Raw genomic sequence first — 51299 nt, 5'->3', positions numbered from 1 at the left:
CGGCAGCAGCCATTCGGCACACGACGGCCTTGCTCCCTCCCTAGCGTTTTCCTCCATCCCTCCGTGGCATCTCCCTCGGCATGGCACACGGCGAGACGGAACCGGTGTGGGCTCACCGGCCTCCCTCCTTCCCTACCACCTTCCCGCCTCCCTTGATCCTCCCTCGTTGAATAAGGGCCCTGCTTGGCAAGGCGACCCCTATGTAGGCTCGCCAGCCCTAGGCACGAGACTATTGCTGCTCCCTGTCGGTTGCTCCGGGCGTGGCCTGCCACACCCCTCGGCTCATGGTGGCCCCACTACGTGGAGTGGCAGGCGGGGCTTGGTAAAGGAGGCCGTACGGCGTCGATCTATGGTTGGGCAAGTGGTGGATATGCGTGGCAGTGGGGCAGGCAATGACACGACGTCACGGGGTTGAGCGAGGGCACGGTTGGGCAGGGACGGACATGACTGGCACATTTAAAAAAAATAATTGGATTTTAACACCGGTTTGAAACCGAGGATAAGGTTTGTGTTACAGAACTCAATGCAATATTGTGATTCAAGTAGTGAGTACCATAGAAACCCTTATAGTTTCAAACTCAGTGAGTGCCACACTGCCACAAAAACATGATGTGAGTCGACATTTGAGAGGATAGCTAGCATTGGCATAAATGGATCGAATATATTCGGATATCTATGGATATGAACATAGTTGGCCAAGCAGCTCGAGCCCGTTGGCCCAGCCCAAGCACGGCCCGGCCCGGGGGCTAGCGGGCCCAGGCTGGAACGGCCCAGAGGAGCAGGCCGTGCCTAGGCCTTACCCTAGGCACGTGGGCCGGCACGGCATGACCCGCTACAGACCGAAGGCCTGCTGGCGGCCCGGCCTACTCGTCTGCCGCAGGCCGGCAGGCCACAGCCGCCTCCCCCGTGCAGCCCCACGCTCCTAGTTCCCACCCGACCACCCCTGATTCCCCTCCCCCTCCCCGCGCAGCCCCACGCGGCCCCGAACCCAAACTCCCTTCCCTCCCCCTCCACGCCACCCCACGCAGTCCCCTCCCCACGCGGTCGCGCCACACTCACTCCTCTACGGCGCCACCACGCTCCTGTGTTGCCCCTCGCCCCCTACTACCCATCCTCCAGCTCCATCGACCGGGGCCGCACCACGCGGCGCTGGCTCCCGATCCGCTCCAGCTCCATCGCCTCCTCCCGGCGCCTCCTGTCCTCCTCCACGCCCAGCACCGCTAGCCCTGCTCTGTCCCCTGTGCGGCTGCACTTAGCTCCTCCCTCTCGGATCTCGCGGTTGCGCTCTTGAAGTCACGAACCTCCGCAGATCCTCCATGGCGGCGTCAAGCAGCGGCGGCCGGCTTCGAGTTCAGCGGCGGCGAGCGCCTCCTCCACGCCCCAACCCCCGCGCGGCCTCATCCTGTTGCGGCCTGTCGGGTGCGAGCGCGCCATCGGCCACCGCCGCGCGGCTCACGCAGGCACAGCTGCCCCTGCCTGCCCTTCCACACCTCTCTCTCTCTCAGTGGGCCTTGGGCTGGCACGGCCCATTAGCCGTGGCGTGCTTTTTGGGCCAGCCCCGCACGAGAAACGGCTTGGCAGGCCGTGCCTGGGCCAAAGGCCAGGCCCATGGCCCTAAGAGGCACGGCCCGGGGGTCCCAGCATGCCATGCTGGCCCGACCCCTATCGGGCCGTGCTTTCATGGGCCCGTGCCGTGCCAGGCCGGGCCAGCCGGTTGGCCATCTATAGATATGAATATGGATAGCTACAACCACAACTACATAAAACGTTTTCAGAGATGGCCACAAAGAATTTACAATGACGAGTGGAACCACACCCTTTAATATAGGGTCACTATTAATCAATCTTTAGTGAGGCGGTCAAGACGCCCGCATGTGCAAATTAATGAAAAAATAAAGAAAGGTGCAAGCTCGTTGCGGAGCCCGCGCTGCCCATTGCCTATAGTGGGGGGCCACCACTACTCGCCGTGGAGCCCACTGATGCTCCGTTTGTGTCGTGGAAGTCCCCTCGCTAGTGCTACCTTGGGCTCGACACCATCTAGATCTGGCGCTACAAAATCTGAGGAAGAGAGAGGGAGAGAGTGAGTGAGAATCCACCATTGAGATTATGGAGATTGTATGGAGGAGGGCGAGAGATCCTCACCGGTGCCTGCCTTATGAAAAAGGGGTCGTGCCCCCAACCATGCCCTCAGCCACGCCTCAAAGACACGCGCACTTGGTCACACTCTACGTTCGGTCTGCCACCACCACACCTTCATGAGAGAGATAGAGAGGGTGAGGGGAGACTGACTTAGGGAAAAGAAATAGGATTGTGAGGTTGGAATCCTAAGTGCTTGGTCATAATGCGTACTATTGCTGCATTATTAGATGAAAAGGCTATTGATGAGAGTCAAACATAGGTGTATGTTAAGTCCCCAGGATAGAGGTTTCCGACTGACGGAGCCCCCGACCGATTTAACGAGATTGCTCGGGGCTCGGGGGCTATACCCATCAGGTACGCTTGCGCACACCGTCTGGACAGAGTTAGGTAGAGCCCAAGGATGCCTGTGGCCACTGGTCGGGGCTCGCTAGGGCCCTGGGCTACCGAGCGACGATGGCTAGAGACTGACTCCATCCCATCACTGACCCGAGCGAGTGCTCGCACTACATGGAATGTGGCTTTACATGACGGATTACTTTGATCACAGACACTCAAAAACGCGTCACGGTTTACCTACCTTGACGATCGAAAAAACCGTCATGTATCTGTGTCATACATTTGCTGGAACAAATTGGACCGTCATAGATTGATATTTGTGTTCGTCATGGATTAGTTGTCCATTCACTAGACCCAATCCATATCCAAGCCCAGATCCAAACTATAGTGACGAAAAAGAACATCACAGATTAGTGCGAAATCATCACTGCATTAGCATGCAACACATCTCATAATACACCAATCATACAAACAAACATTGATTCTTTCATTTATTGGCATGTCCACTATTGTCACATGTAGTTTGAGGACAATCAATTTACAGTCAAGCTAACAAGTACGTGTGAACTAAGATTTCAACTCTAGGGAGTCTAAAATAAACAAACATTATCCATAATTCCAGAAGTACTTCAATTGGCTTGTTGTCCATATGATGTGCTACCAAGCACCTCCAGAAGCTACCTGAAAATCAATTGAATATGAAATAAGTAGTTTTGAGCAAAGATTCTAAAAACAAATGCCATCTATTTATTAGGAAGCTTTGTAAGAAAGTTTTATTGGCCCAGGTGCAATCATACAAACAGTTTCCTATGAGAGAAGCACGTGGATCATGAAAGCAAGAACACATTAAAGTAGAAGACAAAAACAATCACAGCATATTGTTCTAGGATTGCACTAGTCAAACTCTGTACTGACTAATAAAATTGATTGTTGTAGCTACCAGTGTGTGGTAGAAAAACCAACAAGTGACCAACCTGAACAAGACATCTTTGATTACTCTATGGTGTTGACAATGCTGTGGCAAACCATTTTTTTCTGCATTCAACATAAAAACTAAGCATCTAGAACCGGCGTCTCGGGCAACAAGCAACCCTTTAAACGGGCGCGAGGCGCTGTCCACCACTCCCTCGACAGGGTCACGCAATCAGCGTTTCGCAATGGGACAAACAACTTCACCAACTCTATGGACAGCGGGCTCTAGGGCCCACTTGTCAGCCGCTCAGCCGAGGAAGCCTCGAGAAGGCTTACCCCGAGGAGGCCAGACCGCAGCAGACAACCCCTGATGGTCAAGTGTCAGGCAGCAGCGATGTCAGGCGGCACCAGCAGCTCCTACAACTCCCCTACACGACGAAGCTGAGGTCCATCCACGCCGCGGCAGTACTCTCTTGCACTCGGCGCACGTAGGCCATAGACTGAAGCTACAAACTGACTTGTACCTGACCTTCCTCGGAATATAAGGGGGAGGTCGGCTCCTATAGAGGAGAGCTGAGACATTAGAGGCCGATTAGACAGCAGAAGCATCGGCTAGACAGAGCAAGCGAGAGAAACGCAAGCGAGTTCCTCCCCCGGCAACTTGGCAAGAGAGAGGGCCGGTCCCTTTCTTGCTCGGAAGAACCTCACCGCCGCCGAACCATAGGATAGCATCGAGCGATCCCTTATCAAACTCTCATTCTCCTCCATTGTAACCCCCGATTTGGGTGCTCTTGATGAGCACGAATAATACTTCACTGCTGGACATAGGGCCTCGATAGTCCGAACTAGGATAAACCGCTGTGTCTCTTATGTTTTTGAGTACCTGAGCCACCGGAGACCCACACTTCTGACTTCTGACTAACAACCACGATGCTTGCCGCGGTTACGAACCCACGACAGCTATGAACAACATCAACTATCAATTAATTGCAATATAATAATATTGTTGCCTAAGTAGCACCATGACCATATATCCAGTACTATAAAATAAATGTAATAGATTTTCCGGGTAGCCTCGAGCTTCGTCGTCTATCCCTCACACACAACACAAGAATGAATACCTATCCCTCCACGCTACGTGCTGCTCCTAAATCATTCTTGTCCAACTCTCTCTCCAATCAGACCTTCCTCAATATCAGCTTGGGAAAGGAAAGTCGTAGGCATGTCAGCTGTGTGAAGGTCGAGAATGCTGGACGAAGCATCCTGCATGGAGCAATGTCCGGCAAGAACGGTGGGAGGGTGATATGGCCGTGGAAGGACACCTCCCTACTTGGCTGGTATGACCTACTTTTCAGCAGAACATCTTATAACATCACATGTCTTGTAACTGCGCTTCTACAGAATGGCACGTACCTAAGGAACGGGCCTGGTCTTTGGGACGTCGGTGAGCACTCGTCCCACCACATATTCGACGGGTACGCCACACTTGTGCGCATCTCCTTCCGGCGAGGATGCGCCACCGGCACTCATCGTCAGGTCGAGTCAGACGCGTACAAAGCTGCCATGGCGCACGGCCGGCCTCTCCACCGGAAGTTCTCCCAACTGTGTCCCTCCATGCAGCCTGGGAGCCTGCTCGATTGCGTGGGAGCCTGCTCGATCGCGTGCGTAACGTCGTCGGCCTCGGAAGTGGCACTTTGCTCACCGACAACGCCAACATTTCCGTTCTGCCTCTAGGGGATGGCCGGGTGCTGTGCCTCACCGAGGCCACCAAGGGCTCCGTGCTGATAGACCCGGAGACTCTCGACACAATCGGCAAGTTATAAGATGTAGGTAGATCCTATAATTGATTTTAATTGAACGAAAATTATTACTTTTCTAAGTTTAAATGGTCACAAAAATTCACAATTAAATCAAATTCACATATTTTAAAATGATCCAAATTTTTGGGTGTTACAACATTAAAACAATTTGGTTTTAAACATACATCCATAGTTATGTAAAACCACAAATCATGGAATTCAAATCACCAATTCATAACAATGGTAGGCCAAAACATCTATATTAATCAGCATGGATGGTTGTTATATTAATCCTAGTCCCATGGTATTGATATGTAGCCATCCAACTTACATGATTTGTATAATATATACTCAAAATTTTACATGGGACCATGCCTGTTGTATCCAAAAGTGCTTTTTATATTCTTGTTAGCATGTACTATGCAAGCATAGACAAATCTAGGAAAATTTCACCTAGTGAGCCAAATCGCAACTTATTATTGAAAACTGTCAGTATAGATGTTTTGCAATCTCAATAAAAGAAATTCAGTGCTAAATAGAAGAAAACATCAAGCACTAGGTACTGAAAATGTAGTTTTACTGTGAGCTTAACTTGATTACACAACTAGGATACATGGGTTGCATTTTCTCTATTGAGAGCATACTTTCCTGTAGACATAGGATCCATGCACATTTATATGAAATTTCGTTCCAACAACAGCATAAGGAGGTAGTTAATACAGTAATATAGTGCTAATTAACCTAAGGCATGTGATACATGGTTTAACTAAGGCCTAAAGTAATAGTATAACCCAATAGTCATGACAAATCGCAAACATAAATGGGAAAGGGATAGACACCTTTCTCAAAAAAGGGATGAATTACAAGTATTAAATTTAGAACTTGAGCAACAGAAAATCTGTAAAATTCTAGTATCTATTGCCTACTGCATCCAATACACAAGCCTTACGACAGATGTTGGAAAGGTCATAATTCATAAAGGTAGCAACCAACTTTTGAAACAATTTCAATGTGAGGCAAACCTACCGAGGCTTGTCAAGTGGGTAGAAAATGCATCCAACATGATGCCCCAGTTGGGTTTAGCAATCCGCTGAATATGTTGGAGCAGAATGACAGATATTTTTTTTTAAAAATATTTTATTTAAGGACAACAAGGGCGGGCTCAAATTGTCAACGATGGCGAAGGAGTTTGGGCATTCATTTTCCAAAAACAACATCAGATGATATTTTGGCAATAATAATGTAGATTCATTTTCTGTGCATTTTTCACGGGAAACAAAGTGAAGAACAATTTGCCAAGTGCGACAAAGGTGGGTGCTTCTTTGCTAAGGAATAATTAATTAATTGGGTGGCACAAGGGGACACAAAACAGAGCACTTAGGAAAGAAAATAGGAGAAGTGAAGAAATGTGTAGACTAGAAGCAGAACTTGAGCGATGGACGGAATGACTCGGAGTAAAAAAGAGGGCAACGGTGGTGGAGAAGTCGAAATGAACAACCAGCTGACGAATCATGCAAGCAGAAGTGGATCCTCAGCTCAGGCAAAGGAAATAGGGGACTGGGGATGGCGGTGGAAGGATGACTCCCAATCTTAACTGCAAAAGACAAAGTAGCTACGTCAGATGAAAGGAGCAAACAACTATAGGTGAGTATTAATTTCTCAATAATTCTATTACCTTTCCTCGGACTCCTCCTGACCATCTTTGTTCTCGTCCTTTATCATATATACTCCCAGTCTTCATCACTGCAAAAGGCAAAGCAGATACGTCAGATGAAAGGAACAAGCAACTATAGGTGAGCATTAATTTCCCAGTGATTCTATCTATTACCTTTACTCTAACAGCTCGTGACCATCTTTGTCCTCATCCTTTATCATTTCCCCTTCGAAACGTCTTGAAAGCTCGAGCGTTGGATGGTTTGGATGCATGTCGAGTGCATCCCTGACCTTGTACTCGACATCCTCCACCTCCTTCATCCGGGCACGTTGACAGTCAACCTCGACGGTGACGTGTGTAAGTGAAGCAAGGTTCTCCAAGCCAATATCAAAGCCAACACCTTCCCTCCTCCGTGCTTCAAAGACTAACTCAAGCCTTTGAAGCTTTGGCATCACTCCTCGAGCAAACTCCAGCCAACATCTTGTGTTGTGCGTAAACTTAAACTCTGTTAGAGAGCGGAAGGGGTGATCAGCACCAACCACCAACTGTTTGAGATCAAGAAAACCACCAGGGTTTCTAGTTATTTTGGTCATAAACCAAACTAACCTAACATGTTCAGCACATAAAACAGTTAAACAACAATGCACTCAATCATCCTAAGCCATACATTTTGCAAATGCAAACACACATATACCAAAACACTATACACCCATGATTCCACATGATTAGAGACAATGCAAGCACATCTACGCGGATAGATTGGAGGAGGGGAGGGACCATTACCTCGAGGAAGCTTCGGGAGACGAGATCGGGACACCTAGGGTCGCTTTTGGGAGTTAGGGTTTCGTGGGGGCGTGGGCGGAGCCGAAGAGCAGAGCCGGTGCCGGACTTCAGAATGGAGGGAGGAAGAAGAAGGGGGTCGCGGCGCGGCTTCAAGAGCCCAGACCTCGGCGTTGAGTCGGGCCGCGCCGAGTCTGGTGGCTCGGCGTTAAGTGACCCCATGCCGAGCTATTGGGCCACGAAGCGTTGTTGGGCCGCCTGGGCCACGCGCCGGATGGTGCCAATACCTCGGCGTGTAGTCCCACAGCGCCGAGGTTGGGCCTGTGGCGTTGGCTGACACAACGCCGACGTGTCGGACCCTATGCGCCACCGTGTCGCCGTCAACCGGGGTCGTCCGTGACGTGGCAAGACCTCGGCGTCGTGTCAGTCGACGCCGACCCTCATACCTTGGCGTCATTTTCTAAGACGCCTAAAAATGGTCTATTTTCAGCAAACGTTTTGGCATAGGTCTTTTTGTAAAAAATGTTTTCAAAAGAGACCAAAATATAAAAATTTCACTCGAGATCTGAGCGTTCATGTCAGTCATTACAAAAAAAATGTGAAAGTAAAATGGCGTGATTCTCCCAGCAGTCGGTGCGTTCTGTTTTATACCAAGTTCCTACACTGTTATATCTAATAAATAACGGAGATGAGATTCTCTTTGTTCCCTGGGACCTCTGTGAACAAAAAATAAAACATCGAGCACTGAATGAAAGGGCCTCTGCTTGCTTTTCAATGTCCATATCTGCATGCAGAAACTTGATCTGTCCTGCAGCTTGAATTTCACTGGGAGGGCAGCAGGTGATCTTTGCTGGTATGAGCTCACCGCTTGCATCTAGCTGGTCTCATTTGAACAAATGTATTCCTCAGGTAAGGATGGCAACGGATCGGGTTTGGTGCGGATATCCGCGGGTTTCGGGTTCTGCGGGTTCGGGTTTGGGGATGGTTTTTCACCCACGGTTTTCGGGTTCGGGGCCCCGAAACCAATCGGGTTCGGTTTCGGGTTTGGTTTCCCACCCGTGGATATCCAGTGGATATCCGAAATAAATCATTTGGAATTAAAACTCATGTTTTATAATATACTAATAATAATTTATTTACTTAGATTGTTAAATTTATTTAAAGTTGACTCATGAAAATATTTATTATTTGTTGCCTCTTGTTTATACATGTGAATATGTGTATATATATCCACGGGTTTCGGGTATCCATTCGGGTTTCGGGTATCCGTTCGGGTTTCGGGTATCCGCGGGTTTGGTTTTGGTGATGGATTTCCACCCGAATCGGTTTTCGGGGCGGATTCGGGTTTCGATTTCGGGTTTCGGTTTTGGGTGCACGGAGACTCCACCCGATCCGAACCCGACCCGTTGCCATCCCTAGCCTCAGGGCTTGTTTAGGCCACGTTTGGTTCCAAACCAAAATTTTCAAAAAGTGCTACAGTAGCCATCACATCGAATCTTGCGATACGTGCATAGCATATTAAATGTAGACAGAAAAAAACTAATTGCACAGTTTGGTTGGAAATCACGAGACAAACGTTTGGAGCCTAATTAGTCCATGATTGAACACTAATTGCCAAATAAAAACGAAAGTGCTACAATAGCTAAATTCCCGAATTTCACCCAACTAAACACAGCCTTAGTTCCCCAAAAAGTTTTCCAAAAAGTGCTACAGTAGCCATCACATCGAATCTTGCGATACGTGCATGGAGCATTAAATGTAGACGAAAAAAAAACTAATTGCACAGTTTGGTTGGAAATTACGAGACGAACGTTTTGAGCCTAATTAGTCCATGATTGAACACTAATTGCCAAATAAAAACGAAAGTGTCACGGTAGCCAAATTTTCAAAATTCGCGAACTAAACACAACCTGAATGAAAAAAAATAAAACATCGAGCACTGAATGAAAGGGCCTCTGCTTGCTTTCCAATGTCCATATCTGCATGCAGAAACTTGATATGTCCTGCAGCTTGAATTTCACTGGGAGTCTGGGGCTTTGGGCAGCAGGTGATCTTTGCTGGTATGGGCTCACAGCTTGCATCTAGCTGGTCTCATTTAAACAAATGTATTCCTCATTTTACAATTGCAGCAGGCATCTTCACGGAAAGCAGATGCTGCATTTGCACCAACCATTGTCAGTTTGTGTCTTTCTTCCACTAACAACTTGCTTTTTGTAGGCCACGTTTAGTTGGCCAAACTTTAGAATTTTAGCTACTGTAGTACTTTCGTTTTTATTTGACAATTAATGTTCAATCATGGACTAATTAGGCTCAAAACGTTCGTCTCGTAATTTTCAACCAAACTGTGCAATTAGCTTTTTTTTCGTCTACATTTAATGCTCCATGCACGTATCGCAAGATTCGATGTGATGGCTACTGTAGCATTTTTTAGAAAAACTTTTTGGAACACAACACTTTTGCGGTGAGGATGAGATGCCTGACTCGTCCCACGTACACTTCCTTATACGCTACTCAAATCTCGCCACGTGTGTAGTGGTCGCCTTTCGCAGCAAGCTGGGTGGAGTAGTTCCGCTGTTTGGTGTTGGCCGCCCGTAGCGACGCACCGTGCGTAAGCGCTTACGTGATTCGCAATAGTATACTCCCGTTGATGGCAGCGCAAAGGGCCAGATTCGGTCGGCAGCTTGCCCATTTTTTTTTCCTTTTGTCCTTGGTTTTGGTGCACCAGAACCACAACATGAAGAAAAAGAGCTGGGCTCGGGGCTCTGTGGTGGGTCAACGAGGGTCTGCAGGTGGGGACGTACAACTTGCTTTTTTTTAGGCGAAATAGCCATTTGGGCCCCTGAACTTTCGCGCAAGGCTCAAATTGGCTCCTGAACTATCAAAACGTCCACTTTAGTCCTTAATCTTCTGATTTACAACTCAATCTCGTCCATTCTGCGTGATTGCTGGACACGTGGACAGCTGCACATGGAAAATGTACAACTCAATCACGGCGTTTTCATGTCCGTCTCTTTTCCTTCCTCACGGCGATACGGAGAAAAGAGAGACAGGGCGAGGATTGGCAGCTTCGACGGGCATGAGATCGTCGAGGTCGTCGGCGACGGCGAGCCTGGCACGCCGTCGGGGACAATGAGGCTGATCGACTTCATCCCCATCGACATCTACATCCCATCAGTGGAACAGGGCGCGCTCAGCAAGAGCCGGCGCAAGCGGCGGTTCCTGGACTTCCTTCGCGCCCACCCATCCAAGGACTGGTTCCTCCGCTCCACCTTCGTCAGCCACCTCCACTGGAGGAGTAGCCACAACCAGGAGTCGGCAGACTCAGACGACGACGGCGACAGCGGCGGGCGGCGCTGCCCGCGGAGGCAGTTCCGCGTGCCGTTCGTGTGGAAGATCAAGTGGAGCAAGCTGTGGACCTACGCGGTGAGCTGGTGCAGGAAGCCCGAGAACTTCGCGATGATCATCTGGCTGGCGTTCGTGGCCGCGGGGCTGCTGCTGCTCTTCATGCTCATGACGGGCATGCTCGACGACGCCATCCCCGACGACGAGCGGCGCAAGAAGTGGACGGAGGTGATCAACCAGATCCTCAACGCGCTCTTCACCATCATGTGCCTGTACCACACCCCAAGATCTTCCACCACCTGGTGCTGCTCCTCCGGTGGCGCCCCGACGGAGACCGCGAGGAGATCAAGAAGGTGTACTGCAAGGACGGCGCCTCGCGCCCGCACGACCGAGCGCACATGCTCATCGTGGTGGTCTTGCTGCACGTCACCTGCTTCGCCCAGTACTACTGCTGTGCCCTCTTCTGGAGCTACACGCGCAAGGACCGCCCGGACTGGGCGCTCAACATCGGCTACGGCCTCGGCACGGGGTGCCCCATCGTCGCCGGCCTCTACACCGCATACAGCCCGCTTGGACGGAAGGAGCCCGACGCGGAGGAGTCCGCGGCGGCAGCGCCGGCCGAAGCTGCTGCTGCGGCGCAGGACCACAACAGCCGTACCGAGAACGACGACGTAGAGATCAAGATCTACAACCGTCGCGTGGTGGTGAGCAGCCCAGAGTGGAGCGGCGGGCTGTTCGACTGCTGCGACGACGGCACGGTGTGCGCGCTGTCGGCGACGTGCACCTTCTACGTGTTCGGCTCGAACATGGAGCGACTCGGGTTCGGCAACATGTACGTGCACGCCTTCACCATCCTGCTGTGCGTGGCGCCGTTCCTCATCTTCAGCGTGACGGCGCTGAACATCCACGACGACGAGATCCGCGACACGGTGGTGGCCGTGGGCGTGCTCCTGGGCTTCTGCGGCTTCCTGTACGGCGGGTTCTGGCGGTCCCAGATGCGGAAGCTCTACAAGCTCCCGGGGGGGCGCTCCGCCTGGTGGTGGTGCGGCAGCGCGGCCGTGGGTGACTGCGCCAAGTGGCTCTTCTGCTGGACCTGCGCGCTGGTGCAGGAGGTGCGGACCGCCAACTTCTACGACGTGGAGGACGACCGATTCGTGGCCGTCCTGGGCGCGCGCAACGGGGAGGGGCGCCCCGTGCTTGTGCCGCTCCCGCGCGAGGCGTCCACCACGACGTACACACGGAGCATGTCGTGCCCGCCCATGCTTGACGACGCGGCGCGCGGCGGCGGCGGGGTGACGAGCCCGCTGGGACCGGGGATGGTCGAAGCCGCTGCCATGGAGAGGTCGGCCACGTACCACCCCATGAGGCCACCGCTGCCTCCACTGATGCAAACGGAGCGAGAAGACTAGGACCGACTGTAGGCATACACTCCACCTTTGTACTCCAACGATATACCTCTGTTGCAGCTGTGTACTGAAAAGAGAGACAGGGCGAGGCCGAGAGGAAGGAAAAGAGACGGACATGAAAACGCCGTGATTGAGTTGTACATTTTCCATGTGCAGCTGTCCACGTGTCCAGCAATCATGCAGAATGGACGAGATTGAGTTGTAAATCAGAAGATTAAGGACTAAAGTGGATGTTTTGATAGTTCAGGGGCCAATTTGAGCCTTGCGTGAAAGTTCAGGGGCCCAAATGGCTATTTCGCCTTTTTTTTACTAATTCTATTGTTTTTACAATTTTTGGGAGGTGCCTTTGCACCCCTCTTCCTAGTGTAGCTTCGCCCCTGCGTCGCCGTGAGGCTACCGTGCAACTCGTTGGAGAGCACGGCGATGTCCACGACCTCTTGCAGACTCTTTTGAGAGTTGCTCTCCGCGCTTGCCACGAGGTACCTCTTGCAGACTCTTGACGGCTGCCGCGGTGGCCGTGCGAAAGAAGGCTGAGCGTGAGCAGCATGACGGGCAGCAACACAACCAGTGGTGCGCACGCCTGGCCGCCTCGCTTCTGGCCGTCACTCAGCTTCTCACGCTCGAGCTCGAAGCACGCTGGGGCTGGTGGCCAATGGCTATTGTAATGTTGGCACTGCTGCTGTTGGTTAATTGGATAACTCGATGGACCTGTTTTTGTTTTTGTTTTTGATGAGATGTCGATGGGCCTGATTTCTGATCGGGTTGGATTGGATGGAATACTTTTGCTGAACGTGGGACAAAACTCGACGTAGATATATTGTATGTGAACTTTTTCTTGGATTCAGTTTACGTGGATGTGCATGTTGATGTTCATCTATTACTATTCTACTAGGTCTATAGACAACTGAACAGACACCATATACAACGGAGATCGTCTATTTGACTATCTACGTACTATTTAATGTGTGCTTGCTTGAAGGACTAGGAAACCTGTCTGGCCCAAGCAATGATTCCAAGTAGATATAGCTTCCTACAGGCTTGGGAATCTTGCCTGGGCGAGAGCTCCCAAGCTAGGGCATCATCCAAAGAGCCCCTTAGGCTATGTTTGGATCAATGGAAACGTAAAGGAAAAGTACAGGAAATCTCAATCCAAAGAAATGACTATAATTTGTCCGCTTGAAATGAAGGAACATGTAGTTCCGTTTCTCTGGAATCCTATATGAATGGTGTGATTTCACATGAATCCAAAAATCTGCTTCTTTCCATTGTTTTCTCTTCGTACGGGAAGTCCAAGGTAGCTGCAAGCCTGCAACAAACTTTGGTACCTTGTAACTAGTAAGCTACTTGATCTAATCACACGCTCGAGCTTAATGCCGCCATCCTAATTTTGACAACCTGCTGCCATCGTGCTGTACAGCCCATCACTTTGATTACGAAGAAGATGAGCAGATAATGGATGACAGATATGAACAGAATAGAAAGATTCTAGCCTCACCTTCGGTCCTCACCTATGTTTTCTTGTTCCTCTGTTTTTATCACCCCATTCCTATGCCTTCCCTATGTTTTCTTCTTTTCCTCTCTTTTCTAATCCTACATTCCAAACAGGCCCTTAATGCATACATACAACTATGATCTAGCATGAATATGATTCATTTACAAGCTATTTTCTAGGCAACAAAGAAATTAATGGGCCAACAAACATGCTGGCGGCACAACGCTACTGTCCAAGTAGTCGAACATGATGATTGGTGCCATAGAACACCTTAATGGTGTAATATGAATACTCAATCGTGGAATATACCATTGATAATCATAAACATCCAAAATAAATCATATAACGTCGCGTATATACTATACAAACATCACGTATATCTCATGGAGTGCAAGAAATAAAATGATAAAAACCAAAAATTAAATTACTAAAATAGATAATTAGAGTAAAATTATGAAGAAGAAAAAGGGTAATAAAAATGAATAGCAAATGCTATGAAATATATAGTAAATAAAATAAATGAATCACTTAAATATAAAATAATATTAATCAAAGATGGAAGAAAACATAAGGGAAAAATTGACAAAATAAAAATGTTACGTAATATAATGGAAAGTAGAAAAGAATACCAAAGGATACTACTCAAACAACCTAAAATATACGTTCCCACTGACCATAGATCAGTTGGTTAGATTCTTTGTGGTGGAACCCGTCCACCCAGATTTAAGTCCTCGACTTGTCACGGGTGCTCGTATTTTCCTGGATTTATTCTAAGATTTAACGGCGCTATGCTTTCAGTGATAGGCGACGTCTCCGTCGACAGCGAGGCGTCCGTGGTGACTTCGTGAATCTCAAGATCTGCCGGCTCAGTCCTTCAGATGTGCTCATAGGGTAGGGTTTGCGTAAGTCTATTCATAGGGGTGAGTTTGCGTGCGTGTTGTGAGCGTCTACGTTGTACTATGTAATTCTAAAAAGCAACCTAAAATAAACCGCAGAACATCTCAAGGGTACTATGTAAATAATCAAAATATATCTTAGAACATCCCGTTTAAACTATGTGAGCAATGCAAAATAAACCATGAAACATCTCATTTATATTTTGTATGCATACACTGACTATCAAGGATCACAAAATGGCACCCGACATGTGTCATTAAATTGATTTTGGTGTTTGCTGAACAACATGACCATTTGGATATGCTTTGCCACTGACTATATGTATGCATACACTTAGGGGGAGCTTAGTCTATGTAATGCGAAAGTCAAGTTCCACTCCAAATATCAAGGATCACAAAATTTGACCCTCCCTTGTGCTACTAGTGTCTTCTTTTTTTATGTTTGATTCTAAAGGGGGAGAATTTTTGGGAGGAAAAGTAAGCTCAACCCATTATAAATACAAAAACCAAATTCAAATTTCTTGAATAGGGGAGAATTTGTCATAGAAAGGGAGGAAGTGGATTACGAAGTTAGGGGAGGCTTAAATCCATAATACCATATAAGGGGACATGTCTTCAATTGGTAAGAGCAAAGGTAAGATTTTTAATTTGATACCATGGGTCATGTTACATTCAATTGATATCGTGGTCTTGCATTGCATCCAAGCATGTAGATAGATTGTTTTGGTCATTTCTACAATTTGTATCTATTATTTGCTTGATTTGGTCGTGTTTTCATCAATCACAAAAGGGAGATATTGTAAGGAAAATGGCACCCGACATGTGTCATTAAATTGATTTTGGTGTTTGCTAAACAACATGACCATTTGGACTAGTATTTTTTCTAGTATACAAAGAAAGTTCAAACGGATGTAAGGTGGACTTGGACTTGGTCAATATGGAGATCAGAGTCATCAACACCTCAAGAGAAAGACATTAGAAGCCATGTTAAAGAGACTAAAAATTGCAAGAAGTCCAAGGCACAAGATGAAATTGACCAAGATGAAAAGATGTGAAGAAACTGAGTAAAATGAAGCTGCTATGCAGCACCGGAATTATCTGGTGCCTTCAGGCAGAGACCACTGGAGAATGTGGCCAGCAGAGCGGAAACCAGGGTTTTATGCCCCACTGGAAAACTTCGGTGCATTCTAGAAGCCAACATTGGACTACGTGCAAACAGTGTCCACCAAAGAGAATTTTCACCGACGGGAAAATTCCGGTGTGGACAGAAGACCAGTACCGGATGAAAGAGTCGCCACCAGAGAGGGAAATGATGCGCCGGAAAACTCTGGTGCAGGCCACAAAAAAAGCATCATCTCCGTTGAGCTCGATGCCAGGAACACGAACAGAGGAAGTGCTCGCTGAAAAAGTCCGATGGCACCAGAGAAGTTAGCTTGGAGAAACGACTGCCCAACAGTCAACAATGGTCAAATTCTAATGCCGAGTTTTTGCAGAGGCATCGAAAAATCTACGATGACCCCATTGGAGTATTCGGTGAGTACACAAAAAGTTGTGTACTATTCCAATGACTAGTTTCAAGTGTTTGGGCTATTATACCCCCCATCTAGCCATCTGGAAGGAGTTGGAGCGTAAAGAAGGTTTAGGTGAGCTCATCTCTAGTTGTTCTAACCATAAAATGCTTAAAGATTTCATTAGGTGATTAGCAATAGTACTTTGCAAAGTATTTAGTCTACTTATAAACCATATTGGCGCTTGCATAGGCTTAGGCATAGTGTTTAGTAAAGTTTGCACACCTCTTGCTCACATAGTGCTTGCGCGCACCATTGTTGTATATTAAAGGGCTTGTAGTCTTGCGGGCCACACCGACCGCATTTGTGTTGCGGCCGCCACGATGTACCAAAGGGAACCAGGCCGCGCGGTGATTTGGTCGGAAGCTCGATAGTGAAGACGGCGGGAAACGATCTAGGAAAGGCCATCTCAGAGATCCACATATGCGTGGAGAAGGATCGGGGGCTACCTCAGGAGTCACCTGATCATGAGCTTGGCCCTTGCGAGGGGCTCCGACAAGGATAAGTGGAAAGCATGAGATTATTGGTACATCGGTAAAAACACCGGAGTAATTGACGGGAGTTTGCATCTCTGCCTCAATTTAGCTTTCACATTTACATTATGTACCTAAGTTGTATACTCTTTTGCAGTAGAGATAGTTTTACACTCAGCAAACCGTAGTGCATATCAAGATAGCTCACTTTCACGTATAGGTTTTGCTAAGGTTGACTAGAAACCATAGTTATAGTAAAAGTTTTAAGTTATCTAATTTATCCATATCTTAGACATCACGGTCCCTTCACGCTTGATCTAAACGTTGATCAGCTTGTTGTCGACCGCCTCACATCACTGACGCGACTGCTAAGTGTATCGTGGACCGATGTATCATCAATCATTGCACTAGTCTGATGTAGCACTAACTAACCCGAATGTATTCCCCCATCGAAGCCCTTGTTTAGTTCTAAAAAGTTTTCCCAAAAAGTGCTACAGTGGCCATCACATCGAAACTTGCGATACGTGCATGGAGCATTAAATGTAGGCGAAAAAAACTAATTATACATTTTGGTTGGAAATCGCGAGACGAACGTTTTGAGCATAATTAGTCCATGATTGAACACTAATTGCCAAATAAAAACAAAAGTGTTACAGTAGCCAAATTCCTAAATTTCATCCAACTAGACACAGCCGAAACTGAGTTGGCATGTGCACTTGGCCGCCTAGCCCGAGATTAGACCTACACACTTGGCCACCCGCTAGTTAGGGTGAGCCAATGAACTTGGCCAACCAAACGTAATAATAAACAAATGCACTCGACCAAGACCCTGTTTGGATCTCTACAGATAGTAGTTATCAGCTAATAATTATCTTTTAGGATCCAAACAGATATAGATAATAGACTAACTAATTGTTAGCTGGATTCTTAAGTAACAACTATCCCACTAGCTAGACCAAATCAGATAATAATATATTAGCTAGCTAACTATTATCAGATAAAGAATCCAAACACGGCCTAAGCAACCCGAATAAGGTTATGCACTAAGGCAACCAATCTGAATCTGCCGAGCCAAGTGATATTTTTTTTACTGTCAACGATATATATTTGTTGTAATAATACTCCGTGGACCGAGGAGATTGGTTGTGATGGTACCATCACGGTCACTACCAATGCGTGTACCAGTTGAGAAGGCGGGTTGTAAAGGCATGTTTCGTAGTACAGTGGCAGGACATAAGGAAGCGGCCATGCAGCCGGTTGAGGGTAGCAATGACGTGCGAACAGCGACGAGAGGGGGGCTGAGGGTTGCTTGAGACTCTGGCAATGCTGCCTGGTCGAGGCGGCAAATCCAGGCCATCGATTTTGTCTGCGTGGGGTCCAGATGGCTACCTGGCTCAAGCCACCACATACGCCCTGAGTAACAGCAGCGCAGTGATAGATCCTCGTGGACTACGGGGGACCACACATCTGACGCCAAGGAGGACAAAACGCTGGCGGAGCTGCCCCTCAAACAAGGGCAGAATATGTGGTAGCCTGGTAGAGGAGCACGCAACTGCAACGTACAGGACCCCTTAACAAAACAAAAAAAGACTGCAACGTGCAGAATTGCGACCTCCTTAAAGTCTCCACAGCATAGGCCTTGTTTAGTTGGGCGAAATTTAGGAATTTGGCTACTGTAGCACTTTCGTTTTTATTTGACAATTAGTATTCAATCATGGACTAATTAGGCTCAAAACGTTCGTCTTGCGATTTCCAACCAAACTGTGCAATTAGTTTTTTTTCGTCTATATTTAATGCTCCATGCATGTATCGCAAGATTCGATGTGATGGCTACTGTAGCATTTTTTGGAAAACTTTTTGGAACTAAACGAGACCACAGTGACGAAATTAGTATAACAACAGCACTGAAACCAGCAAGCTCCAAGAGGCAAGTGGCCATGTGGACACAACTGGTGTACCACACAGTCCCGTTTATGCTTTTCAACGAGTCCGGCCTGAGATAGACAACCCTGTCTCTTTCGTCCTGTTCGTCTGGCTTATAAGTCGTATTTTTTCAGTTAATGAATAGTATTTTTCTTTCATAATAAAATAAATCAACAGTACTTTTAGCTACGGCTTTTCAGCCAAACGAACAGAGCATTTGTCGTCCAAGTCGATTAGGCCATCTGCGCTTGAAGCTCGAGGGGGTAGATGAAGGCTTATTGTAGAGGGACGCAATGCAAGTGCAACGGAGATAGGATGGACTGACTCTACGGCGGTTCAAACACTATCAGCGTCTTTGGTCAGCGTCATGATAAGGTACGGAATCATACGGACCTGTATCCGAGCCTGAATGTTGCGTTTGGTTTGCCGAGCCCAAGCGGACGGGAGTCGTCCGTCATCATGTCGCACCTGCCGCAAGGCGTAAAAGCACCACCACCTCACTCCTCGAAATTCGTCGGACGACACCGTCCGCCAAGCGCCTTCCGAGCCTAGCTGGAGTGATTCCATGCCGGACGTGGCCACTCCACAACCAAACACGCTGTATATTCTTTGCAAGGCAATGCCACAACAACATTTCTGCCTATAAATAGAAACAACGACCATGCCCATTCCAGTCACGAGCGCCCACCTGCAGCCTGCAGGAGGAGCCAGGAGGGTATCGGCCAACGCTCCGTTCATTTGGACTTATAAGCAGTACTTTGTGAACCAATAAATATTATTTTTCTCTCACAATAAATCAACCAACAGTACTTTCAGCCATATTTTATCAGCGAAGCGAACATGGCGTAATAACAACCGAAAAGAATGGGCTCATACAACACCACCGCTCTATGCGCTGCACCCAGACCATTCTTCTTATCCACCTCACACCCTGTACACACAACCGTTCCCAGCAGTATCAGCATGGCAACGGCAAGTCGGAGCAACTGTTGTTGTGTTAAGGCCATCCGAGATTGCAGCACAGTACTTTCTGCTTGGACAAACGTCCGGCAAGAAAGATGGAAGGCAACCTGGCCGTGGAAGGACACCTCCCAATTTGGCTGGTACATGCCATGCCACCTCCATTTCAAATGTCAGTTCACTTTGGTTTTAGTCCGTCCATCGACCCGTGCTCTCACAGAGGCTACAACTTTAAGAGATATAATTGAGTATTAGTTATTGTTTAATACATATAGCTAATAAAGAATTACTTATATTAAGTTATATGGTTTTTCTCTTTGTTTATTTTTAACATAATAGACATAATATCTATATTTACTTATCATAAACTTATTAATAGTCTTTTTTGCATGTGGCGGATCTATACATTTTCTTTATATTTATATATATTTCTTTTGCATGCCACCTTTGTATATTTTAAATATGCCATTAACTGTAACACCCTAAAATTTGCATGATTTTTAAAATAGGAGAAAATAATTTAATTATACATTTTATGAGCATTTAAATTTAGGAAAATAATAACTTGGTTAAAAATAAAATCAAATATAAATCTATATACATGTGTGTGCATCCATGCTGCTGCATATTTATTTTGTGATGCTTTAGTTTGATTGGAATTTGTAAAAGAATTTGAATTTGAGTTTAAATTAGATTTGAAATTGTGTTAAGAAAATAGAAAAGGAGTTTTATTTTTCTTCTCTCCCTCCCTTGCTTTCGGCCTGAACAGCCTAGCTCGGCCTCCTTGCGCATCTGTTTTCCCCGCTCGGCCCAGCTCCTGCCCTTTCCCGCATGGGCCTGCAGCGCCTCGGCCCAGCGGCGGAAGCCTGCAAGCGCGCCTCCTCGTCTCTGTCTGATAGCCGGACCCGCCTCCTTGTCTTGCTGACTGGTGTGACCCACCCGTCGGGGTCATCCTTTTCCTCTCGTCACCGAGCCGGACTGTCCCGCATGGAGTCCGCATCCGCCCCGCCGCCGCGCCCCGGTCTTGGCGTACGCTCCACGCACGGCCCTCCCATAAATAACGAGACTTGCACCCGCCGCCTCCTCGTCCAGCTTTGGAAGCAAGCCGCAGCCGCCCCGTGCCCTAAAACAGCACCGCCGCTAGCTCGAAGATCTGCCACCGCCGTCGGTTTGCCGCGTCGTCACTTCTCCGCCTCCGCGACTGCCTTGCCGAGCTTCTAAGCGAGGTAAGCAAGCCCCGGTACCCGCTTTTCCTTCTCCTACGCTTTCTGTCGCTTGTGCCGCGTTGCCGAAGTTCTGCCGGACCTCCGAGCCTCCGAATCATGTGTGAGCTCGCCGCCGTGCCGTCGGGCCCTCTCCGATCCCCTAATACGGCTCGCTGTGCGCCCCGCTACGTCCCTGAGTTTTTCCCGTGTCCAACGGTGGCCGGAGTCGCTGATTTGACGAACTCCGACGAGGTCCAGCCGAGTCCGGCAACGGCGTCGTCGTCGGCAACAGTGCCGGCGACATCTTCCTCTCCCTCTTTAAATCCCGACCGCCCAAATCAGATCCAATGAATCAGATCACTTCATACCCCTTCGCCTGTCGTTTTGCAAAAAGACCCTTACAATTATTTGGATCTTAACCCGCCATTCCTGCATTTATGCTAAAGAGTCCCTGCACTTTTCTGTATTATATCCCACAGTCCAATGTGCAAATCCAGAATACGCCTTCTTCTTTTAAAAGCGTAGTTTCTTTCGGTTTAGATCCAAAATACGTTTTCATTTATTTACAGTTTTGCCACTAATCTTGTTTTAGCCATAAAATCTTCGTTTTAACTCTGATTTGGTCCGTTCGAGTTGCGTTAGGTTTATAATTTCGTAATCTACATGTTTATATTACTGTTAAATATGTTTTCAACTTTTAAAATTTGAGGTTAGATTTAATCTATTATTTTACTAAAGGAAATCTTGTTTAATTCATAACTTCTTTGTTTTAGCTCCGATTTTTATGATCTTCGCGTCTGTGTGTTCGTAGTGAGACGTATATTCGTTTTACAAACTTTTCATCTTGATTTTATACTAATTGGTGTACTGTTCTAATCTATAGCTTTTGTTTGATATGCATGATTGCTTCTGGATGCTTGTATGTCGCTATGATTATCGAGTATAGACGGTGAGCAATTCGTGGGTGAACAAGAGTACTACTTTGACGAGTAGGATTAGCAGGAGCACTTTGTTCAAGGCAAGTATAGCATGGGATCATCTTTCTTTCCTATCAACTTTAATACATTTAATTCATGATTGCATGTGTCATCTTGATAGGGATTCCCTAGAATTGAACTTATACCTTGTCTCCTATGGGATATGCATTAGGTAGCTTTGCTAGTGCTCAATTAAACCATGATCTTGTAACTTGACTAATGGTATATGCAATAAATATTAAAATATGACTTTTTAGCAACTTGAAAACAGGGGGCTAGAGTATTTAGCTAGTTTCTAAATGTTTCAGATTCCTCTCCCTAAGGACTTATCTGTAAGCGAACATTCAGAACTTATAGTACAACTGTGAGGGCTATATGGCTCTGGCTTTAGCTTAGTATGAGGACATTTTCTAGCTTGTTAGAGGTTACCTTTATTGGCGTAAGAATGGCTTGCCGAATCGAGTACAAGACAACCTCTACTCTTATGTTATAGCCGTGATGGAATTATGTCATTAGACAGGGGGTTCCAATATCTGTTTGCCGAGTGAATCTAATGGCCCTAACTTGTTAGACGAATCTTTGAAAGGCTTCATAGTAAACCCTGCCTGCTCACCTTAGAAGTGTTTTGGGAGTAATTAACCCGGGCATATAGGTATCATGACTCACAGTGAAAGTGTACAACCTCTGCAGAGTATAAAACTGGTATATCAGCCGTACTCACGGTCACGAGCGACCTTGGACCCTTATGGAATAGTGGATCACTAAGAATTATCCGTTTATGCAATTTATTATTCATGTTTACATTGATCATGTGTTTTACTTTGGGATTGAAACAACTTGTTGCTACTCTTATGCTAAAATTGTGACAACTAAAAGCTGAATGCTGTTAAACCTGTGTCAAGCCTTTTGAGCCTCATGAACCTCATGTTACACTTGTTGAGGACGACACGTACTTACGCTTGTTTATTTTCATTATTTGGATAAAAATCCCGGATGGGTAACCGATGACTATGGTAATGATGACTTTCCTGAGGATTACTAGACTTGTGGTCAATCAGTTGACGTCCCTGTGATATGGATCTTCCGCGAGAGATTTTTCTTTATACTTCCGCTACATTTATGTGAAGACTATGTCTTATTATTCATGATGTAATAAACACTTATGATGATACTATTTATAATTTATCGGCTTATATGTGTGACTGATCTCTGGGCGCACATAAGATTATGCATCTCATTTTAGCCTTAAAATCGAGTGTGACATTAACCATGATGGCTCTTATTCTACCATATATCATATGAAGCCATAAATCTAAATTTTAATTTTTTTTATAAATTTTATTCTTATTGACTACTACATTAAAGCTTTTGTGCTTATTGTATATTTAATTAACTCAATTTTTTACACTTTTTAAAATAAGGATTTTAGCTTGTAGAGTATGTTCTTAAATACTATACAATACCACACGAAAATATTTGAATCCTGCACCATGTCAGCTTAACATAAGTGATAGAGCTTGAAGTGTGATCTTAGATGAGGGTAGGTGCTAACCTCAATACAACTTTAATACTCAAGCCTTATAATGATCCGATAGTTTACTCTAAAGTAATCTTAAATGGCCGGGAAAATATAGCCACCAATAGACTCCCACGTGCAACATTGGCCAACTTCACAACTACTATAGTCTACTTACGTGCTGAGATGTTGCGTTCTAATAATATGATGAAAATGAGGTTACACAAGCTATTTATCGTAATATGAGGACATGGGTAATTAGATGTAAAATTAGGTCTACTTTAGATCATATTTTTTAATGTCATAGGTGGGTAGTTTGAACATAGAGTTATTGGTTACTTTATGTTATTTTACATAATAGCAGAGATGAGTAATTATTTAGAAAATAGAGTATATCCAATAGCTATTATTAGCAATGGTGATTAGGTTATGTCAAATTGATGGTTAGATGTTTCAGATTTAAAAAAAAAGATTTTCTAGGATCTATCTATAGTTTTTTTATCGAGTCTTGTGAGGATTAACGTGGAAGCTCCATTAGACATCTAGTTAGAATTTATAGTATTTATGTTTTTCTTGCATTGTATGTATTTAAGTTGAAACCTAATCTAAAAATATATAAACTCTTGTTGCATCTATTTTTTGTGACTATATGAATTTATATGCAATGTTATACTTGCTTTTGCCAAACAGAAAAATCTTCATTGCCAATTCTCAAGGCCAATTATGATAATGTTCATGACATGATTTGAGACCGGAAGTATAAATGGATGAGGCAATGCACAATAAATTGCACAACTGCAAAGCGGCATAGCGGCCGTGTAAATGCGTGCGGGCCATATACTTTGTTAATTAGTCAGTAATATAATAGTATAAGATAACTATTTTTATAGTCATGATCAGCTGAATTATGACACTGTGATTCTACAGAACGGCACGTGCCTAAGTAACGGGCCAGGTCTGTGGGACGTCGGCGGCCACTCCTCCCACCACATATTCGACGGGTTCGCCACACTGGTACACATCTCTTTCCGGCGAGGACGCACCACCGGCGCACATCGTCAAGTCGAGTCGGACGCGTACAAAGCTGCCATGGCGCACGGCCGGCCTCGGAAGTGGCACTTTGCTGTCCGACAACGCCAATATCTCCGTGCTGCCGCTCGGTGACGGCCGGGTGATGTGCCTCACGGAGACCACCAAGAGCTCCGTTCTGATAGACCCGGAGACTCTCGACACCATCGGCAAGTTCCATTACACGGACAGGCTATGGAGCTGGTTACAGACCACGCACCCGGTTGTGACAGGGACCGAATTGTTGACGCTGCTCCCGGACAACTTCCGGCGTGGCCATCGTGTCGTCAGGATGGCAGCCGGGAGCAACGAGAGGAAAGTGATTGGGAGAGTGCACTGCCGGGGAGGGCACACACCGGGATGGGTGCATTCGTTCGCCATCACTGAGAAGTACATTGTCGTTCTCAAGTCTCAGCTGACACCTTGGTATATCTTCGACTGGCTACCGGAGTCTGGGAGCTACATGCACGTCATATGCAAGTTCTCCGGAAGGACCGTAAGAACTCTTAACTAACATCATTATTACACGTACTGTGTATTTACGTTGATCTTTCCGTGGATGTTTTCTTTGATGTTATTTACATGTACCTTCTTGTAGGTGGCGAGCGTGGAGGTTCCTCCTTTCATGGCATTACACTTCATTAACCCATACCAACAGACAGATGCGACCATCGCTGACTGCTGCGAGTACTATGCTGATCCATCTGTCATCAAGGCACTTGCACTACATAGACTAAGATCGTCTGGGATTAACAAGGATGCATTCCTTGATGCTAGGTACTTGCATTGATATACCGCTAGCTACAGGAATTATTTTGACAAGTACTGTACTAATCCACCGTATGCGTCTTGTGTGCAGGGTGGCCCAGTTTAGGATATACCACTGGATGGAACCACTTCAGGCCACCAAGATCGATCTACTGGAGAAAGGTGCCAAGAACTGGCACGAGGTGGGCTCTGTGCCATCAGAGCCCTTCTTTGTGGCGAGGCCAGGTGGAACGGCTGAAGATGACGGTAAGTTTAATTGCTGAAAAAGTGCGTTTAAGATGATGATTTGTGCTTCGTTGAACCATAGGAATGTATGTAGGGGTTGTGATATCTATTGTAAGCACCATGGATGGTGACGGGTATGCGCTGCTGCTGGATGCGACGACTTTCAAAGAAATTGCTCGAGTAAGGTTCCCATATGGCCTACCATTCGGCTTCCACGGCTGCTGGATTCCAGAGAAGATATGAGAATGTCGTATTGCCCCTCTGTTCAAATTGAAGCATGACCTATGGATTACTTTAGTACATAGATATGTTTCGCACACAAATGCTGAAACCTCACACAAGGATTGGTTCGATATATATCGATTACTTCAGTATATCGATATGTGTTCGCATACAAATGCTGAAATACTACACAAGGATTGGTTGATTCGGCATGCCAGCTCATAGAAATAAGAGCTATGCAGTTTCTTTTTTGCTTCCGATGGATATGTGTGCGGTGTTTTAGGTTTCATATATATTGGTCTTTCGTGTTGAACACAATTTTTCTTGCATAGCAGAGTCACGATTGTAATATATTATATGAACTAATGCCTGTTTCTTGAAGATGTTCGAAGCCAAAATCTTTTCATTATCTAAACAAACTGTTATGACCGGCGTGACTTACCAGCGCCAGGGCCACGACAGCAGTAGGGGGCGCAATGCCTAGGATTTTATCTCATTTATTTGTTTCCCCTTATTTCCATAAAAGCAAGAGCTAGATTGATTTGTTAGGAGAGGATATATACCTCTAAACTATGATTGAGTTAATTAAGCGAGGCAATTAACTTGCCTGGCCTCAAGGGCCATCTTCCACGCCTACCCCCTCTCTCTCATGCGCTTCTTGCTTGTCCTCCATGGCACCACACGCCGCCGGGGGTTTAGGCCCGGCCACCGATCTCCTACCCCAACAACCTACGTAGCCGCGGTAGGATCACCCATCCTATCAATCTGGTATCAGAGATGCCGAGTGAAGATGACAAAGATGTGCAGCCACCGGTTCCACCGCCGGCCACCGACGACATCGCCAAGCAGCTAGCCAATCTCTCCACCCGCATGTCGTCCTTGGAGAACCAGCAGGCGTCCTCTTGTGTGGGCGCCATGCCCTAGGGTTTACCCTACAGGATGCCAGGGTACGGGACAATGGTGTTCCTAGCCTTCTCCACCACCACCGCTGTGCCGCCTACCACCACCCAACCCACCACACCACCCACCACCCTCTGCTAACCGCAACAGCCACAGCTGCCCCATCCGCCCCCCTTCCCATCCACTAGATCAACTTTCCCTCCTTGCCATCCCCACTGCCAACGTTTCCACAGTGGCCACCCATCTCATCTGCGCCGATACCCTCCATTGTCGGTGCTACCGGCGAGCCTGCTAGTTTGGGCGTCCCCCGCTTCAGCAAGCTCAACTTCTCCACCTACGACGGCAAGAAGGACCCCCTGAATTGGCTCAACCATTGCGAGCAGTTCGTCCATGGGTAGCGTACGCTCGCCTCGGATCGGGTCTCGCTCGCATCGTACCACCTCGTGGGTGTGGCCCGGACATGGTACTATGCCCTGGAGCAAGATGAGGGCATGCCATCATTGGAGTGATTCAAAGACCTTTGCCATTTGTGGTTCGGCCTGGCCATCCGCAACAATCGCCTCGCCAAACTGGCATGGCTACCCTTCCACGCCATGGTCCAAGAGTACCAGGAGCGCTTCAACGTGCTGATGTGCCACACGTCGAATCTTCTGCCGGTCCAGAAGGCCGACCTCTTCATCGGGGGTGTTCCGGAACACATTCGGGTCGACTTCAAGCTCCGGGAACCCCAGGACCTATAGACGGCAGTGCACCTTGCGCATGGAGGCCGGGAAATAGGCTAACCTTCTTCTTGCTTGAGCACGTAGTCACAGTGCACCGTTGACCGGCTTTCGTTGCAGGTGTATATGCCGCATGCCCTTTGAATTTCTTCACGGAGGTCAAAGGACCCTTCTTGTTGGCGGTCGGCACCGGATCCTTCATGTTGTCGCCTTTCCCCCGACCAGCGGCAGTCAATGTTGCCTTACCTTTGCCACATCCCACGTCGGTCCATGCCCCTCACCTTTGCCCGCCCCATGGTGGTTCCGCTACTCTGCAATGCGAGGCACATGGCGGAGGGCTCACCTCTTCATCGGAGTCAAACAGGTAAAGGACATCGCCATGCACTGGGATCCAACCCCCTCTGCCGCCCGAGGGGCGAACTGACCTTCCTCATTGCATGGTTGGGTCTTGGCGTTGAAGCCACATGCACCTACCACTCGACATTGCCACATGTGCACGCTGCCAAGTTCCGAGGCGATAGGGTTTGGGAGAGGAGAGGCGATTGTGTTTGGGAGAGGAGGAGGCGATGCGGTTTGGGAGAGGAGAGAGTGAGCGAGGGGTAGAGTATACATTTATTTCTACTAGAGGTGGCTCCAAATGGTTCTTTAGAGGCGGCTTTACCAACCGTCTTGCAGAGCGCCCCTATGAGGGTACGGTTCCCTCAGCTTGGGCTCCACCTCTGGTCTTCCAATATTATAGGAAGGATTGCTAGTACTATAGGTAAGCCACTTTACATGGTGAAGCAGACTTATACCAAATCCCCTCTCGGGTTTGCCAGGGTCTATATTGAAGTTAATAGAGCAAAGAAGCAGCCTTCGAAACTCTGAAAATACAATCATTTTCATAGACGGCCGGTAAAGCTAGCCGCCTCTAAAGAACCAATTCTAGAGGCAGTTGGCTTTGGAGCAGTCTCTGAAGATGCATCTCCAGAGGTGGCTTGGTTCACAGAGCACTACAGAGGCGGCCCCTGATTGAGCCGCCTCTGTCCAAAAATATTGTCGTGGCTGAAAATAATTTATTAGCAGTGACAAGCGCTGCCTACGTTGCCGTGCACGGAGCCAGCCAGGCCCATTAGAAATGAACATTGATTCAATATCTGCAGAGAAATCTTGGTGGACGCTTTTTGCATCGTGGAGACTAGGTTCAAATGCTTTTCCAGGCAACCAATATATAGGGTGTCCATTTGGTTCACATACAGCGACGACAACGCAAATTAAAGGGAATGCATAAACGACGATATTGGAATTATGGAAATGGACCAGTTACTGCAATCCTTTACCACGCAAATCGAGAGGGAACGGATTTTGGCAGCAGAATACGTTGAATATTAAACAAACAGAAATTAATGTAATTGGTTGACGCTGTGATCGGTTCGCCCTGTAAAACGAGGAAACCTAACAATTGCATGAGGTTCGCATGGACGCACTGTATACACGCAACTAATGACGTCCTTTTATTTGCAAAAAAAAAACTAATCACGTCCTTAATGTGGGTCAACGTCGCGACGGTGGCCCCTCATGCGGACCATTGGATGGCCGAGAGCCTTCAACAAGCCACGAGTCTAGGCGCGCCAGGCTCGCACCTACCAGCGATCCCACTTGCTAGCGGCGGAGGAAGCAGAGCACAAAAAAGTTTTGAAACATGTTTTTTGCGCAAAAACAAAATCTTAAAGCCGTACACAACACCTTTTTTTAACGCTTATGTCAATATTAGTTTTACTTTAGAAATATTATTTTGGTGTAACTATATTATTTTTTGTTGTTCAACTAGATGCTAGATAACTTTTTTGAAAAATGTGAAATTAAAACCATTATTCTACTAGTATTATTTATATAAATTAAAATTAGATTTTTGGGTTGTGACACGTGAATGAATCATGAATGCATAAAAAACATGGAGTGAAATCTAGAAGAATGTAAAAAAAATTAGTCTCTTTGTGTTACTTATTCACACATCTCGTGTTAGTGATGGTCTCTTGGTGATGTTTCTTTTTTTTTATTTGTCACTACTAGAACCGCTGGGTAATCTTATGACACTGTCTAAAGAAAACATCATTAATCTATGACATATTTCTCTATTTTCATAAGAAATGCATCAGGGAAGGCTTGATTTGATGGAGTATGACTAGTGGACATGCACGTGCGACACTCATGTGGATATGAAAGGAAAACTAGCTCATACATAGCTGGCATTAAATTTCTGGCTTTTTTGAAGTGGAAAATTCTCAGTTATTGGTGCCAAATTGACAACATCAGGGAAGGCTCTATTTTCATAAGAAATACATCTGGGAAGGCTTGATTTGTTCTAGTATGATCAACAAACGCCTGTGATTTTTACTTTCTAATAACGTCTGTCACTATTTAACTATTTTCACGTGGTACCTACGGATATGGCAGCGTGGTTTGTGTGAGATACCGAATGAGTGGCCCAAGTACTCAACAATGTCCCTGTGCAGCACGTCGTAGTCTCTCAGTTACACCATGGTCGCTATTTTGATGGTGCCTTCTGCGGCCCCATCAATTAACCGTCATCTTCGGCCCCGCTGATGCTGCTTGCCGAGTTGCTATTTTGTGCTGTGGAAGCTAGCTGGTTTGCAGCTTGAATCAATAGGACACTGACCACTTTAAGAAGCTTTGAAAAAAGAGTAGGTATTTAGCACCGTTCTGGAATCAAAATACACTACGATAGCAAAAACAATCCTGATTTTCACCGATAATTATTGTTCCATACCGGCAGTACAAATGATTTTCACCATCCGTTCGAGAGAGAAGACGACAATGAAAATCGAATGAACCTAGCCTCCGCGCATGTGGTCACGTGACCCTCCACATGTTGCCCCACGTGTTTGTTCCCACCACTTGTGTTGTCTCGGGTGGCTGATGGTTAGGTTTATGCAGCCATGTGTCGACACATGAATGGGAGCACACTGGTCGTTAGGCCCATCCATCAATCGCCTGTTTCTATTCTCCCTCAACATCTCGGCTAGGAGGTGCCCGTGTGGCTCGGTGCACAGTAGTGCACACTAAGGTGGTGCCCTGCGTGGGCTCGGCAGCCCTGAGCACACGGTGCGTTATGGCTCCTCGACAGCAGCCATTCGGCACACGACGGCCTTGCTCCGTCCCTAGCGTTTTCCTCCATCCCTCCCTGGCATCTCCCTCGGCATGGCACACGGCGAGACGGAACCGGTGTGGGCTCACCGGCCTCCCTCCTTCCCTACCACCTTCCCACCTCCCTGGATCCTCCCTCATTGAATAAGGGCCCTGCTTGGCAAGGCGGCCCCTATGTAGGGTCGCCAGCCCCAGGCACGAGCCTATTGCAGCTCCCCGTCGGTGGCTCCGGGCGTGGCCTACCACACCCCTCGGCGCATGGTGGCCCCACTACCTGAAGTGGCAAGCGGGGCTTGGTAAAGGAGGCCGTAGGGCATCGATCTATGTTTGGGCAAGTGGTGGATATGCGTGGCAGTGGGGCAGGCAATGACACGGCGTCACGGGGTTGAGCGAGGGCATGGTTGGGCAGGGACGGACGTGACTGGCACATTTAAAAAAATAATTGGATTTTAACACCGGTTTGAAACCGAGGATAAGGTTTGTGTTACAGAACTCAATGCAATATTGTGATTCAAGTAGTGAGTACCATAGAAACCCTTATAGTTTCAAACTCAGTGAGTGCCACAAAAACATGATGTGAGTCGACATTTGAGAGGATAGCTAGCATTGGCATAAATGGATCGAATATATTCGGATATCTATGGATATGAACATAGTTGGCCATGCTGCCCGAGCCCGTCGGCCCTGCCCAAGGATCGTTTTTTGGCTCGGCCCAAGCACGGCCCGGCCCGGCGGCTAGCGGGCCCAGGCTGGCATGGCCCGGAGGAGCAGGCCGTGCCTGGGCCTTACCCCAGGCACGTGGGCCAGCACGGCATGGCCCACTACAGACCGAAGGCCCGCTGGCAGCCTGGCCTGCTTGCCTGTCGCAGGCCGGCAGGCCACAGCCGCCTCCCCCGCGTAGCCCCACGCTCCCAGTTCCCACCTGGCCACCCCCGATTCCCCTCCCCCTCCCCGCGCAGTCCGACGTGGCCCCGAACCCTAACTCCCTTCCCCTCCCCCTCCCCGCCGCCCCGCGCAGTCCCCTCCCCACATGGCCGCGCCGCACTCACTCCTCTACGGCACCACCGCGCTCCCGTGCTGCCTCTCGCCCCCTACTACCCCTCCTCCAGCTCCATTGACCGGGGCCGCACCACGCGGCGCTGGCTCCCGATCCGCTCCAACTCCATCGCCTCCTCCCGGCGCCTCCTGTCCTCCTCCACGCCCCAGCACCGCTTGCCCTGCTCTGTCCCCCCCGTGCGGCCGCACTTAGCTCCTCCCTCTCGGATCTCGCGGTCGTGATCTTGAAGTCACGAACCTCCGCAGATCCTCCATGGCGGCGTCAAGTAGCGGCGGCCGGCTTCGAGTGTAGCGGCGGTCGGCTTCGAGTTCAGTAGCATCGAGCGCCTCCTCCACGCCCCCAACCCCCGCGCGGCCTCGTCCTGTTGCGGCCTGTCTGGTGCGAGCGCGCCATCGGCCGCCGCTGCGTGGCTCGCGTAGGCGCAGCTGCCCCTGCCTGCCCTTCCACACCTGTCTCTCTCTCAGTGGGCCTTGGGCTGGCACGGCCCGTTAGCCGTGGCGTGCTTTTTGGGCCATCCCGGCACGAGAAATGGCCCGACAGGCCGTACCTAGACCGAAGGCCAGGCCCATGGCCCTAAGAGGCACGGCCCAGGGGTCCCGGCGTGCCGTGCCGGCCCGACCCCTATCGGGCCATGCTTTCATGGGCCCGTGCCGTGCTAGGCCGGGCCAGCCCGTTGGTCATCTATAGATATGAATACAGATAGCTACAACCACAACTACATAAAACATTTTCAGAGATGGCCACAAAGAATTTACAATGACGAGTGGAGCCACAACCTCTAATAGAGGGTCACTGTTAATCAATCTTTAGTGAGGCGGTCAAGACGCCGGCAGTGCAAATTAATGAAAAAATAAAGAAAGGTGCAAGCTCGTTGCGTAGCCCGCGCTGCCCATTGCCTATAGTGGGGGGCCACCACTACTCGCTGTGGAGCCCACTGATGCTCTGTTTGTGTCGTGGAAGTCCCCTCGCCAGTGCTACCTTGGGCTCGGCACCATCTAGATCTGGCACTACAAAATCTGAGGAAGAAAGAGGGAGAGAGTGAGTGAGAATCCACCATTGAGATTATGGAGATTGTATGGAGGAGGGCGAGAGATCCTCACCAGTGCCTGCCTTATGAAGATGGGGTCGTGCCCCCAACCATGCCCTCAGCCACGCCTCTAAGACACGCGCACTCGGTCACACTCTACGTTCGGTCTGCCACCACCACACCTTCATGAGAGAGATAGAGAGGGTGAGGGGAGACTGACTTAGGGCAAAAGAAATAGGATTGTGAGGTTGCAATCCTAAGTGCTTGGTCATAATGCGTACTATTGCTGCATTATTAGATGAAAAGGCTATTGATGAAAGTCAAACATAGGTGTATGTTAAGTCCCCAGGAAAGAGGTTGTCGACCGATTTCACGAGATTGCTCAGGGCTCAGGGGCTATACCCATCAGGTACGCTTGCGCGCACCGTCTGGACAGAGTTAGGTAGAGCCCAAGGATGCCTGTGGCCACTGGTTGGGGCTCGCTAGGGCCCTGGGCTGCCGAGCGACGGTGGCTAGAGCCTGACTCCATCCCATCACTGACCCGAGCGAGTGCTCGCACTACATGGAATGTGGCTTTACATGACAGATTACTTTGATCACAGACACTCGAAAACGCGTCACGGTTAACCTACCTTGACGATCGAAAAAACCGTCATGTATCTCGTGTCATACATTTGCTGGAACAAATTGGGTCATCATAGATTGATATTTGTGTTCGTCATGGATTAGTTGTCCATTCACTAGACCCAATCCATATCCAAGCCCAGATCCAAACTATAGTGACGAAAAAGAACATCACAGATTAGTGCGAAATCATCACTGCATTAGCATGCAACACATCTCATAATACACCCATCATACAAACAAACATTGATTCTTTCATTTATTGGCATGTCCACTATTGTCACTTGTAGTTTGAGGACAATCAATTTACTGCCAAGCTAACAAGTACGTGTGAACTAAGATTTTATCTCTAGGGAGTCTAAAATAAACAAACATTATCCATAATTCTAGAAGTACTTCAATTGGCTTGTTGTCCATATGATGTGCTACCAAGCACCTCCAGAAGCTACCTGAAAATCAATTGAATATGAAATAAGTAGTTTTGAGCAAAGATTCTAAAAACAAATGCCATCTATTTATTAGGAAGCTTTGTAAGAAAGTTTTATTGGCCCAGGTGCAATCATACAAACAGTTTCCTATGAGAGAAGCACGTGGATCATGAAAGCAAGAACACATTAAAGTAGAAGACAGAAACAATCACAGTAGATTATTCTAGGATTGCACTAGTCAAACTCTGTACTGACTAATAAAATTGATTGTTGTAGCTACGAGTGTGCGGTAGAAAAACCAACAAGTGACCAACCTGAACAAGACATCTTTGATTACTCTATGGTGTTGACAATGCTGTGGCAAACCATTTTTTTCTGCATTCAACATAAAAACTAAGCATCTAGAACCGACGTCTCGGGCAACAAGCAACCCTTTAAGCGGGCGCGAGGCGCTGTCCACCACTCCCTCGACAGGGTCACGCAATCAACGTTTCGCAATGGGACAAACAACTTCACCAACTCTAAGGACAGCAGGCTCTAGGGCCCACTTGCCAGCCGCTCAGCCGAGGAAGCCTCGAGAAGGCTTACCCCGAGGAGGCCAGACCGCAGCAGACAGCCCCTGATGGTCAAGTGTCAGGCAGCAGCGACGTCAGGTGGCACCAGCAGCTCCTACAACTCCCCTACACGACGAAGCTGAGGTCCATCCATGCCGCGGCAGTACTCTCTTGCACTCGACGCACGTAGGCTATAGACTGAAGCTACAAACTGACTTGTACCTGACCTTCCTCGGAATATAAGGGGGAGGTCAGCTCCTATAGAGGAGAGCCGAGACATTAGAGGCTGATTAGACAGCAGAAGCATCGGCTAGACAGAGCAAGCGAGAGAAACGCAAGCGAGTTCCTCCCCCCGGCAACTTGGCAAGAGAGAGGGCCAGTCCCTTTCTTGCTCGGAAGAACCTCACCGCCGCCGAACCATAGGATAGCACCGAGCGATCCCTTGTCAAACTCTCATTCTCCTCCATTGTAACCCCCGATTTGGGTGCTCCACATGAGCACGAATAATACTTCACTGCTGGACATAGGGCCTCGATAGCCCGAACTAGGATAAACCGCTATGTCTCTTATGTTTTTGAGTTACCTAAGCCGCCGGAGACCCACACTTCTGACTTCTGACTAACAACCACGATGCTTGCCGTGGTTACGAACCCGCGACAGCTATGAACAACATCAACTATCAATTAATTGCAATATAATAATATTGTTGCCTAAGTAGCACCATGATCATATATCCAGTACTATAAAATAAATGTAATAGATTTGCCGGGTAGCCTCGAGCTTCGTCGTCTATCCCTCACACACAACACAAGAATGGCTACCTATCCCTCTACGCTACGTGCTGCTCCTAAATCATTCTTGTCCAACTCTCTCTCCAATCAGACCTTCCTCGATATCAGCTTGGGAAAGGAAAGTCGTAGGCATGTCAGCTGTGTGAAGGTCGCTGGAGAATGCTGGATGAAGCATCCTGCATGGAGCAATGTCCGGCAAGAACGGTGGGAGGGTGATATGGCCGTGGAAGGACACCTCCCTACTTGGCTGGTACGACCTACTTTTCAGCAGAACATCTTATAACATCACATGTCATGTAACTGCGCTTCTACAGAATGGCACGTACCTAAGGAACGGGCCACGTCTTTGGGACGTCGGCGAGCACTCGTCCCACCACATATTCGACGGGTACGCCACACTTGTGCGCATCTCCTTCCGGCGAGGATGCACCACCGGCACTCATCGTCAGGCCGAGTCGGACGCGTACAAAGCTGCCATGGCGCACGGCCGGCCTCTCCACCGGAAGTTCTCCCAACTGTGTCCCTCCATGCAGCCTGGGAGCCTGCTCGATCGCGTGCGTAACGTCGTCGGCCTCGGAAGTGGTACTTTGCTCACCGACAACGCCAACATTTCCGTGCTGCCTCTAGGGGATGGCCGAGTGCTGTGCCTCACCGAGGCCACCAAGGGCTCCGTGCTGATAGACCCGGAGACTCTCGACACAATCGGCAAGTTATAAGATGTAGGTAGATCCTATAATTGATTTTAATTGAACGAAAATTATTACTTTTCTAAGTTTAAATGGTCACAAAAATTCACAATTAAATCAAATTCACATACTTTAAAATGATCCAAATTTTTGGGTGTTACAACATTAAAACAATTTGGTTTTAAACATACATCCATAGTTATGTAAAACCACAAATCATGGAATTCAAATCACCAATTCATAACAATGGTAGGCCAAAACATCTATATTAATCAGCATGGATGGTTGTTATATTAATCCTAGTCCCATGGTATTGATATGTAGCCATCCAACTTACATGATCTGTATAATATATACTCAAAATTTTACATGGGACCATGCCTGTTGTATCCAAAAGTGATTTTTATTTCTTGTTAGCATGTACTATGCAAGCATAGACAAATCTAGGAAAATTTCACCTAGTGAGCCAAATCGCAACTTATTATTGAAAACTGTCAGTATAGATGTTTTGCAATCTCAATAAAAGAAATTCAGTGCTAAATAGAAGAAAACATCAAGCACTAGGTACTGAAAATGTAGTTTTACTGTGAGCTTAACTTGATTACACAACTAGGATACATGGGTTGCATTTTCTCTATTGAGAGCATACTTTCCTGTAGACATAGGATCCATGCACATTTATATGAAATTTCGTTCCAACAACAGCATAAGGAGGTAGTTAATACAGTAATATAGTGTTAATTAACCTAAGGCATGTGATACATGGTTTAACTAAGGCCTAAAGTAATAGTATAACCCAATAGTCATGACAAATCACAAACATAAATGGGAAAGGGATAGACACCTTTCTCAAAAAAGGGATGAATTACAAGTATTAAATTTAGAACTTGAGCAACAGAAAATCTGTAAAATTCTAGTATCTATTGCCTACTGCATCCAATACACAAGCCTTACAACAGATGTTGGAAAGGTCATAATTCATAAAGGTAGCAACCAACTTTTGAAACAATTTCAATGTGAGGCAAACCTACCGAGGCTTGTCAAGTGGGTAGAAAATGCATCCAACATGATGGCCCAGTTGGGTTTAGCAATCCGCTGAATATGTTGGAGCAGAATGACAGATATTTTTTTTAAAAAAATATATTTTATTTAAGGACAACAAGGGCGGGCTCAAATTGTCAATGATGGCGAAGGAGTTTGGGCATTCATTTTCCAAAAACAACAACAGATGATATTTTGGCCATAATAGTGCAGATTCATTTTCTGTGCATTTTTCACGGGAAACAAAGTGAAGAACAATTTGCCAAGTGCGACAAAGGTGGGTGCTTCTTTGCTAAGGAATAATTAATTAATTGGGTGGCACAAGGGGACACAAAACAGAGCACTTAGGAAAGAAAATAGGAGAAGTGAAGAAATGTGTAGACTAGAAGCAGAACATGAGCGATGGACGGAATGACTCGGAGTAAAAAAGAGGGCAACGGTGGTGGAGAAGTCGAAATGAACAACCAGCTGACGAATCATGCAAGCAGAAGTGGATCCTCAGCTCAGGCAAAGGAAATAGGGGACTGGGGATGGCGGTGGAAGGATGACTCCCAATCTTAACTGCAAAAGACAAAGTAGCTACGTCAGATGAAAGGAGCAAACAACTATAGGTGAGTATTAATTTCTCAATACTTCTGTTACCTTTCCTCGGACTCCTCCTGACCATCTTTGTTCTCGTCCTTTATCATATATACTCCCCGTCTTCATCACTGCAAAAGGCAAAGCAGATACGTCAGATGAAAGGAACAACCAACTATAGGTGAGCATTAATTTCCCAGTGATTCTATCTATTACCTTTCCTCTAACACCTCGTGACCATCTTTGTCCTTATCCTTTATCATTAGCCCTTCAAAATCTCTTGAAAGCTCGAGCGTTGGATGGTTCGGATGCATGTCGAGTGCATCCCTGACCTTGTACTCGACATCCTCCACCTCCTTCATCCGGGCACGTTCACAGTCAACCTCGACGGTGACGTGTGTAAGTGAAGCAAGGTTCTCCAAGCCAATATCAAAACCACCACCTTCCCTCCTCCGTGCTTCAAAGACTAACACAAGCCTTTGAAGCTTTGGCATCACTCCTCGAGCAAACTCCAGCCAACATCTTGTGTAGTGCGTAAACTTAAACTCTGCTAGAGAGCGGAAGGGGTGATCAGCACCAACCACCAACTGTTCTTCGGTGGTGGTGCCATAGGGATTTACTTTTAGATCAAGAAAACGTAGCACCGGCAAAGCTCCAAGCAGTTTGAGATCCTCCTGTCTTAGTAGATTGACCCACATGGACAAGCTGGAGAGTTCAGAGAGGGAGGAAAACCACCAGGGCACCTGGTAAAACATTACAAAATTCCCATAAAAGCTTTGGAGACGTGCAGGGCCCCTCCATTGGTCTGGCATGTAATCTAGGGAGCATGTTCCGTCTCCAATAAAAACTAGTCTGCGAAGGTTGACTAGATTGGATAAGGCCTGTAGAAATGTCTTCACGTAACTCTGGTTTTTATGTAAGCCATCTATTCTCATTCCCAGCACTCGGAGTTTAGTAAGGTTACCAAGTTCAGCCAAAGTATTTGGTGATTCGTCCAGAGATAGACATGACAGCTCGTGTAAGGATATTAGATTCCCAGTTCCATCTGGAAATTTCACCCTATTAGGACCAGTTAACAGATTTTCAAGTTGTCGTAGCTGACTAATGCTAGCTGGCAATTCTCCTTTGAATCCGCCCCAAAGTTCCAATGTCCTGAGAAGCTTTAGGTTCCCAATTCCTTCTAGAAGCTCTGTTTTGAGATCACCTCCTAGTTCAAGGTATCTCAAGTGCTGCAGACTTCCTAGATCCTTCGGGTGGATATTGTTTCTGGACTGACTTCTGAAAGCCAAAACACGGAGAACTGGAAACCTTGACATAGGTGGCACCCACTCAACGGCATCACCAAAAGCAACGACTGACCTGACATGGGATATGTTCACTGTTGCTGGGAAAATCATTTGTTCTTCCTTGCTATTGCTCTTGCTGCCTCGCAGAGATAATCGTCGAATATTGCATGCTGAAGATATGTGGCACGGACCTTCTAGTATGGTGACAAAATTTTCTTGAGATGAGAGGGAAATAATGAGATCAAGTATCATATCATGTACTCGACAAGCCCATGGACTACCATCCTTTTTATATAGTGGTTGAATCATGCTTCTGTTGACGAGCTCAATGAAGTACCTCTCTCCAAGATCATACAAATTACTCCCCTGTTTTTCATCGATGAAACCTTCTGCTATCCAAAGCCTAACCAAACCATCACTTTGAATCTCATAATCCTCAGGGAACATGCTTAGATACAGTAAACACGGCTTCAGATAGGAGGGCAGATCAGAATAACTAAGATACAAGATCCCTCTCATGTTCTCAAGGCTCTTGTCCTTATGAAGTCCAGAACCCATTGAATTGTATACAGTATGCCATTCATACTTTGTTTTGTTTGGCCTACTAGCCAACAAACTAGCTGTAGTAATGATAGCTAACGGTATACCACCACATTTCTCCAAAATTTTCCGTGATACATCCTCTAATTCGGAATGCATTTCCTCATTTTCATTGAGTACCCTTTTACACAGCAGCTTTTTTGAGTCCTCATAAGAGAGGGGATCTAGTTCACACAGTGTACCATCAATGGACGAGCAAGAAAATTTTGCCACATCAGTTTTCCGGGTTGTTACAATGACTCTGCTACCAAGACTGTTTTCAGTTAGAGCACATTTTATCTGTGTCCATGCAGACTCTCCCCATACATCATCAATTACAATAATGTACCTGCATTTTTTTTAAAGGAAAAGAACAATTAATTGTGTGTCATTGGAATTTGTTAATTACAGTGTTTTTCTTTATTTCAAGCTCTGCTAAAGTTCACGAATTTATGACTAGACACCATGGGAATATAGAAACTATACAGGCTAGCCAATAAATGAATGGATGGCGATTATGATTTAGGAACTCTGTTCAAGTACTCTCTCCGTTCCAAATTATCAATCACTTTGACTTTTTTGATACATAGAATTTGCTATGTATCTAGACATACATTATATCTAAATACATAGAAAAATATATGTATCAAAAAAAAGTCAAAACGATTTATAATTTGGAACGGAGAGAGTACACAGATTTGTGACTAGTTTGAAAAGGAAAATTTGATAATCATTACTACATACCTCTTTTTCTCAAGTATTTGTCTGATTGTATCTATAAGCTCAGTATGACTCCATGCTTCAGCATTGGGGTACTCTCCTCCACTAACCTGCCGTAGTATGCTGCTGAAGATCTTCTTTATATCTGGCTTAAGGGAGACTGAAACAAAAGCTTGAGACTGAAATTCTCCTCTGATTCTTTGATACACCGAATTTGCAAGAGTTGTTTTCCCAAGGCCTCCAACTCCGACAATAGAGACAACCATTAGCTGCTGTTTTTGTGCACCCTCCCCTTGCATTAGCAAAGCAGTGAGCTTCTCTGCAGGGCCTTCAATACCAACCAGGTCCTTTACATCTTCGTAGAGAGCAGGCAACCGAGGATCCATTTCTGTATTCTCTGGCTGCACTGCAACTTCTGGAAATCTGTACCTTTCTCGCCTACCAGCAACCTCTTGGATGCGGCTCCTGATGGCTTGGATGTCATCGGCGATATGATGCCGAGCCTTGGCTTTTGTCAATAGGCCGATGGTCCTGTCAAAGAACCTTCTGAAGCTCTTTGGCTTGGCACAACCAGGGGCATCGACTCGGAGCATGAAAGAGTCAACACTGTCCTCAATGTCATAGGACAGCTCCTTCAAGTCCCTCACCCAAATGTTGTGAAGATCATCGATCTGTTGAGGCGGCAGCTTGGACACCCTGTCGAGAGCAGCCTGCATGCTGTCCATTTCAGCTTTCAGGAACCTGATCTCCCCCCTGACTCCCTTCTGCAGCTTGTACTCATCTGTGAGAAGTGTGGCAAGCTTGGGGAGGAGGCTGCCCAGGGCCGCCACGGCGAGCTCCATGCATGCCTTGCTCTCTTTGGCAAGCAGCTAGATTGGTGGATGGTGATGTTGTGTGGAGACTGGAGAATGGCATACAGCTGTGCTGTGGCCTGTGGGTTGTGGAGAAGAGATGGGGCTACGGTAATCGGAGGGCCTTCTTTTTTTTTCATAAAAGGCTAAGGGGGGTGTTTGGTTCTTTAAAATTCATGTCACCTCAAAAGTTTAGATACTAATAAAAAGTATTAAATATAGATTAATTATAAAACTAATTACATAGATGGAGGCTAATTTGTGAGACGATTTTTTAAGCCTAATTAATCTGTCATTAGCATATGTTTACTGTAGCACAACGCTGTCAAATCATGGACTAATTATGCTTAAAGGATTCCTCTCGCAAATTAGTCACAAGTTGTGTAATTAGTTTCATAATTAGTCTATATTTAATACTCCATGCATATGTCTAAACATTCGATGTGACAGGAATTTTAGGAGGCCCCGCAGAAACCAAACATGCCTAAAACCAATATGAGAAGTTCAGAGCATGTGAACTAGCGCTATTATCGGCGTTCCAGTGTATTTTAACTCATGACCATGAGATGTGAATGGCTTCTGCAATGTGGCCATCGAGATCTGAGCCTCCATGTCAGTCATTACAAAAAAAAAAATGACGAGAAAGTAAAATGGCGTGATTCTCCCAGCAGTCGGTGCGTTCTGTTTTATACCAAGTTCCTACACTGTTATATCTAATAAATAACGGAGATGAGATTCTCTTTGTTCCCTGGGACCTCTGTGAGGGCGTCCGCAACGGACGAAGCAAATCGCCGGCTGCTGTGCTTGCTAGAAATAATAAAGAAAGGAAGGAACTTAGACAGGGACAACAGGTTAGAGACTCAGAAAATATTGAAAACCGTGCGAGCTAGGCGATTGTTTCGTCGCTAGCGATGTGATTTTTCACATCCTCTCTCCTCTCGATTGGTCGAGCAGGTGCTCCTAGCTAGCACTGTGTCAGCCATTGGGGACGCCCTGAACAAAAAATAAAACATCGAGCACTGAATGAAAGGGCCTCTGCTTGCTTTTCAATGTCCATATCTGCATGCAGAAACTTGATCTGTCCTGCAGCTTGAATTTCACTGGGGAGAAGGGAGCCTAGTCTGGGGCTTTGGGCAGCAGGTGATCTTTGCTGGTATGAGCTCACAGCTTGCATCTAGCTGGTCTCATTTAAACAAATGTATTCCTCATTTTACAATTGCAGCAGGCATCTTCACGGAAAGCAGATGCTGCATTTGCACCAACCATTGTCAGTTTGTGTCTTTCTTCCACTAACAAATTTTCGAATAAGGTACGGTGCAGTGCAGGGCCTAGGCCATGTGACAGTGGCGCCTGCAACTGCAATGCTCAGGACCATTTCCAACTAGGACGCAGAAACAGAGGAGCACGAGGTTATCCATCTTGGGACGGGGCTGCACGGTACCTCTCCATTGATGCTTTCCCCTCTCTAGCTTCAGGCTACCAAGGTGTACACTGGACATGGGATGCTGTTGCCGTGGCCCATGGAGTTGGAGATGGCAGTTGCGCCCCCATGAACCCCTGCGTTGTCATTACGTACGGAGATCAAAGCCTCCTCCTTTGGTCCATAGCAGAAACAAGGCAAGTTCAGACTGGGGTGAACGGGCGTACTAAGCTCCCACTGGGCGGTTTTACATTATCTTTATCACGCAAAGAGTCGAGCGCCTGGGTTATTAATTTGTCCTTAACCTCTGTACTCGTGGCTGAAGCTTCAGTCTTGGCGCTTGCAGCTCGATTGCCTTCACACTAGGCATCCATTACCCGATATTTTTATCGGACAACCAACAGCTGGTGGCATTCTTCAATGGCAATGACCACACCAATCCACCGCATTGGGAAATCAAGGGCTTCATACAGAGCTTTATTAATCATTCGTCAAGGAACAACGCAAATATTTTCAAGGTCCATCGAAAGCTCAACACCACGGCTATGTCGTAGCTACCTAAGCTTGCTCATTAAGCACAACTTAGGGCCTCTTTGACACGGCTTATGTCGGCTTTGGCTTCATCTATTTTACGCAAATCGAGGCACTGTAGCATGAAGCCGTTTTGTAAGCCGGGATTAAAATAAACTAGAAGCCGGAAAAAGCCGGTTTTTCTGGCTTCACCGGCTTTGGCTTCACCGGTGAAACCGTTTTGGATGAGCCGTGCCAAAGGGGCTTTATTCTCAAATGCAGCTTACCTGTACGAATACTGCTCATGCAAACAGCTGTCCCACAGTGACGGCCGTACAATCTGTAATTGGTGATTCATTCACCATCATTGCAGTACACTGCTGCTAATAAAGTTTGTTTCTCATAAAAAAACTTCCAGAGTCAATCCACCTTTTTGCCACGAGAGTGATAGTTAATAGAACCCACAAACTAGCTTGCTCCATGTAAGTTCATTACACTCTACACACGTATTGTCCAAAGTCCAAATGGAATACACCAGGGAGGGTCCGACCATTCATATACAACTCTTCTGACCCCCTAGGGTATCGTTAAGACGTGTTGTATTAAATTTTTTCTCTATCTTAATATAGAGACGCGCAAATATTTTGCGTGATCGAGAAAAAAAAAGTCTAATTGGACGTACAACTTGCTCTTTGTAAGTTCACAACACTTTTCAGATGGATTGTCTAAAATCCAATTAAACAACTTGCTTTTTGCAAGTTCATTAGACTTTTCATATGGACTGGATTTATTAGTTGATGATCTAAATATCCAAATAAGAATTGTATAATGGATATCCTATAGGCCAAAATCCAAACATCCATGGACTGAGCTAGAGGCCTGACACTCTCCTGCGTGATAAAATCTCGCCGTGGTTGGGGCAGGGACAGATGGTGGCCCATTGGCCATTCTCCATGTTCGGATGTTCGCGTACTCTGTCGAGGTGGGCGTGCGTTAATCTCAACGACCTCGGTGGGCCTCCTGGCCTCCAGCACCAGTGCCACAATTATATATGGCCAACGTGCCGGCCTGGCCCGTACGGCATGGGCCCGTGACAGCACAGCCCGATAGCCAACGGGCCGGCACGGCACGCCGTGCCTCATGGGCCGCGGGCCGGGCCTTCGGCCCAGGCACGGCCCTATGGGCCGATTTCCGTGCCGGGCCGGCCCGCGAAGCATGGCCAGAATCACGGGCCGTGCCAGCCCGTGGCCTGTTACCCTTTGCATTCACAAAATCACAGTTTCACAAACAGATAACAGTTCACAGTTTCATAATTCATACATTCACAGTTCACATCAATACATCATCTACATTCACAAAATCAAAGTCCAAAACTAGTCCGATACAGTCATATTTTCATACATTCACATAATCGAAGTCGAAATGTCCGATACATTCACAGATCACAGTTTCATACATTCACTGATTCACATAATTAAAGTCCAAAGCCGACAGACAACAGAAATAACCAAAATGAGCTATTTAGTGCAATGCTGCCTCATTAAAAATATTTCTAGGTAAAACTCACCCTTGTGAGAAACCCTAGTAAGAAAAAAAGAATGCAGTCAGCTCTTAATTAACCATTGTTCAAATGATAGACAAGTCTTTCACAGTCACACACACCCTTTCATAGTCACAGATCACACACACACACTTAGGAGGCAAGTCTCAACCTCAGTACCTCACTAAGTACCAGGAGCACCACCAGCAGGTCCATCTTCATCAAGGTACAAGTTCTAGAATGTCTTCAAGTTCTTGGTTGTCAACAGCATGTTGTGTCCTTTTTTCTCTAACTCCTAGTCCTTTAAGCAGGTCAGCATCTCCACAGTCTCTGGTGACAAGCGCTGCCACCGTTCCTCAATTATCCTACCTGTCAAACTGAAACAAGACTCCAAAGACACAGTAGATATAGGAACTGATAGGATATCTCTAGCCATTATAGACAGAATTGGAAAGATTAGCTTGTGGTCACGCCACCACAGAAGTAGGTCAAAATCATCCTCATAAGAAGTGACATTGTCACTGTCTAAGTAAGCTGATAGCTCAGAAACAACAGAAGTAGATGAAGATGAAGTGACAGGGAGAGGGGAAGGACCAACAACACCTGATCCACGGCCAAAGATTCTTCCCCAGGCCTGCCTTTTCTTACCTATATGATGTGATGGTTGTGCAACCCATTGAGACCTAGCTGCACCAAACTTGCTCTCATATTTGTTAAACAGTTTATACAATTCAATTTTGACATTAGCATAGTATGAACTGTACTCAGAACTAGTGTATTCATCAAGTAATTGCAGCACATTAAAGAAACCTCTCATCTTAGCTCTAGGATCAAGAATGAATGCATATGAATATAACAGAGGTATGTCCTGCCAATATTTAAGGAACTTAAGCTTCATAGGTAATACAATACCTCTCAGATTATGATCTTTTTCACATGCATGCAAATGAGAAGCAATCTCTATGATATGGTGCAGAACAAGTGGACTTGTAGGATAATAAACACCAGACAGTACAATAGTGGAGTAATAGAAGAGTTTCAGAAACTCCAGTAACTTCTCAGCAAAATACCAATGATTTGTAGTCAATAATTGTGAACCATAATGGGAATTAATGAACATAGAAAAGACATTCTTGTATGGAACTAAGTGTTTAAGCATCAGGTAAGTAGAATTCCATCTAACATCCATATCCAAGTCAAACTTTCTAGGTCTAACACCCTTAGCATTACAGTATTCCTTGAACAATGTAATTCTTTGATTAGAGAAATTTAAGAAGTTAATTGTAGTTCTAAAATCTTATGTGTAAGGTTTCAACCTCTTTAAGCCAGATTTTATAATAAGATTAATGATATGACAAGCACAACGTTGATGTACAAGACTGTACTTACGGTTACTAGGATCCAAAGGATCAGGTAAAGGATTAGGACCCAAGTAATAGTAGGATTGTAGTCCCAATTATGTACAGATCCATCGGGATTGTAAGAAAGCCTAGACTGAACCCTAGCAGCATGATCAACCTTTTTCCTACAAGATTTCTGATGCCTAATCAAATGGCCAGTGCTAGCAGAAGATCTAGCAGACAATCTACTCTTACACATTTTACAGATAGCGGCAGTTCGAACCTTTTGACCATTCATAGTCTCATAGTTCTTATCAAAATCAACCCAGACACCAGATTTACGCTTACCAAGGCATGAGGTACCATTTGTGCTGTTGGAGCCGACTGGTGTCAATGTCACCATCGCCAACGGCACTAGCTCCGCCCCTCCACCACCGTCGCCACCGTCCAGATTGATCAAAGCAGAGCCGCTACCGACATCGATACCCAACAACGCAGCAGCGTCGTCATGGATGTCGTCATCGTCCTCTGGGAGCAGCCCTGCCGCGATCAGGTCATCATTGTCGGTGAGTGGATAGACAACATCATCGTCATCCGCCATGGCAACCTTGACCACGGACGGCTTATCTCCAGCACCGTTCCTCAACGGTGCGTGCGGCCGCCGTGCCTGGTCTATACCACAGGAAGAGGACGACGAGACATCGGCAACCGACCTACACGGAGGAGAAAAACAGAGTCAGAGAGATAGAGCCATAGAGGTACAGATCTAGAGTCAGTGGAAGAGACACAAGAAGTGGAGAAGACAGATCTAGGGATAGGGTTAGGGTTAGGGTTAGCGGAGTACCTGCGCAACCAGAGCCCGGTGCCGGAGATGATGAGGGCCACCCAGAGGAGAGAGACTGATTAGAAATGATGGCGAACGATGGAGGAGGGATGGATGAGAACATAGTCATGAATTCACATAGTTCACCGAGAGTGAGAGAAGAGAGAGGGAGAAGGGAGGAGAGAGGGAGAAGGGAGGAGAGGCGGATCGAGATCACCAGAGTCGGGGACGACGGACGAGATCAGTAGATCACGAGAGAGAGAGCTCAGATTCACTAGATCGTGGATACGCCCGATGCGGGCGAGAGAGAGAGCAGAGATTGCGTCGCGGTGAGCCGACGAGTGAGTGGGGATTAGGGTTAGGGTTGGGAGCGGACTGCGGAGCTGGCTGCCAGTGAGGCCGAGACTACTGGGCAAGCGGGGCTCGGCTGCGTGGCGGCGAGCGAGTGGGGAACTGGGGATTAGGGTTTGGGTTTGGAGCGAAGAGCGGAGCGGAAGAGGAGGCGAGGCAACTGCTGACTACAGAGCGGGCGAGGAGAGTGGAGAGGTGAGGACTGAGGAGGTGAGGTGACAGGGGTCAGGGGGAGCCGCTTATATGCGAGGGCGGGGCGCGCGCGAGGGGGGGGGGAGCACTGGTAGGCCGGGCCGCTAGCGGGCCGGCTACTCTATAGCAGGCCGTGCCGTGCCTGGGGTCAGGCCCAGGCACAGCCTGCTGCTCTGGGCCGAGCCAGCCCAGACCCGCTAGCCTCCGTGCCGGGTCGGGCCTTGGGCTAGGCCGATGGGCTCGGGCTGCATGGCCAACTATGGCCACAATAACACTAGCAGGTCTGACTGGCTGAGCGGTGCTCGTGCATCCTGACAAGAGCACGCAGCTAGGCTGTTGAAAGGTCCTAATGGCTAGAGAGGGGTGAATAGCCTAATAAAAATTTCTACAACAACACTTAACAAAATGGTTAGACAATTATGAGGCGAAGCAAGTGTTGTTCTAGCCTACTCAAAATGCAAGCCACCTACCACAATTCTAGTTTAGATAGTGTCTATTCACACAATAGTTATGACACTACCCTATGTTAGTGTGCTCTCAAAGGCTAACTAAAGAGCCACACCAACCAAGCAAGCAAGCTCTCACAACTAGCTACACTAAAGAGCTTGTCAACTAGTTTGCGGTAAAGTAAAGAGAGTGATCAAGATAGTTATACCGCCGTGTCGAGGAGTGAACCAATCAATCACTAGGATGAATAACAATGAAGACCAATCACCTCGGAATCAAAGGATGAACACAATGATTTTTACCTAGGTTCACTTGCTTACCGGCAAGCCACTCCTCGTTGTGGCGATTCACTCACTTGGAGGTTCACGCGCTAATTGGCTTCACACGCCAAACCTTCAATAGGGTGCCGCACAACCAACACAAGATGAGGATCACACAAGCCACGAGCAATCCACTAGAGTACCTTTTAGCGCTCCACCGAGGAAAGGTCAAGAACCCCTCACAATCACCACGATCGGAGCCGGAGACAATCACCACCCTCCGCTCAACGATCCTCGCTGCTCCAAGCCGTCTAGGTGGCGGCAACCACCAAGAGTAACAAGCAAAATCCACAGCGAAACACGAACACCAAGTGCCTCTAGATGCAATCACTCAAGCAATGCCCTTGGATTCACTCCCAATCTCACTATGATGATGAATCAATGATGGAGATGAGTGGGAGGACTTTGGCTAGGCTCACAAGGTTGCTATGTCAATGAAAATGGCCAAAGATATGAGCCATAGCTGGCCATGGGGCTTAAATAGAAGCCCCCATGAAATAGAGCCGTTGTACCCCTTCACTGGGCACACTGCGCTCTGACCAGACACTCCGGTCAAACTGACCGGACCCTGGACTCAGTGTCCGGTCCACTGATGGACGCCACGTGTCACAAGCTTCAAACGTTGTTCGTTAGATTTCAACGACTATGAAGCTGACCGGACACTCCGGCAGAACTGACCGGACACTGGAGCCTCAGCGTCCGGTCGAGTATAGTAAGGGTCAAAAGCCGATTTTCCTTGACCGGACGCATCCGGTCCACCTCGACCGGACATAGCCTAGCGTCCGGTGGTAAACCCTAACCACTGTACCGTCAGTCAGCGTGACCGGACGCAGGCAGTCAGCGTCCGGTGCTTTTGGATCCAGCGTCCGGTCACTTGACCGACGCTGACATCTCCTCCGTTCTCTTCACCCTTGCTCAAGTGTGCTAACCATCAAGTGTATCACCTTGTGCATATGTGTTAGCATATTTTCACAAATGTTTTCAAGGATGTTAGCACTCCACTAGATCCTAAATACATATGCAATGAGTTAGAGCATCTAGTGGCACTTTGATAACCGCATTCCGATACAAGTTTCACCCCTCTTAATAGTACGGCTATCAAACCTAAATGTGATCACACTCTCTAAGTGTCTTGATCACCAAAACAAAATAGCTCCTATGGATTATACCTTTGCCTTGAGTATTTTGTTTTTCTCTTTCTTCTTTTCAAGTTTAAGCCCTTGATCATCGCCATGTCATCACCATTGTCATGTTGTGATCTTCATTGGCTTCTCCACTTGAAGTGTGCTACCTATCTCATGATTACTTGATAAACTAGGTTAGCACTTAGGGTTTCATTAATTCACCAAAACCAAACTAGAGCTTTCAATCTCCCCCTTTTTGGTAATTGATGACAACCCTTACACGAAGATATGAATTGAAATTCAATTGAATCCATGTTGCTTGCCCAAGCATATTTACCATGTGTAAAAGGATATGGACAAGTTTCATGAACCCCAAATGGTAGCAATTGCTCCCCCTACATATGTGCTAAGAGTTTGGATTGAAGCTTGCACATATGCTTAGATAGGAAATATAGGAGTCAAAGCCTACCAAATGATGCTAAGGTATAAAAGATGGACCTTTGAAGCGTGATACCAATCGGAGTGCATCAATATATCATCCTTAGCACCATTGTTAGCTTAATACCACTTGGAAACATACTTTAGAAAGATACCACTTGTAAAGACTTACTTGGAAATGAAAGTTATCTAGTGATTTTATTTCATCATTCAATCTTACAACTAGCATATATCACACAAGCATGGATATTTTGAATTTTAGAACTTGTGCCATGCAAGCAAACATATGAAATGCACATTCAAATGCATCATACAAGTTCATGAGCTTGCTTCCCCTACTTGTGTACTCAAAATTTTAGTTGATCTCTTTCCTTTGTCATATCTCTCCCCCTATGTCATATATCAAGATATCTTTATGTTTCATTCCCTTTATGATATTTCTCCCCCTTTTTCACTATTTTTACTACTATCTTTGTTTCTCTCCCCCTTTGTCATTAATGACCACAAAGGTTCTAAATGTAGATAGTATTACTTGTGGGGTCGAGATTATCAATGTCAATCAATGGGGTGAGGATTATTTTCCTAAATTTGGTCTAACCTAGATCATTTGCCAAAGATATTTAACTCGGTTTGATCCAAGGACAAGCTTCTTCACACCTCCAAATATGGGTTATCTTGTACCATGTTGAGTTAAACACTTATAGTTCATTTTCTAGATTAAACACTAGGTTTACAAGCCCATAAACATGTCATATGCTATCACTAGATCATGTCAAGCATAGAAGCAATAGTGATACCATATAAACATCAAATTCATTTGATTTTCATGAACGAGCCTAATAAAATAGAACCACTTGAAAGGTCCTAATAAGATTGAAAATATGACTAGATGCACTAAACATGTCCTTAGCAAGGATGTATGCCATGCCAATCAACTTTTACCTTGGATTGCTCGAAGGAGAGGCATGTCATATGAGTGAGGGGTGCATCAACACATATTTGAGAAATCCAATATATTCAACTCATTCCTTAGCTTGCAAAACCTTTTCTCATCCAATGGCTTGGTGAATATGTCGACAAGTTGATCTTCGGTGCCTACACTCTCAATGCAAATGTCCCCTTTTTGTTGGTGATCTTTTATGAAATGGTGGCGGACATCAATGTGCTTTGTTCTTGCATGTTGCACCAGATTGTTGGTTAACTTGATTGCACTCTCATTATCACATAGCAATGGCACTTTCTTGAACTTGATTCCATAATCACTCAAAGTGGCCTTCATCCAAAGTACTTGTGCACAACAACTACCGGCAGATATGTATTTGGCTTCGGCGGTTGATAATGCAACACTATTTTGCTTCTTTGATGACCATGAAACAAGTGATCTTCCCAACAATTGACATGTGCCCGAGGTGCTCTTCCTTTCAACCTTGCATCCCGCATAATTCGAGTCGGAGTAACCAACTAGCTCAAACTTTGCTCCTTTGGGATACCACAAACCAACATTTGGTGTATGCTTCAAGTACCTCAATATCCTCTTTGTAGCCTTCAAATGACTTTCTCTTGGTGAGGCTTGAAATCTTGCACACATGCATACACTAAACATGACATCCGGCCTTGATGCGGTCACATAGAGTAGGCTTCCAATCATAGACCGATACAACTTTTGATCCACCATGTTTCCACTTGCATCACTATCCAAGTTGCCATTGGTTCCCATTGGTGTGCTAATGACTTTGCTATCAATCATGCCAAACTTCTTGATCATGTCCTTGATGTACTTGCCTTGACTCACAAAAGTACCATTCTTCAATTGCTTGATTTGAAGACCAAGGAAGTAACTCAATTCTCCAATCATGGACATCTCAAACTCATTAGCCATCATCTTTCTAAACTCATCACAAAATTCTTGATTAGTTGATCCAAATATGATATCATCAACATAGATTTGCAACACAAATAAGTCTTTTCCAATCTTCTTGATGAAAAGAGTGGTGTCAACCTTGCCCATTGTGAACCCTTTAGAGAGGAGGAAGTACCTCAATCTCTCATACCATGCTCTAGGTGCTTGCTTCAAACCATACAAAGCTTTCTTCAACTTGTATACATAGTTGGGCTTCTTATCATCTTTAAAACTAGGAGGTTGC

General features: G+C 46.6%; 2 protein-coding genes, 1 long non-coding RNA gene and 2 pseudogenes across 3 annotated transcripts; 2 read left to right on the top strand and 3 right to left on the bottom strand.

Annotated features, from left to right (window-relative positions):
* Positions 1-5482: 5482 nt before the first annotated feature.
* Positions 5483-7302, bottom strand: LOC136482147 (uncharacterized). Its single transcript, XR_010764984.1, has 3 exons — positions 7015-7302; positions 6862-6929; positions 5483-6780 (listed from the first exon to the last, which is right to left on the bottom strand). It is a non-coding gene; the product is annotated as an uncharacterized lncRNA (long non-coding RNA).
* A 3318-nt stretch (positions 7303-10620) lies between these two features.
* LOC136480083 (uncharacterized) lies at positions 10621-12371 on the top strand (annotated as a pseudogene).
* A 7312-nt stretch (positions 12372-19683) lies between these two features.
* Positions 19684-27821, top strand: LOC136480082 (carotenoid cleavage dioxygenase 8 homolog A, chloroplastic-like; annotated as a pseudogene).
* Positions 27822-36426: 8605 nt separating this feature from the next.
* LOC136482145 (disease resistance protein RGA5-like) lies at positions 36427-40737 on the bottom strand. The gene is made up of 4 exons (XM_066479383.1): positions 39824-40737; positions 37431-39428; positions 37278-37345; positions 36427-37196 (listed from the first exon to the last, which is right to left on the bottom strand). The coding sequence occupies exons 1-3, from the start codon at positions 40639-40641 to the stop codon at positions 37321-37323; spliced, it is 2841 nt and encodes a 946-aa protein (XP_066335480.1). The 5' UTR covers positions 40642-40737; the 3' UTR covers positions 36427-37196; positions 37278-37320.
* Positions 40738-44415: 3678 nt separating this feature from the next.
* Positions 44416-46061, bottom strand: LOC136480081 (zinc finger BED domain-containing protein RICESLEEPER 2-like). The gene is made up of 2 exons (XM_066477743.1): positions 45744-46061; positions 44416-45357 (listed from the first exon to the last, which is right to left on the bottom strand). The coding sequence occupies exons 1-2, from the start codon at positions 46059-46061 to the stop codon at positions 44416-44418; spliced, it is 1260 nt and encodes a 419-aa protein (XP_066333840.1).
* Between the last annotated feature and the right edge of the window lie 5238 nt (positions 46062-51299).

This window comes from Miscanthus floridulus, chromosome 9, assembly GCF_019320115.1.
Source record: "Miscanthus floridulus cultivar M001 chromosome 9, ASM1932011v1, whole genome shotgun sequence".
In the NCBI taxonomy this organism is placed as follows: domain Eukaryota; kingdom Viridiplantae; phylum Streptophyta; class Magnoliopsida; order Poales; family Poaceae; genus Miscanthus; species Miscanthus floridulus.
Note: the sequence above shows the minus strand (reverse complement) of the source record. Positions and strands in the feature narration are given on the sequence as shown.

Excerpts from the sequence above, each read along its gene's own strand:
- LOC136482145 (XM_066479383.1), bottom strand. The coding sequence starts at position 40,641 with ATGGAGCTCGCCGTGGCGGCCCTGGGCAGCCTCCTCCCCAAGCTTGCC. Across the intron at positions 39,429-39,823 it reads CAAATACTTGAGAAAAAGAG|GTACATTATTGTAATTGATG; the intron begins GTATGTAGTAAT and ends AAAAAAATGCAG. Across the intron at positions 37,346-37,430 it reads CACGAGGTGTTAGAGGAAAG|TGATGAAGACGGGGAGTATA; the intron begins GTAATAGATAGA and ends TGCCTTTTGCAG.
- LOC136480081 (XM_066477743.1), bottom strand. The coding sequence starts at position 46,061 with ATGGCGGATGACGATGATGTTGTCTATCCACTCACCGACAATGATGAC. Across the intron at positions 45,358-45,743 it reads AGACTATGAATGGTCAAAAG|GAATACTGTAATGCTAAGGG; the intron begins GTTCGAACTGCC and ends ACATTGTTCAAG.